The sequence below is a fragment of the Protopterus annectens genome, chromosome 4.part0 (assembly GCF_019279795.1).
Source record: "Protopterus annectens isolate FY-2018-M chromosome 4.part0, PAN1.0, whole genome shotgun sequence".
Classification (NCBI taxonomy): Eukaryota; Metazoa; Chordata; order Ceratodontiformes; family Protopteridae; genus Protopterus; species Protopterus annectens.
Genome location: NC_056733.1, coordinates 1,930,931,025 through 1,931,003,113, shown reverse-complemented (window position 1 = coordinate 1,931,003,113; position 72,089 = coordinate 1,930,931,025).

Sequence of the window (72,089 nt, the reverse complement as noted above, 5' to 3'; positions counted from 1 at the left end):
AGCACTGTGTTGATCAATATCCCAGCACATAGCACCTGCCAGGGTTACAGTGTATGCATGGATGTGTGATACCTGCATGCACCAGACACACCCTCAGCAAGCAGCGTGCAGCATACCTCGCTTGAGGCCAGTGTCCACACCATGGTGATAGACATGTTGAATGTCCATATACACATAGCAATGACATATGGAATGGACAGCCACCCTGCCAATATCATCAACCCTCAGGTGGATCACAACCCAGTGCCATGTATGTGGCATACCCTGCCATACCATGCAGACCTGCCCAGCAAGGCTGCATGAGCTATCCTGATCCTACATGGTGCAATGGACAAAAGGCACTCTCACTATCAACCATACACAGCAGTAATGTGGCGGTGATGCACCCTGTGGTGTTACAGGTGCTGTGTGATGCTCTGGACAATGTGTGTGTGTACATGCTATGCATGGCCTTTCCTGCTAATGTGTCATGGTTACACATTGCCCTATGTCTATCACATGTGCAACACAGGTGAGCTGTGGCAAGTTGTCCAACACCCGTACAGTGCTGTGTGGATGTACATGGCACAACACATGCATGTGCAGGTGTCCATGTGTATGTGTACAGTGCCACTGCTGGCGTTCACAATGGCTACAGGCGTGATGTGTACTGACATATACACAGCGTCCAGGTGAACAGTAGCACCGGCGTCACATGGGGACCTATGCCAAGTGATATGGACACAGGTGCAGCCAGGTACACATGTCCACAGCAGGCTAACATCTACATGGTGCGTGTACAGTGTGATGGGGTGGCACACAGATATGATGTGACACCCACTGCTCAATGGTGTGAAGCCAACACATCGGCTGTGTCACTGCCACGATGCCTTTCACAGATTACTGTGCAGATGTCGTACTTGTCATAGCAATGTATTTCCAACAGTATGCCAGCACAGCAGTGTAAATGTGACCTGCCACCATCATTATGTCTTACAGATAATGCCACGTTCGGCTTCCGCTTTCAGTCGACAGGAGGAGGAGGTGATCATCCCATACCTCCATACTAATCATGGCGTCTTATTCAGTCATGTGCCACAGCAGGCACAGGAGCGACAGGAGATGTGGGAGGAGATGTGCAGGAGGGTGAACAGCCTGGGCGGATACAACCGCACTTATCAGCAGATCCGCAGGCACTGCACAGACCTGATCCGGCATGCAAGACAGCGTGCGCTGCAATCGCCAGACAACAGCGTGGGACAGGTGGTGGGCCACCAACCCAGCCCCACTCACAGCCACGGAGGAGCTCCTGGCCAGTCTGGGGACACCCGCGGAACAACACGCAGAAACCCATCGTCCATCGTGGAGGTGGGTGTCCCCCGAACTATGAGCTTGGAGCTGCATGGTAAGTCAGTGTTGCATGTTTGTATGATAAGTGGCGTGGGGGTGGGTGTCATAGTACAACACATAATATAGCAATACATGCCAGGTATATGGCCACACAAGATGCATACTACAGTATGCTATGTTGTGTTAGCAGACATGTGCATAGCACATGCTAACTCACAGATGCATGATGTGACATGCACAGTGCTGACCGTGGCGATAGTAATGGATAATGTGTATACCTTTGTGTCATCCCTTTACAGGTATGCGTCTGGCGTGTTGCAAACACAAGGGTCTGTTGCAGGTAAGTCTGTTGCTAGTCAAAGGCATGATATGGTGTATTGATATTCCCCATGTGTCCAGGCATGACATGCACACCTGTGTGTGCCCCAGTCACGGTATACAGGTTGCACCACCGACACACACACCACCCATGTACAGTAGATACAACCGTTAGCGTGAGTGGCATGACACCACACGACCTATTGGTGTGTTACGTGCATTCAGCTATGCATACAATGGTGTAGGTGTTCCACAATGGCTGCATGTGTAGTATGCATCGGTATGCCTCTGCAGTATGCACACAGTACCACATAGTGAGCTGTGATCTTGCCAGAGCACAGGTGTTACCAATGTGACCTATGCCCCTGCATCGGGTGCACACGTTGTGACATGGCACATGCCATGTCCCATGCTGCGTGGATGTCTGGCTGCAACATTTTCACACCATGACATGACCTATGCACGACATAGCAGACATCCACACTGTCTGCATATCTGTAGGGAATGTGACACCTTACACTAGTATGGTTGTATGTCACATGGGCCACCACAGGGCCGTGTGCACGATGTCCACCACACACAATTGTCAATGACCCAGACAGACAAGGCCATGGTGCGATACCTACAGGCATGTTGCCACACAGTACATCCACAGTGGGTAGTCACCGTTGCACCCTGTACACACATAGTGGGCTCATCACTGTAGTGGACCCCTGGACATCCGATGTAGTACACCAGTGACATGGAATGCCTCTCCACAGCTACTACAGGTGCCTCCAATGTCCACGTGCTGCTGAGCAGCTGAACTGACTTACAGACATGGCAATGTAATGCGTCCAGGTCACGCATCGCACAGAAACATAACTGTGTCCTGCTACTGTGCAGTGGCACAGTGCCCGCACTCCACACTGTACAGCTATGTACACAGCTCACACCAACCGCACCTGCACAGACATCCCTGTTACCCATACATTGTATCTGTAGACTGTACACATAACACTGCACCGTGACAGCCGTTGTGATGTGGTGCATGCGGTGGGACACCATCGTCACATGTCCACATGATACCACACATGTTTGCGGTGTACATGACATAGTGTCGGCAGCCATGTGTACTGTCAACTTGCCCGTGGCCACACGGTGTATCCCGGTGATGCATGCAAACTACCATGAATGTGTGTACTGCATGCCTACTAAAAGACACCTGCCTGTTGTACTGTTCCCACCAGGGCAGTGTGCATACTGCCACTATGAATGTCTGGTCTACATTCACTGGTCTGTGGTGTGTGAATGCTGCATGCCACCTGCATTATCACATGCATGATGTGTGTGTGTGTGTGTGTGTGTGTGTGTGTGTGTGTGTGTGTGTGTGTGTGTGTGTGTGTGTGTGTGTCTGTATTGTAACCGATGGTATGTCTTTGTATTGACAGGTGCTGTAGGTGAGTTACCCTCCTGCGGTCCATCTGATGCTAGTGTCCCCACAGATACTAGTGGTGATGACCATGTGCATGAGGCACAGGCAGGGTCGTCACAGGCAGACACTGTGCCATTGGAGAACATCACACTTACGTCCCCTTCATCCCTGCACACGGTTTGGATGCCGACACATACCCCAACACCGTTGCCCATAGATGACGGTCAGTCAGCGTCTGTTGGCACCGAGCAGGAATGTGTGGTGGCTGCAGAAGGTGTGGGTACACACGATGTTGCCAGTGTAATGACTGGTGCAGTGCCACGCAGGCATGTGGCAGGTGCTGCTCGTGGGGAGCACCGCTAGACATACACCTGCCGTACAGGGTGCAGCAGCTGGTATAACCAGGCGCATGTTCCAGACTGTAATGGCGGCGCAGGCGCGTGCCGAACGGCAGAACTAGGAAGGGCAGAGGCTGCAGAGGTCTGCAATCCGTTCCTTGAATGACAACATCCAGGCATTGGCGAATGCCCAACAGCATCTTGCCGATGTTCTGGATAGGAGATTGGGTGAGATGGCTGGTATCCTCGACCGAGGCATGGCCATCCTTGGCGTGGGCTGTCCGTGCAGGAACACCAGGTAGGGGTGAGGCATAGGGCACGTGGGCGTGGGCCAGCAACACCACCTGGTGCAGGTCAGCGTGTGCGTGCCACCTCCCATGCCCACCCACACAGTGCTGGTAGCAGCAGCAGTGCAGCTGCTACTACACCAACCACACCAGGACAGAGCAGGCCACGTGGACGTGGCCCTGGGCGGCCCGGCGTGGGCACGTTTCCAGCGGACATGTGACATCGGAGAGTGGACAGTCTGTACCTCCACCCGGTCGTGCCCGTGCGACCCCAGGCAGGCACGGGTCACGTCGCCGCAGGCGGACACAGTGAGCCGTAACACCTGCACTGTACAGTCTGGGGCTGCCAAGCATACCCGTGTAGGCATCACAGATGACTGAACTGTGTACACACAAACCCACACACAGCAAACACGACTGTAGGGCTCCACCACACCCACATGCAATCTACACAGTCATGCCCAGTCAATGCACAGGCCCTTACACACACACATGATGTCATCCATTGGTACAGCCCATGCCTGTGGCACACATATCACCCTGTGCATATGATGAAGTCTCTGCCGCATAACTGTGAGCTACACCATCAGTGCGGTTATGCAAACATATTCTGATGCACAGGGTGGACAAGATAGTGAGAGGTGTATGTGATACCTGTGTCCGCATAGTGCGTGATGTGTATGTTGTGGTGTGTGTGTATGGCTGGTGACAGGTGTGTATGTGATGTGGGTTGTGCACTGACATCATGCAGCAGACATACCATGCAGGACAGGTGCAGCATTCATTGATCTGTGTACACAGTATGCGTGGTGGTTACATGTGTAGCACCATGTTGGTTCAGTTAACCCGTATGACAATGATGGTGTACTTGCATGTGCCTACTGGGAGCACTGTAATTAGTTCCCCACGTGTAGTCGTGGGGTACCCACAGGCATGTCTGGCAACATCAGCATAGCACAGGTACCCGCAACCGGCATGGACCCTACATAGGTACATAGGCGCACATGTACATAACAGGGTATGTGCCCTCGACATGTGTGGACCTAGCATGACTGTGTGTGGCTGCTAACACCCCTCAGGATGGGGATGCCACATCCATCAGTCCCCAGTCCCTCGTCCAGCACTGACACACAGATGATGCCTGGCGCATAACTATATTCACACATCCACCGTCATTATTACTCCTGGGCGAAGGCAGTCAGGGCCTTTCCTTCACATGGGCTGGCACTCCTCTACGTGTTGTAGGGGGTCTCCGGCCGTTGACCCTGTTCCCCCAGCACGTCCCACTCATCTTTGTGGTGATGTGTCTGACAGTCGCTTCTGTGCCCGTGTTTGCCTGGAGCCTAGGAAGTGGAATATGCCCATGTCACCCAGGTCAGACATGGCCGTGTATGCCAGGCACAGATCACCACAGAGCAGATGTGCTGGGAAGGTTTACAGCTGGAGTCCCCTTGGTGCGTGCAGCTTGTGACACATGTCCTAGCACCGTCATCCCGCCTTGTGTAGCGTTTGCGGTCCTTCCAAGTGCTGCAGGCGTCAGGTTAGCTACAGGCCAGATGTGCCATTATACGCAGTCATTGCTCTGGTGTGTGATGTGTACAGGGGTACAATGAACACCCCTGATGTGGATGCGATTCCTTCCAGACCAGGAGGCCACAGTGGAATGTCTTCACACCCACATTGCCATTGTGTGTGTTGACAGAGGTTACCGACAGGTGTGGTAGCCATTTCCATGAACATGTCCACCATCTTGAATGGCTTACCACCTACATGTGACATTGGGCGAACATGTCCTTCACACTGGGTAGGTCTGCACCTTCTCTGGCATGTAGTAGCAGGCCATGGCTCTGGCACCAGTTATCCATGTCTATGACGCCCTAGGTGGATGTCCGTGTCACATGGGGTGTTGGGTATGGTGGCGGTGTGTAGTCATCTGCATACCTTGTCTGCCACAATCCCCTATGATTGCATGCACATTGGAAGGTCGAATGCCGTATGGCAGGGGCCCAGGACTGAGCCCTGTGGGCCTCCACTGGAGACCAGATATGAGTGTGACAAGGCACCAGGAACACCAACCCTGTGTGGTGTGACCTCCAACCTTTCTGAGAAGCATCGGGTGACATATGTCCCCACATGTATGCTGGCGAGCCTTTCCATGTGTCCCATGTGGAGTGTGCTCTGAGCGCTCCCACCAGGTCATGGTACTGTGTGCAACCCCGCGTATCCCCATCAATGCCCTTGGTGACCACTCCAGACAGGCCGGGCAGGTCCGGGAGGCACGCTCCGCCCTTGACTCTGTTGTTGTGGGTATGTTCTGGTATTGGCTGTACACCACTGTCTGTATCCATGGGCACCTGTATGGACCTCCCCACAGCTTTGCAGACAAGGCTTGTCAAGCTGATAGGGTGTGGCTGTCTACAGTCAATAAGAGCACTACCCTGGCATAGTGGGACCACAGATGCCATATGCCATCCATCGGGGACATAGCCCATAGTAAGGCTAACATGACACAGTGGCTGCATGTGTGGGCTGAGGGCCTCAATGAGGATGGGTAGCACACAGCCAGGGACACCATCGGTGCCCATTGGTGCTGTGTCAACCGCCATAGAGATATGGGATCACTCCAGGCCATATGAGATGTTTGGGAGGCTACACTCTGGTGGGATGGATATGTCCCCTCTTGGGGGGGGGGGTGGATGTATGCATGGAACATGTCCGCTGGTTTGCAGACAATGTCTGTGGGTGCAGTGACCGTTGTACCATTCTGGACCATTTCCGGCCAGGTCTGTGTGCCCCCAACCATGTCCTTACCACAGTTAGGGAAGGCCCTATGGTTGTCTCATGTGCCCTCTGCAGTACCACTCCCACAAGCGGCTGTGGATGATTGTATGTGTGGCCGTATGGTGGCCGGTATGAATGGGAGAGGGTTTTCCTGGTACTGACATTGCTCGGCCATGTCTTAGCTTCAACTGTTGATGTACAGCTTGTCAGTGGCTGGGGTCCACCACACCATGTGCCTACCTGTGGTGGACAAGGTCCTGATGTTATCATGTTTGCCTGTTGCAGACATGCATGTGGGTGCTCAGTGAAGGCATTCGTTAGGCGGTTGGCAGTCTGGCCTGTGTTCAACACTGGCATGGAGGACTTGTAGGGTACCAACTCGGACGTATGATGTGTGGGGTTTGTTGTGGAGAGGTCATCACTTAGGTCCCCATGCGGTGTTGGGTGCAGGATGTGGATGACCAGTGGATCCACTATATGGTCTGGCATCACCATTGAGGGCTGTACATCCTGTGTGGGGCATATCCTCACCATGTGTGATGGGCAGAACTGTCAGACATCCCCCCCTAGTGTGTATGGTGCATGGCTGTTTAACAGTGGCCAGGTGTGAGAACACCTGGGACGGGTGGCGTAGTGTGTTGTGCCATGGGTAATGTTCCCAGTCTATGTATGGGTGGTTCATGTCACCCAATACGGTGCTGTTGTGGGAGCATGCACACTCACCAGTGTCCTCAGGACGTCTGTGCAGGTATCCTGTGTTTGGGAGGGTTGTCTGTAGCATGCAACAAACTGTAGGCCAGTCCTACACATGGTTCATTGCACCTAGATATTCTCCGCTGCAGCGGCCATGTCTGTGGCATGGCCCGCTTGCTGTTGTGTGGCTGGACACACACGTCGGTCCACATTCCGCCACCCATGCCGTCGCACCATGTGTATGCATGTCTGCTCTGTGCCGAGTCTAAGTGTCTGAGCATGCCCAGTAGGCAGCTGTGTAGATAGACACACAGCACAGTGCACACCGCGCCCGACTGCAGTTATACCCGGGTGCATGCCTGTATCCCCATAGCGGCCACGTCTGTGGCATGGCCAGGTTGCTGTTGTGTGGCTGGACACACACGGCGGTCCACATTCCGCCACCCATGCCGTCGCACCATGTGTATGCATGTCTGCTCTGTGCCGAGTCTAAGTGTCTGAGCATGCCCAGTAGGCAGTGATGTACTGATCAGTAGTTACTTGGTATTCCCGACTGCAGCACTAACGTGTTACTGTACGGCGACCTTGGGATGGTAACAGGCTGCGTGACTGCGCACTCTGACATAATTCCCGATCGGGCGCATTGCCTCTGCAAATGATACCACCCATGTAGGGGTATGCCTCCTGACAGCGCTCTGCTCAGTAAACTTCGGTGGCGCGTTCTGTAAATGCTTCATATTGTAGTGTGTTCATGTAGATAGGCATAGGTTCGTCTTCCGTGTGTGTGTGTGTGTGTGTGTGTGTGTGTGTGTGTGTGTTTCCAGCTGTCTCTGCGAATGAACATGCTTTTAGGCGCCGCAACACATACCTTGGCTATTGCCAACTATTGTCTTCGGGTGATGTCACCAGCCTACAAGTATGCCTCTGACAGCTCTGCTCAGTAAACTTCGGTAGCGTTCTGTAAATGCTTCATACTGTAGTGAGTTCATGTAGATAGGCGTAGGTTCGTCTCCCGTCCCTTCCGTGTGTGTGTGTGTGTGTGTGTGTGTGTTTCCAGCTGCCTCTGCGAATGAACATGCTTTTAGGCGGCCGCAACACATACCTTGGCTATTGCCAACTATTGTCTTGCGGGTGATGTCACCAGCCTACAAGTATGCCTCTGACAGCGCTCTGCTCAGTAAACTTCGGTGGCGTTCTGTAAATGCTTCATACTGTAGTGAGTTCATGTAGATAGGCGTAGGTTCGTCTCCCGTCCCTTCCGTGTGTGTGTGTGTGTGTGTGTGTTTCCAGCTGCCTCTGCGAATGAACATGCTTTTAGGCGGCCGCAACACATACCTTGGCTATTGCCAACTATTGTCTTCGGGTGATGTCACCAGCCTACAAGTATGCCTCTGACAGCGCTCTGCTCAGTAAACTTCGGTAGCGTTCTGTAAATGCTTCATACTGTAGTGAGTTCATGTAGATAGGCGTAGGTTCGTCTCCCGTCCCTTCCGTGTGTGTGTGTGTGTGTGTGTGTTTCCAGCTGCCTCTGCGAATGAACATGCTTTTAGGCGCTTCGCAACACATACCTTGGCTATTGCCAACTATTGTCTTGCGGGTGATGTCACCAGCCTACAAGTATGCCTCCGACAGCGCTCTGCTCAGTAAACTTCGGTGGCAGCGTTCTGTAAATGCTTCATACTGTAGTGAGTTCATGTAGATAGGCGTAGGTTCGTCTCCGTCCCTTCCGTGTGTGTGTGTGTGTGTGTGTTTCCAGCTGCCTCTGCGAATGAACATGCTTTTAGGCGCCGCAACACATACCTTGGCTATTGCCAACTATTGTCTTCTTGGTGATGTCACCAGCCTACAAGTATGCCTCTGACAGCACTCTGCTCAGTAAACTTCGGTGGCAGCGTTCTGTAAATGCTTCATACTGTAGTGAGTTCATGTAGATAGGCGTAGGTTCGTCTCCGTCCCTTCCGTGTGTGTGTGTGTGTGTGTGTTTCCAGCTGCCTCTGCGAATGAACATGCTTTTAGGCGGCAACACATACCTTGGCTATTGCCAACTATTGTCTTCGGGTGATGTCACCAGCCTACAAGTATGCCTCTGACAGCGCTCTGCTCAGTAAACTTCGGTAGCGGCGTTCTGTAAATGCTTCATACTGTAGTGAGTTCATGTAGATAGGCGTAGGTTCGTCTCCGTCCCTTCAGTGTGTGTGTGTGTGTGTTTCCAGCTGCCTCTGCGAATGAACATGCTTTTAGGCGGCCGCAACACATACCTTGGCTATTGCCAGCTATTGTCTTCGGGTGATGTCACCAGCCTACAAGTATGCCTCTGACAGCACTCTGCTCAGTAAACTCGGTGGCAGCGTTCTGTAAATGCTTCATGCTGTAGTGAGTTCATGTAGATAGGCGTAGGTTCGTCTCCTGTCCCTTCCGTGTGTGTGCGTGTGTTTTCGTTGCTTTCACAACTTCTTTGGAAAAAGCAAATTCTTAAACTGTTCACAATCAACAATGTGAGATTTAAGAACTTGTTAAGACTCACATTGTTGATTGTGAACATTTTAGATTTGCTTTTTCTGCAGAAGTTGTGGAAACAACGTTGCATGTTTTAATAAACTGTTTAAATGTTAAGAAGACTTGTGTTGTGTCGAACTACGGGGACTATTCTTGCCGCAGGTTGCTGGTTTGTTTGTTTCTCATAGTACAATATCATGTAATACGTGTGTTCATAGGATGCTTTCTGAGATGTTGACATGTGTGTGTTTCGTTAGCAGTGCGTCTGTGCTTTCTATGCTGTGGCTACATGTTCATTGTTCGCATAGAAAGTGACAAATGGAAGTGTAAGGGTGGATATTTAAAGCCTGGATGCTTCCATGTTATGTGTAAGTCTCCACGGGGCCTACGGGTGATAAGCGCATACATGTCTATGAAGAACCTTTGGATACCATATGCGACCTGTCGTGGACGAAATGTTTCAGTTGACTGTTCCATCTACCTATGTGTGACATGGTTTGTGGCCATAGGGTGCCAGCAAGTCTTTCCTGTTCATTGGGTGTTTGCCATGGTCAATTGACATCAATCCTATTAATTCACTGAAGGATGTCATTCATTGGTGGGAGCAGCCATAGTTTGACCATCGTATGTCTTTCCCAGCCGGCGTTGATATTGTGCCATTGGTATGTTTACACAGGTCACCCATCTGTTCCACTGTATGGGCGTGTGATCCCCATTTATGTGCTGGCAGATTGAGTGCTGTCTGCGCGGTATCTGCCCAGCGGTCTGGCTTTGTATGGGGAGTGTCTACTGTAGTCCCTATCTGTATTTCCTGGGTTATGCCTTGCAACACCTGTGGGATTCCCCCAGGTTTGCAGCTATGGGTGCCATCTTGGCGTGCGTTTGTCCATCCATGGGAACTGCCTACTGGACACTAGTATAGGGCTGTACACATTTCACAGCTGCATTCTGCATTTCCGGTGGATGATCGGCATTATTAGTGCGGAGTAGCACCTATGCCATGGCCACGTCCGCTTTGCAGGCGGGACAGCGAATCATCTGCCAATCCACACGAGACCCATTTTGCATCCCCACGATCCCATGTCTGCAGCCCTCGACAGTACCCATGGCACACCCTTCATGTGTGCGGAAATGGGATGTGAGCATGCGTGTATGGGCGCAGCAACCTGGGGAGTCCTATTCATATGTCCTGCATTTCATGGGCGGTTGTCATCACCCTTGAAGGCGCTATTGGTGCATATATCTACCTGTGCGTAGTCACGGCTGTCACCTCTTCTGGGTCACACGATCGCGGCCTGTTGCCAACACTTAAGGAGAATTTTTGGGTCCTGCAATGGACACCGATGTGCATATGTAAAGTGTAGAACATGTTGGACTGTGTCCATTCGGCCAGTGGGTTTGACTGCCGCCGTATGTTCCCCAGTCCCGGATGTCTGTTTGCCTACCCATATTATGTAGTGCTCACGGAACCCGTGTCCTTCCACAATTAACCCATATGGTGTTACTGTAGTACTGCAGGTTGGCAACTGCTTTAAGTAATCCTCAGAGGTACCATTGTGAACTATCCGCCACTGTATTGTCATTATAACACAGCTGGTACATGTAGAACCTATTTATTCATGAAAGGATGTTATTTATGTGTGGGAACGCCATAGTTTAACCATAGTATGACCTTCCTAGTTGACGTTGTTGGTGTGCCATTAATATGTGTTCCACAGGTCGCCCGTATGTTCAGCGGAGTGGAAGCGGGTGATCCCCACATACTTGCTAGCACCTTGGCTGCTGTATGCGCGGGATTCGCGGCAGGATGGATGTCTATGGGGTGTGTCTACTGTTGTTTCCATCTGTATTTCCTGTGTTATGCCTTACTACGGCTGTGTGATTCCACCAGGTTTGCTATTATGGGTGCCATCTTGTCCGTACGTTTGTCCATCCTTGGGAAATGCCTACTGGACACTGGTGTAGGGCTGTACCCATTTCACAGCTGCATGTAGCATTCTCCGGTGGATGATTGTCAGTATTGGTGGGTGGTAAGGCATGTTCTGTACCCACATCCCTCCCACGGGGCGGGACAATGGATCATCTGCCAATCATCTCCAACACCCATTTCTGCATACCCACGATCCCATGGCTGCAACCCTCGACAGTACCCATAGCAAATCCTCCATGTGTGCTGGAATGGGATGTGGACGCACATCTGTGGACTCGACAATCTGTGGATTTCTGTGCATATGTCCGCATTTCATGGACAGTTGTCATCAACCTTGAACACGCTGGCGGTGCATATATGTAGCTGTTGCGTAGTCACGGCTGTAGTTCATCTTGGTCTTCCGCTCGCACCCGGTTGGCGTTGCAATAGGACAAATTTTTGGGTCCTACAATGGACACAAATGTGCATATGTAAAATGTAGAACATGTTGGACTGTGTCCATCTGGCCAGTGGTTGTGACCGCTGCTGTATGTTCCCCAATCGCGGATGTGTGTTTGACTACACATATTATGTTGTGCTATGAAACCCATGTTCTACTACGATTAACCCAAATGGTATTGATGTAATGCTGCAGGTTGGCAACTGCTTTAAGTAATCCTCAGAAGGCCCAGTAGGACATATCGCCACTGTATTGTCAATATAAAACAGCCAGAACATGCATACCCTATTTATTCATTGAAGGATGTTAGTTATATGCGGGAGCGCTAGTGTTGAAACATCGTCTGACCTCCCTAGTTGAGGGTGTTAGTGTGCCATTAGTATGTGCTCCACAGGTCGTCCATATGTTCCGCAGTATGGGCGAGTGATCCTCATGTTGTTGCTGGCAGATCGAGTGCTGTATGCGCGGTATTCGCACGGCGGTCTGACTTTGTATGGGGAGTGTCTACTGTAGTCCCTATCTGTATTTCCTGTGTTATGCCTTACCGCAGCTGTGTAATTCCACCAGGTTTCCAGTTATAGGTGCCATCTTGGTCGTACACTTGTCCATCCATGGGAATTGCCTACTGGACACTGATATAGGGCTGAACACATTTCACACCTGCTTTTAGCATTACCCAGTGGATGCTTTGCATCCTTAGTGGGGACTAAGGCACGTGCTATACCCACAGCCCTCCCACAGGCGGGACAGCGGATTATCTGCCAAACAACACCGAGCCCCATTTTTGCATACCCAGGATCCCATGGCTGCAACCCCCCACGGTACCCATTACACATCCTTCATGTGTGCGGGACTGGGATGTGGGCGCACTTCTATGGACACGACAATCTGGGGATTTCTGTTCATATGTCCTGCATTTCATGGACAGTTATCATCAACCTTAAACACGCTGGTGGTGCATATGTCTAGCTGTGCCGTAGTCACGGCTGTCACTCTGTCTGAGTCGATCACAGCTGGTCGGCGGTGTAATGGAACAATTTTGGAGTCCTACAATGGACACCGATGTGCATATGTAAAGTGTAGAACGTGTTGGACTATCACCATCTGGCCAGTGGTTTTGACTGCCGCTGTATGTTCCCCAATCGCGGATGTCTGCTTGACTACCCATATTATGTATTACTTGGCCTATCTATATCCACGTGCCAGTAAGCGGAAATACAGCAAACCTTGCGTCCTGCCCATCTTCATAAAGACATTATTGAACATATATCGGCCAGAACAGACACTGATAACAACGATGCACCCCACAGTCAAAAGATAGTGAGCTCTTTCACCTACTAACATGGGGCATCGTCGGTCTGAAATACATTACATAGTCGTCCCTTATACACTTCCTTCAGAGTCAGTTTAAAGTCAATTAATCAATAAACCTGCTCATAGTTAAGTGGACAGTGCTCCAAGTCTTGATGATACCGTGACATATACAAATCAGTGTTGCATACATTACTTAATGGAAACAATAATACGACAACAATGTGTTAATATAAATACAATATTGGTCAATACAATCAGTATATTGAAACATAGTTGATAATTGTTGTGAGTAAACCTTAGAATGTAGTGTGTTGATCAGGATATTTTATATCAATGTGTATAATTGTAGCATTACGATTCCAAAGCATGGAATCAATAAGTACAATTTAAGCATATATTTTACAATTATGAATGTAAATGAGTGGAGGACACATCCTTAACCTTCCCTGCTTCCAGTGGATCACACACGCACACGCACACTCGCATTTCCTAATTGTGGGTCTCGCGCAGGCGCACATGCATATCCGTATTCTGTTTATATATGTTTACTGGGTCTGTGTGGTTACGTGTTGTGTGTTAGTTGTGAGGATTCTGGTAACATGTCTCTGATCCGGTTGACGGACGTGTGCAGAAACGCACTTACAACTTTATACATGTAACAGTCTTTGCAGCATGGGCGCATTACGTACCGTTCACATCTATATGTTCTATAGTCGTAATTCAAGCGTGACTGCATTCACGTTTGCGGTTACTGTGACCACTACCGTTAGCTGTTCGGTGTCATTAATATGCATACCCATGGTACTTAGCTACATTTACATATCCCCGCACTCACGCCGCGTCACAGGCATCCATTCTCCTGCTGGGAAAGGTGCGGTACTGCATGTTAAACATTCCTTATTCCCTCTCGCTCATGGCCCAGGATGCATATGTCGTGACCGCAGGGATGTTCAGATCACAGGTGCTTATATCCCCTACGCATACAGGCCTTGGATTGTCAGGGTGTTCCTGTGGTGCTTTGTGTTTGGTCTTGTCCGCCCAGTGTACGGAACTGCCCTGACCGTGTACGAATGTTAGATGAGTCACATGGGCACGGTTTGTCCGTGTCTATGATACCATGTCACCCCCCCCCCCAATTATTCATAACCGTGTGCGCTTATTGGCGGTGTACCCGTTGTAGATCTTGTTATACTAATTGCACACGGGCTGGTCGAGCGGAACTATTTCCATTACTAACCCTCGGTATGTATGACCTGTGTCGCAATATTACATGGGTTTACCATTGCGTGACGGCTTTCACTGAGCCACAGACATGTCCGTTGCTTGGTTTGGGCGGTTCGCTCTGCTACACACATTTAACATGGCGGAACAGGTTGAACAGCTCAGCCACGGGACATCGGGCTCTCCGTCGCTGTTTAGTATTGAATCGCTATGTTGAGTTTGTTTCACAAAGCGAGACAGTGTCGACATTAGTAGCGGACATCTCGCGCGAATGCGTCCGCACCGCCGCGGGTGCCGTATGTCTGCGTTTGGCGGCGGACAGGCATTATGCTGTGCCATTATGTCTGGGAATATATGGTTTCTTGCCATAGATGATATGGCATACTAGCAATGACCAGCGTCTGGGTGTGGGTACTGCTGTATTACCCACGGGAAGAGTGGCCTTAGGTTAAGTGGTGCCCTAGGCAGAAGGACTCCATGTTGCCACCGCCACATCACCGCTACCCCCCTCCTGGTCTACCTACACCAAATAAAGTCTGGAAAGGTGCCCTGAGTAGAGCAACGCCCTAGGCGGCTGCCTACTTGGCCTATGCCTAAGGCCGGCTATGTGTGTGGTCCCTCGGGCATCGGACTCGGGAGCGCGCCACGTCTGCCGTGGGTATGTCCAGCATTACCCACATCCGGCCGTGGTTTATTGCTATGATGTTCCATGTGTACAGTGGTGCCGGTTACCATACATATGCCTTTCTCAAAAGCCGATTTCACACTTCTGAACACTACTGTGGTCTCCTTTAAGGCCCCTGAGCCAGTGGTGAACATTACTCAAACCGCTGAATCACGTACATATGCCTTCCACCAGCACCTACAGGACTGCATGGATCAGGCAATTCCATACAAAACTGTGACTCTTTGTACCAAAGACAAGCATCCAGTCTGGTGGACCCCAGCCATGAACAAGCTCTACAACGACAGGAGGTAGCTACTACAAGTTAAAGCGGAATACCTGTAAGGTAACACACCCTTGCTCATTATATGTGAAGAACTACAAGCTGTCATGAAATCATCCAGGGGAAATTCAACAGAGAAACTAACAAGGACTCAACAGACAATCATAAGGCCTTCTTTAGCTATGTTGGACACCTGGGAGGACACTCCCAGATATGCTCAGACTGGGTTCAGAATGATGTGAAGATGACTGAACCTACACACATTGCCAACATACTGGCTGACAGGTTCAGTGCTAACGTTCCCCCCCCCCCACATGGAGAGATATCTATACCAGAGAATTGTAGATCCTGGAACATCTGTAACGCACAGGTGGGAAATGCTGTCTCCAAGGCAGTAAACACAGCATCCATGGGACCAGATGGTGTCCCAGCTGTGTACTCCATGAACTCTATGGGGAATTAAACCCACACTTAGGACAGCTGTTTAATCTTAGCCTCACCTCAGGATCGTGCCCAAGTAGTAGCACAGGGCGACTGTAGTCACACTTCACAAGGATGGTGCCTCCACTGACCCTGGTTATTACCATCCCATTAGCTTGACAAGCCTTATCTGCAAAGCCATGGAGAAGGATCATAATGGAACTCATAGATAAAGACATAGGGGACTTGCATACTTTGGATCCAACCCAGTTTGGCTTGGTCAAAGTCAGATCATGCCTTTTACACGTGTTTGACTTTGTAGGATCAGTCACCAAGGCCATTGATGAGGGTCAAGCAGTCCATACAGCCTACCTCAACCTGGCAAAGGCCTTTAACACAATACCCCCCTCGGGTATCATTGATAAACCCATCATCTTGAACGTAAATCCATACATCGCCATATGGGTTTGCAAACTGGCTAAGTCACGGAACCCACACGGTCATAGTTGCTGGCGCCATGTCATACTCACAGCCAGTCACAGGTGGTGTCCCATGGGGCTCAGTCCTGGGTCCACTATTTTTCAGCATCTACATTTCCAAAGTACAAGCAAACACAGGGGTGTATGGCTGACAATGTTTGCAGATTACTGCAAACTGGGTGCCATAGTCGGACACACATCTGACACAGATATCCTTCAGGAGGGCCTCACAGATGTGGATAAGTGGTGCCAGAGACATGGCCTACAGCTAAATGCCAGGAAATGCATAGTCATACCCTTCGGGAAGAACAAGGTTACCCCTAGCTACCATATAGGTGGCAATCCACTGAGCACAGAGGGAGTTACCAGGGATCTGGGGACCCGGGTTGTTGTTAACCGTTAGATTCGACACACACGTTGCTAACGTAGTTAGGTAGACCTTCAACATTGCCCACATCATCATGAAGGGATTCACATCTAGATCAGGGAGGTCATTGTCCCCTTGTACTCATCACTCATTAGACCTATGATTGGGTACAATGCCACGTTCAGAATGTATCTGACCCGACACCTGCAGCAGCTGGACAGGCCCCAACAGTTCATCGACAAACAGATGCAGGGTCTCAGGAATATGTGTTATGCTGACCGACTGAAAGAATTCCAGCTGTATACAGTCGCATACCACTTGCCCAGAGGTGACCTGTGCCTGGCATACAAGGCCATGTCGAACCCAGATCTGATGACTATGCTTCACCTAAAGAATTTAGATCCCTCAGAACCACAAGGGCAGGTGGCGTACACCTTCACAGTGTCATTAATAGAACGTGCTGGTGGGACAGATTCATCACCCAGACACTCACTATGCTGTGGAACAACATCCCAGTACATGTGAGGCCAACCACCTCGCTGGCCTTGTGTTAGTATTTTGACAAGGATGTCTGAATTGATTTCTTTAACTAACCTTCTAAATGAATATTTACTTTACCACATTGTGAATCTTTACATTTCGTTGGTCTATTTTACATTAGTCATAATCATACGGTTTATCTCTATATATTATGGTTCATTTATATTACTAGGTGTCTGTAGTTCTTTTAATATATTGGCACAATCCGTAGAACATATATATGTAGCTTAAACAGTCAATCATTTGGAAAACATTATGTTGGTTCTTCTTTCATATATATACATATATTTCTATTTTGCTATGAAGAATCTACCTGGCGAAGCAATGTCTGATGTACTCACTGTGTGGAATCTGTAACCCAAGTAAAGTTTGTTTGCTTGTTTGCCTTTAAGGCATTTAATTAATACTTAGCACATCTAATTTAATGACCAATTAAGGGTTTTAAATGTAGTAGGTTGGACTGCATTGTATGTATTCTGAATAAGTCTGCTTATGAAGCAGGCGAAAAGACTTCAATAAACTATGGTGACTGCATTTAATTCCTGGTGGGCTCTGGTGGTCGCTGGCGGTGTCTACAGTACCTCGTCTTTGCTTTGGACTTCTTCAGCTGGTTGTCTGTGTTTTTTGTATGGGGAATGTCAAGTGTAGTCCCTATGTGTATTACCTGTGTAATGCCTTACTGCGGCAGTGTAATTCCACGGGTTTGCAGTTATGGGTGCCATCTTGGTCATCGCTTGTCCATCCATGTGAATTGCCTACTGGACACTGGTATAGGGCTGTACACATTTCACACCAGCATTTAGCATTCTACGGTGGATGCATTGCATTAGTAGTGGTGAGTAAGGCAGGTACTATGCACACATCCCTCCCACGGGGCAGGACAGCGAATTATCTGCCAGACAACACAAAGCCCCATTTCTGCATACCCAAGATCCCATGGCTGCAACCCTCGACAGTACCCATTACACATCCTTCATGCGTGCGGGACTGGGATGTGGACGCAAATGTATGGACACGTCGATCTGGGTATTTCTGTTCATATGTCCTGCGTTTCATGAACACTTGTCATCAACCTTAAACACGCTGGTGGTGCATATGTCTAACTGTGCGTAGCCACGGCTATAGCATCGTCTGTTGTTAATAAGCGTCTGGAGTGAGTTATGTGAAAAGGTATTTTAGGGTCCTTCAATGGACACCAATGTGCATATGTAAAGTTAGATGTTGCTGGACTGTGTCCAACTGGCCAGTGCTTTTGACTGCTGCTGTATGTTCCCCAATCGCGGATGTCTGTTTGACTACCCATTCTTCGTGGTGCTCACGTAACCAGGTGATTTACAGCTGTGAACAGATGGTGTACATCCAAAGATGCAGGTTAGCAACTGCTTCAAATAAAACTCAGGCGTCCCAATAGGACATATCCGTCACTGTAATTTCAACATAACACCACGGAACATGTAGATCCCCTATGTCTTCATTGAAGCATGTTTTCTTCATAGGTGGGAATGCCATAGTTTACATATCCCAGTTGGCGTTGTTGGTGTGCCATTACTTTGTGTTGCACAGGTCGCCCATCTGTTCCACAGTATGGTAGCGAGTGCTCCCCATTGTGTTGCTGGCAGATTGAGTGCTGTATGCGCGGTGTTTGCATGGCGGTCCAACTTTGTATGGTGAATGTCAACCGTAGTCCCTATGTATATTTGCTGTGTTATGCCTTACAGCGGCTGTGTAGTTCCACGGGTTTACAGTTGTGGGTGCCATCTTGGTAAATGCAGCGTGTCCATCCATGAGAATTGCCTACTGGACACTAGTATAGGCCTGTACACATTTCACACCTGCATTTAGCATTCTCCGGTAGATGGTTTGCATTATTAGCGGAGAGTAAGGCAGGTGCTACGCACATCCCTCCCACGGGGCGGGACAAAGGATTGCCTGCGAAACAACACGAGGCCAGATTCTACATACCCAGACTCCCTTGACTGCAACAGTCGCCAGTACCCATTACACATCCTTCATGTGTGCGGGACTGTGATGTGGGCGCAGTTCTATGGACCCGGTACCCTGGGTATTTCTGTGCATATGTGCTGCATTTCATGGACAGCTATCATCAACATTGAACACGCTTGCGGTGCATATGTGTACCTGTGGCGTGGTGTCGACAATGAGTTCCGTGGGTAATGCAGGAAGCTAGCAGGCATTCAATGAATGGAATTTTGGGTCCTACAATGGACACCAATGTGCATATGTCAGGTTAGATGTTGCTGGACTGTGTCCACCTGGCCAGTGCTTTTCACTGCTGGTGTATGTTCCCCAATCGCGGATGTCTGTTTGACTACCCATTCTACATGGTGCTACGTAACCAGGTGATTTAGTACTGTGAACAAATGTCATACATCCAAAGATGCTGGTTAGCAACTGCTTCATATAAACCTCAGACATCCCAATGGGACATATCCGTCACTGTATTTTCAACATAACACCACGGAACATGTTGATCACCTATGTATTCATTTAACCATGTTGTCTTCATAGGTGGGAATGCCATAGTTTACATATCCTACTTGACGTTGTGGGTGTGCCATTAGTATGTGTTCCACAGGTCGCACATCTGTTCCGCTGTATGGTAGCGGGTGCTCCTCATTCTGTTGCTGGCAGATTGAGTGCTGTGTGCGCGGGTGTTGGCACGGAGGCCCGACTTTGTATGTGGAATGTCAACTGTAGTCCCTATGTGTATTTCCTGTGTTATGCCTTACCACAGCTGTGTAATTTCCCCGGGTTTGCAGTTGTGGGTGCCATCCTGGCCATACGGTTGTCCATCCATGACAATTGCCTACTGGACACTAGTATGGGGCTGTACACATTTCACACCTGCATTTAGCATTCTCCGGTGGATGGTTTGCATTATTAGCGGAGAGTAAGGCAGGTGCTACGCACACATCCCTCCCACGGGGCGGGACAAAGGATTGCCTGCGAAACAACACCGAGCCCAGAGTCTACATACCCAGAATCCCTTGACTGCAACAATCGACAGTACCCATTACACATCCTTCATGTGTGCGGGACTGTGATGTGGGCGCAGTTCTATGGACCCGGTACCCTGGGTATTTCTGTGCATCTGTGCTGCATTTCATGGACAGCTATCATCAACATTAAACACGCTTGCGGTGCATATGTGTACCTGTGACGACAATGAGTTCACGTAGGCGTTGAAATAAGGCATCATTCTTGTCTTTAGACAATTTTGGGTCCTACAATGGACACCACTGTGCATATGTAAAGTGTAGAGCTTGTCGGACTGTGTCCTTGTGAGCAGTGGGTTTCACTGATGCTGTGTGTTCAACAATCGCGGATGTCTGCTTGACTACCCATACTGTGTAGTGGTACAGGAACCATGTTTTCCGACACCAGAACCCAATGGTGTACATCCAATGTTGCAGGTTAACAACCACTTTAATACCCAGAGGTCACGATTGGGAGGTATTGCCACTTTATTATCGGAACAACACCTCCAGACTGTGTAAATCACGGGAACTTTAGGCCAGTCTTACCGGCCATTTGCAATTGTAATTAGCAGACACGTGTCAATACATGTATGATAAGACATATTGTCATGCAGAAGTTAATCTATGTTATTTGGACATTGGCTTCTGCTATTGGCATCCGTTGCTGTGAGTGTTGCCAGTTACCATACACATTGCTTGCTCAGAGGCAGACTACACAATTCTGCACACTACTGTGGTCTCCTTTAAGGACCCTGAGCCAGTGGTCGACAGTACTGCAGCCACTGCATCAATCACATTGCCATCTACCAGTACCTACAGGACTGCATGAACCAGGCATTCACTTACCCAACTGTGGTTCATTGTACCAATGCCAAGCATCCAGTGTGGTGTACCCCAGCCATACACAGGATGTACAACACGAGGAGGTGGCTACTACAAGGTGGAGCAGACACCTTGTGAGGTATGACACCCTTGGTCATCATATGTGTAGAGTTACACACTGTCATGCCATGGTCAGGGCACATTCCACAGATATACCTACATGGACCTGGCTGACAATCATACCACCTTCAGTTGCTATGCTCAACACCTGGGAGGTCACTCCCACATATGCTCTGACTGGGTTCACAAAGAGGTGGAGTTTACTCAACATACACACATTGCCAACATACAGGCTGACAAGTCCAGTGAGGACATCTCCACACCCTCCCCACACATGAGGAGATGTCTGTACCAGCGGTTTGTGGTCACCAAATGTTCTGTGACACACAGGTGGGACATGCTCTCTCCAGGGTAGTGGACATAGCATCCATGAGACCAGCTGGTGACCCCACTGTGTACTCCACTATCTCATTGAGGAATTAGACCCACAGTTAGGACAGCTATTTCTTTGTAGCCTCACCTCAGGTAAGGTACCCAGGTTGTGTCGCATGGCAGCGGTAGTCCCACGTCACAGGGCCAATGCCTCCACTGAGCCTGGTTATTACTGTCCCATTACCATGAGGAGACCTATCTGCAAAGACATGGGGAGGGATCATACTGCGGCTCGTACATGAATGCATAGGGGACATACATACTTTGCATCCAACATGGTTTGTCTTGTTCAGGGGCGGTTCATGCCTTTAAAGCATGGTTGACATTTCCGGGACAGTCACCGAGGCCATTGATGGGGGTGTTGCAGTCCATACAGCCTACCTCGACCTGGCAAAGGCCTTCACCACATTACCCCCTCAGGTATCGTTGATAAACCCATTGGCTGGGATGTGAACACGTACATCACAGAATGTGTTGTAAACTGTCTATGTGACACAACCCACACGGTCATACTTGCTGGCAGCATGTCAGACCTACTGCCTGTCGCATGTGGTGTCCCATGGGGCCCTTCCGTGGGTCCACTCCTGTCATACATCTACATTTCCACGGTACAGGCACACACAGGGGTGTTATGGGCAACATTGTTTGTAGATGACTGCAAAACAGGTGCCATAGTGGGACGGACATCTGACACAGATATCCTTGAAGGGGCCTCCCAGATATGCATATCTGCTGTCAGGGACATGGCCCACAGCTAAATGCTAAGTAATGCAACATCATACCTGTCGAGAAGTACTAGGTCACCCCTGTCCAGCATATAGGTGGCTGTCCACTCAGCACAGGGGTGATTACCAGGGATCAGGGGACAGAGTTTGTCGGTCACCATTCATTCAACACACACGTTGCTATCGTGGTTCTGTGGGACTTCTACATTGCCCACCTGTTTGTGCAGGGATTCACATCTACATCAGGCTAGGTCATTGTCTCCTTGTACCCATTACGTGTTACACCTATGATTTACTACATTGCCCCATTCAGACTGTATCTGACCATACACCTACAGCAGCTGGGAAGCCCTCATAGGTTAATTGTCGTACAGATGCAGGATGACATCATTTTGTGTAATGCTGCCCCACTTGTAGGACCCCTGCCCCATTAAGTCACATACCTGCTGTTTAGTGTTGACCTGTGCCTGACATACGAGGCCATGTCAACCCATATGTCATGTGTATGCTTCACCTACTGTATCTGCATCCCTCAGAACCACTAGGGCAGGTGACATGAACCTTGTCACGGTCATTAATGGGATGTGTTTGAGTGACACATATATCACCCAGACACTCACAATGCTGTGGATCTACATCACAGTACATGTGAGACAGAGATCCTTCATAGCCTTGTTCGGGTATGTTGTCCATTGGATGGAGAATTGCAGGTATAGGCCAGGGATTACATCATTATCACTGCTTGACGGAGGTACAGCAATATCATGAGTATTTTATCTGAAGCACAGAAGGTTGCCAAAGTCATCCTAACTATGGTGTAGTGTTATGGCTGAACCTGGGACGATGGCCTACCCTGTACCTATGGACCTATGAACCTATATTCATAGTTTGTCACATTTACACTTGTCTATCCCTATCCTCTTTATCCAGTGTATATTTCTGTGGCACATGATTGTCCTCTGTATTACATGCAGGTATGCTGTGTACAGTGCACATATGTCACAGTTGATGACAGTGTATCTGTGTCCCTAACACTGTGATACTGAGGACTACCACACATCCTTCACAACATTACATGCATATGTTCTTTCTATTCTTCTTTGGCCTATGGGGGCCTGTTAAGGCAAACATTACACAAGTCCCTGTTTGTGCATGCTTCATGTTGGTGTCTGACCAGGCTCCATTGCAGTCGTGTGTTGGACGGTAGTGTTTCTGTGTGTTTGCCATGTGTTTTTATTGCGGTACATCTGTGGGAGGTGTGGTTGGCACATGTTCCTCTTTGCAGGGACACCCATCCTGGGGTTTGTGTCATGCATCTGCACTTGGCATGTGCCATATGTCCTGTACTATTCCCACAGTCGTGTATGCCTTCATGCACTACTACTGCGTGATACTGGCTGTTTGTATGTGGTACACATGGACATTGTGATGGTTGGCTTGACCTATTCCCATGCTAGAACATACACATCTGTCAATTCGTTGTTTAAATCAAACTGTAACACTCATTCGTCTTTTCAAACTGACAGTCAATAACACAGGAAGCTGAGATTAATAACGTTTTACTACTGTGCAGCAGGAGGCAAAGAACTATGCAGTACAAGTTTAGACTTTTGTTTTACTCTATACATGTTACAGCTGTATGAGCATTGTGTATACTATCATCTTATGCACACATTAATGATGTGGTCAGTCACAGGGCATTTACATCACTATAGTCCACAAGATTGTATTCCTACAACAGTGCTAAGGTAATGCTTATGAAATGTTTTCCCATGAGGATAGCACAGCCTTGCGAGCCACATAGTCAATTAGAATGTACTTTGGTAAATTCTGCTCTGTCACGGTTCCAACACTGTTCAGATCCGGTCGTCACTCCATTTCCTACTAGGTTCCTTTGTCTCTCTGGTGAGCAGCTGTACTCTGTGTTAGATAGAGCTCACAAGCCTATCCTCCTCAGTGGAAGGATGACAGATATACCTGTACATACATTTATTATTCTCTAACCGAGCAGATGACTAATGCTGAATGACATACACCTGCTGCACTGGTTACTGCCAGGGTCAGAATTCCATCACACTACAGCTTAGCTTCACCAATTACATGCATGATCAGTTCTACTGCCATATTATGCGGTACAATTCAATGCATTATATAGTATTTCGAGTCTAAACTGGCACTTCATATGTGTTTCTATATATATTTCTCGGACAACATCCATCCGGCCATATGCATGTTGTTCCGTCCTTTACCTTGACCGTGTGTATTTGGCCGTCCGGCAGCGCTACTCTCCACATGTGATGTCCCACCTTCCCCTTCTTTGCCTTTAGCACCCTGTTAGGGCGTCCTGTTTGGTAGGCACGTGTTCCGCTATATGTGTTCGACTTCTCTGCATAGCTAATCATCGATGCGGTGGTTCAACAACCCGACTTGTCCACATGTGTACAGTTATGTGCACCGTGTCGATCTGCAAACCTATATGGTGTGGGCGGGTACATACCACATGCGGGATGTTCACATTCTGCAGACACATTCACATGCAGCCATTTCCATATCTGTACCTGAGGTGGGTTGGTGACATGTGGGATGCGTGTTGCCAGCGTGGCACTGCCTAACACAAACATCTTACCACATTTCAGGTATGCACATTGTGTGTAGGTGTATAGCTGCACACGGATGCTAGCAGGTTTGGGTGCACAGGTGTACATGGGTGGGACTTACATGCTACAATGAGGCTATTGTGTATTACATCTGAATGCATGGGTTCTGCTTCTGGATATTACACTTCAACATCGCCATCCAGTGTATGCGACAGAGGCGTTGCTGGGTGTGGGATATGCTGCTATGCACATGTTTGCCTGTGTTTAAGGTATCTTGGTTCCTTCCTGTTGTTATGTCAACACAGCTACCCGGCTATGTACTGTCACTACTGCTTGTGACCATTATGGTTGGCACCTTTTCCAATGACCATAGTGGGACATGTTTTGTGGGAACATCGGATTTTGCAGGACAACACATACCCACAGTAAGTGGAGTTGACAGGACTTTACTTGTTTGCCATAATATACGCTTATTCTGTTAGCATTTGGGTTCCTTAGTCAGTTTCTTATGCCATGTATGTGTTTCATATACAAATTATATGTTTTATGCTACTATTACATGTATATTGCGGGAATATTTTTGGCAGGGAATCTCAGGTCATTTTCCATTTTTCGATTTTTGCAGGGACACAACTGTCCAATGAGGGACTGTCCACGGCACATTGGGACAGCTGGTAACCCTGGTGACCATGCCCATGTCGCTACTGGGGTTGCCACCTTTTCCAGTTGCCAAGGTGGGATATTTCGGAGACTCACATCTGAGTTTACAGGCCGACACATACACACGGTCACTATATAGCATAGAACTTCACTTGTTTGCCTAAATAAAAGCTTATTGTTGTGGCAGTTTGGTTGCTTATTCTGTTTCTTGTGTCATTTAGGTATTTCAGTTACAGAAATAACCAATTCATGCTACCATTACATTAAATACGGGATATCATTATGTCCTACAATCTTAGCACATTTGCCATTTTTAATATTCTTTTCGGGACACAACTGCCCATAGAGGGACTGCCCCTCGCAAAGTGGGACAGGTGGTGACCTTAGTCGCTACTCCTATGTCGGTGCGGCACGCTGACATGCTGCTGTACACCTTCTCTGAGTATAACCACTGACGGTGCATTGCGGAACAAGCGGTCTCATGCGTATCCGTTGCACCTTGGGCGGGTACACTTAAGCCTTCGTGGGTTGTATTTGCTTCTCCGTTTAGTTGGGACGGGTACTATGTTGCATACTCTACGTGCGTTTCATTCTGCACGGGCCCTGGCTGCTGCCATTACTATTATGGGCGGACCGTGGCAGTCAGCACATTAGGTTGCTCACCGCATGCCGGCTTAGCCACGCCTCCGGATGCATCCTACTTGGGCTCGCTCACGTCCACTACGCACGTGTCTGTGGTTGCGGTGCACTCTCATTAATATGCATATGGCGCTACTACGCCGGCTATTCACTGCACCGCCGGCGCAGCCCTTACGCCGGCCTTGCGCCAAGCTTCATGAATCCCGGGGAGAGGGTTTACTTTACTTTTATAAATAACTGTAATGATCAGAGTTATACATTACTTTTATTTCAGAAATGCATGTATATTCTCTTATTTTGTCAGCTGCTCTAAGTTAACTGTGCTCATATTAAAATGGTGTCCCTCCTTTGACAGGTTTCCAGCTGTATTGTCTGGCAATTTTATATTTTTGCATCACATTTTTGGTCCATTTTTCATAAAATTGCAGTTTTCTGGCAAATTAGTGGCAAATTGTTAAAGACTGAAGTTAGAAAATAATGCAGACATTTCAGTTTCAGATTTCATACCTTTCAGAAAATTCATACTGATGCAAGACCTACTACTATTCTATTATCTTTCTAAGTTTATAAGAGCAATATTTAAAAAAATGTCCTTATTTTTGGGCCTTTGCCTCAGTTTTATTTATGAGTTTGTTGCTGTAAGAGGTTGAGAGGTGTTTTGTGTGTGTGTGTGTGTGTGTGTGTGTGTGTGTGTGTGTGTGTGTGTCTGTGGTAGGTAGCATACCTCTCAACTGTCCACATTTTGCAGAATGTCCAGATTTTTGCCCCATATTTTTTCTGTTCCTCATAAATTTTGTGATTTTCTAGAAAATCATTGAAGGCTGAAGTTGCTAAATAATGACAGACATTTGAGCTTCAGACTTCATGTCCTTTAGAAAAATTCATACTAGCACAAATCCTGTTATTCTAGCAACTTTCTAAGTTCACGAGAACATTATTTAATATCTGTCCCTGTTTGTTTTAGGCTTTGTCCATATTTCTTGCACTAAGAGGTAGGTAGGGGTGTGTGTGTGAATGAAACATCCTAGTTAGTGGTAGCAGGTTGTTAGTAATTTACTCAAGCTCAAAACCTGTACCTTAGTTACAGAAAACAAAAGCATAAAGTCTCTACCCCAACTACCATGCTGCATTTTTCAAAGAACTGACATTTCAGGTTAATTTTCAATTCAAGGAACCGAGTTTGAGTGAATTTATATTATATTACTGAAGAGGCATTACAGCGAATGTCTCTTCATCGACACTAAAAGAGCGAACCGTGAATTACAAGAATGGCCGTAGCTTGGCTGGGGGGGGGGGTAGCAGTTTGAGAGCTGTCAGTACAAATTTGAAAATCCTAGCTACACCCCTGGGACAGTGTTCCAGATACACAGCAAATCCCACAAAGGACAGACATAAGTGACCACTATTAGTATGATACTTAGGTCCCTCATGACATCATCCAAGGCTAACATCAGCAGGAGAATACGTAAGGATTTGAAAGATAATCACAAAGCCTTCTTTGGCTATGTCAGGGATCTATGTGGTGACACACATATTTGCACTGTGCCAGTGAAATATAGCACAAAATATGCTGACCCTACTGATATCGCCAACATCCTTGCAGATACCTTCAGTGCATACTTCACCCCCTAAAGAGCCCACAACACTACCCAAAAGGTACAGTATCCCAACCATCAGAGACACACAGCTGGAAATGGCCCTCTCTAACAGCAGAACACAGCATCAATGGAGGCAGATATTGACCCAGACTGCATCTTGCAAACTGTACAAGACAACCTGCCCCCCACCTAATTAAGCATTCCTACCTCAGCCTTTCCACAGGCTACATGCCCATACAATGGTGCGTGGCAATGGTTATTCCACTCCATCATTGTGAAATCACAACTGACCATGGTAACTACCACCCCATAAGCCTGACTAGCCTGGTCTGCAATAATATGGTTCGCATCCTCATGGCACTCATTAACAATGACATTTGTAACCTTCGAACACGTGACCCAACCCAAGTCAGCGTGGTTGAGTGCAGTTCATGCTTACTGAACCTGTTTGATGTCTTACATACAGTCACCAAGACGTTAGATGACAGGGGAGGTGGTTCACACATACTACCTGGACCTCACCAAGGCATTTGACACCATGCCCCACTCAGGTATTATTGATAAACACACTAGACTGTATATTCATCCATACATCACAGGTTGGGTTGCCAACATGCTTACACACAGAACCCACATGTTATGACTAGTGGTCTCCAGGTCCAACTCTTGAACAGTCACGACTGGTGTCCCACACTACTCAGTCCTGGGAGCCCTACTGTTTGGCATATACGTCTCAGATGTACAGGCAAATACAGGTGGACTACGGCAGACCATGTTTGGCAATGACTGCAAACTGGGAGCCATGACTGATAGTCCAGCTGACACAGACATCCCTCAAGGGGCCTCACAGAGAATGCCACAGGGTGCCAACAACTCGGCCTCCAGCCAAGTGCCACTAACTGCATGGTCATTCCATTGTGGAGTGCAATAATTGAGGGAGTATTCTTCCAGCCAGCCAGTAAAATGGAAGAAGTAAATGAGTTTGGTCATTCTGTGAAAACTCTTCCTCTGAAAGAAGGTAATCCTTTATTATCAAAGACTATTACAGCAGCAGCATCTGTGGTAACCACTGACCAGTCTATAGATGCTTTTGAAAGAACATTGGATTTATTAGAAAAGAAAGTGCAGGCATTTAAGCAGCTCCAATGGCTGTGCCAGTAACAAATCTCACAATGTGGTTATAGCAGGATGATAGTTTATTAAGATATGTTTTGTTTAAGTTGGAGAACAGAGGTGAGACATAGAGAAGAGTTGATAGTAGATGGGAATGGGCAATTGCAGTTCTAGCAAGTGGGGTAAGGAAAGGTTTGATTTTGTAAAGAGAGCCAAGTTTTTTATTAATGATTTTGATAGTTTGATTGATATGCACATCAAACTTCAGGTTGTTATCAACTATGACAACCAGTAGTTTAATTTAGGCTTCTGTGGAGATGATAGTGCCATTGTTAGCGGTTATGTTGAAAGATGGCAAGGGGCCTGCATGTGGGGGAAAAGAAGAGCAGCTTAGTTTTGTTGGGGTTTAGAATTAGATGTTTATTGGAGAGCCATTTTCCACTATATTGAAAGTATTTTGGGTTAATGTGAATAAAGTAGCTGGTGAGGTGTCAGAAAAAATCAAGGTGGAGTCATCTGCATATTGAATGCAGGTAGCATCTGGGATGACTGAATGAAGGTCGTTGATAAAGATGGAGAAAAGAAGGCATCCTAATATTGAGCCCTGGGGGACTTCTAATGTGATGGGTAGGCGAGATGATAGCTTGTCCTGCCATATGACTGCTTGTTGCCTGCCCTGCAGGTAGGATTGAAACCATTGGAGTGCATGGTTGTTTAAGGAGAAGGCCTTCAAGGTATTATAAGCATTTTGTGGTCAACCATGTCAAAGGCTTTCGATAGATCTAGAAAGAGTTTTTAGGATAGTTTGTTATTATTGTGGTTGTGGTTAATGATGTTAAAGAAAGAGAGGAGGGCAGAAGTAGTACTGTGGTGTGGCTTAAAGTCATGCTGAAAGTTGGACAGCAGCTTGTTCTGTGTGAGGTAGTACATGAGCTGTATGTGTACTTACTTCTCCATAATTTTAGCTAGAGGTAACATAATAGCTATGGGTCTAAAGTTTGACAGTTCAGTGGAACTGCCTCCTTTATGGAGAGGTATGACATGGGAGATTTTCCATATAGTGGGCACAGTAGCTTTAGATATAGCTCTGTTGATCAAGATTGAGATGGGGTACGCTATGTTGTCAGCAGCCTTTTGCAGATAGTCTGCTGGGAGGAGGTCTGCAGCCAGGGTGTTGGGTCTTAGTTTCTTAAGTAGGGCATGAACAAGTTCAGTAAGAATATGTCGGAAGGTAAACTATGCTTGGGTACTGGGTGTGGCTGCATTAGAATTAGAGCCATTGGGAGACAGTTGGCTGCCTAGAGACTGGATAGTCTCTGTGAAGAAGCTGTTGAAGTTATTAGCAATGTCTACTGGGGATCTTTGTTGGGAAGCTGAGTGGGGTGGAGTGGCGGTTTGACCTGGGTGGAGTAGTTTATTTATTCCTGCCCAGAACTTTTAAGGTTTGTTTTGGTGTTTTTGCAGTAGATGCTAGTAGTGGTTCTTTTTGTCTAAGGTTATGGATTTTTTGGTGCCATTCCTTATCTGCCCGAATCTTAGTTGATCAAGTGAGGCTTTGTTTCTGAGTGAAATTTTGGTTTTGGTATCTTTTGAAAGCCATGATACAACATTAGCTTTGGTCCTAATAGAGTGGCTGGGAGCATGGGAGTTAAGAATAGCAAGGAATTTGGTGTTAAAGTATGCTACTTCTTCATCTAGGGGGAGACTTTTTAGTACTGGCCAGTTGCATGCCTTAAGTTCATTTTGAAACTTGGTGAGAATAAAACTCTTGTTGTTTCTTAATCTTCTATAGGTGGGTTGGTAGAAGCAGTCTACTTTGAGCTTGATTACATAAGTGAGATATTGGTCACTTAGGTCATCAGGCAAAGTGCCCAATTTATAAGACTGAAGATGGGTATTGACGAGTATCCAGTCTAGGGTACTTTCCTTGTTATTGTGTTTTCCTGTCCTGTTGAGGGAGGTTATGATTTGAGTAAATCCATAGAGGTTTATGTGGTTTGTGGGGGTTTCACAAGAGCAAGTATTCCAGTCAATGTTGAAATCCCCAAGAACAATTGTTTCTTGGGGGTAGTTATTGGATAACCAATATAAGAAGTCTTCTAAGGTTTATGTGTTCCTCCCTGGGGGAATGTAGACACAGACAATGTTTACATTTTTGTTTTTATTAATTTGTAGTTTTGAAATAAGAATTTCAACATTTTTGAACTGGGGTGGTTGTTGGGTGTCTATGCGGTCAGATAGGGTAGACTTGTAAAGTATGGCTACCCCACAACCTTTTCTGGTGGTACAATCTAGTCAACACATAATGTACCCTGGTGGCAGAATCTCATGGTCCTTGCTGGCAGGCTTTAGCCACATTTCTGTTAGGCATAATATATCTGGGGAATGAACAGCTAAGAGGGCATGCAGGTGTTGAGTTTTGTTATTTATGCTCCTAATGTTTAGATGGCAGGCCAGCAGTGAGTTAGGAGGTCTATTTGTTGGAGCTATGGTGGTAGGGGATATAGTAGGAGGATTAGGGTCAGAAGATATCAAGCTAGCAAGTACGACTAGTGCCCGGCAAACAAGCTTGTATGACAAATATAAAGAAACACGCCAGCACCACGAGTGGATCAAATAAATAGTTTTTAATAGACTGAAACTAGACCGGTTTCAGCACTTGGCTTTCTTCAGTAGTTAGTTACATTGAAAAAATAAAGTGCTCCATATATACCTTTCAGAAAGGGAATGACATCACTTCCTGTCATTAAAGAAAATAGTTGCATTAGTTATTCTACCATTTCTGATATCCCCCAAATGTTCTGAAATCCTGATGCGAAATTGTCTGGATGTCTGTACAACATAAAAAGCCTGACATGTACAGGTGGCTAAGTAAATAATCCAGTCTGAACTACAATTTCCAAAAAATTTTATGTCGTATATATGACCAGTATTTTTGCTGGTAAAACTTTTGGTTTTGAAGATGTAGCCACAGAAGCTACAATGACCACAAGGGTATGTACCTATTAATTTGTCCCCTGTTAATGTCCTCTTAATTCAAGAATCATCCCCGATGCCAGTTTTTTTATAGTATGAAAAATGGGAACCAAGTGTTTTGCCCTTTCTATAGGAAAAGTAGCAACGGTCACCCAGGTATCCCTCCAAAAGGGGATGAGACTTAAGTATGTTCCAATGTGTATTAATAATATTGATCAGATTTTGACTATTTCTGCCATATGTAGTAACAAATCTACATGTATCTGAGCTGTTTTGTGTTGTATATTTTTTATACTCTAACAGAGAATCCCTGGGTTTATTGTTACTCCATTGTACGGCAGAGCTGATAGTGTTCCAACGATATCCTCTGGACAAAAACCTGTTGGTTAATCATCATGATCTTTGTTCAAATCCTGTTCTGAAGAGCATATTCTTTTTATCCGCAAAAATTGGGATTTCGGAATGTTTTTAATAATGTGTCTAGGATGGAGACTGTTGGCATGTAGTAAAGTATTGCATTGTGGAAATTTACGATATACAGAGGTTTTCAATGTATGTTCAGGTTGTCGTTGTAAGTGAACATCCAAGAAATGAATCTCATTCAAATCGTATTCAACAGTGAATTCAGTCCCCCACATATTTCCATTAAGGTGTTCTACGAATTCCTGAAGATAATCAGAACCCCCTTTCCACACTAGCCAACAGTCATCCAAATATCTCCTCCAGATGTCTATATCAGGTAGATACACATTATGCAGTTCATCATAAATGATGTGTTCTTCAATATATCCCATATAAAGATCTGCATAAATTGGTGCAAATGAGGCCCCAATGGCCGTGCCTTGTATTTGCCAGTAACAATCTTGCCGGAAATAAAACACATTTTTTGTAAGAATGTGCTCCGCCATGTATACAAGTAACATGTTGAATCCTGGAGGATAAATATTGGCTTTGTTTAGCCAGAATTCCAGAGCCATTAGTCCTGCCCAATGTGGGATGCTGGTATATAAGGACTTCACATCTAAAGTGCATAGTAGCCAATCAGGTTCAAGCTGAGATTCTGAAACAATCTGTAAGAATTCCGTGGTGTCCTGAATTCTGGCTCTGACAAATGATAACAATGGTTTTAATTTTTCAGTAAGAAACACGGAGAGAGGTTCAGTAAGAGATCCAATGCCAGACACAATGGGTCTGCCAGGTGGTTTGTTAATAGATTTATGTATTTTTGGAAGTAAATAAAGACATTGTTTAGCTGGATCTTTAACCATAAGATGTGCTTTGGTTTTATCAGAAATTATACCCGCCTCCACAGCTTCCTGTAAGAATTCATTAATTTCATGTTGAAAATTGGGTGTTGGATCCGTACTCATTTTCATATAATGATAATGGTTAGACAGTTGTCTATTTTCTTCATCCCGATAGTAATCGGCATCCATGACCACGACCACACCCCCTTTGTCAGCAGAAAGAATGACTATATCAGTATTGTTTTTAAGCCGTGTAAGAGCAAGTTGTTCCTTGTTAGAAAGATTATGCCTAATGTTGTCATGAGAATGAGAATAGAAGTGTAAATCCTTGATGATAGCCTGCTGGAACACCGCAACATGTTTATCCATAGGGGGATTAAATGTTGATTTGTGAAATCTAAAGTCTGATGATCTTTGAGAAAGATCAGAATTATCCTGCTGTTTGAAAAATAAATTAAGGTTGATTTTTCTACAAAAATATATAGTGTCAGATACAAGTGAGCTTTCATCAATAAAAAAGCCAGGAATAAAACCCAGACCTTTATTAAGTAATGAATATTCATCAGATGATAAAATATACTTTGAGATGTTCAACACATTAGTACATGATTCATCTATTTCACTACCGACATGAATAACTCCTCTAGACTTTTTACCCCTGTGTTTTCTGCCTCCCCTATGTATCTTGCCCCTAAAGGGCCAACAGTAGTTCTTCCCCTTTTAACATGTGGTGATTCACCAGTGCTGAGTGATTCATTGTCTGTTGTGGAGGACTCCTCACCAAAAGTGTTACTAGTGGATCCTGATCTTTTAAGAATGGATCTCGGCCTCTTCTTGCATACAAAAGTTGGATTTTTGGTGCCCTGGGCGAACCTCACACCCCTCTGTGATTCAAATTGTCTACCCCTACTATAATCTTCCTTATCCCTAGCAAATTTGTGAAGTTTTTTGGTTTTGAGATTGTCTACAATGTAGATAGTGCCCTGGATAGTTTGCTCAGACCATTTTGAAATTGTGTGTGGTCTGCGAATTGTTTCAAATTATTACATGTCTTTTCAACATCAATAGTATTGGCATGTACAGTCCTTTCATAAAAGGAGGTTAATATGTTGACCAGGGCCATAGCGGCTTCCTGCTGTGCTGATTGCCAATCTTTAATCAGAAGGTCATCAGGTGCACCAACTAGTGGCTGAATCTTGGATCTCAATCCCCTGGGTGAAATATTTTGAGCCTGATATGCTTTGAATAGCTTGTGGTGCCAAATGTCGGTTCTTAAAGTTTTAATTTGTTTACCTAGCTGATTAAATTCATGAACACAACCGTCAACTGGATCTGATAACGGTATATTGGTGGTATTCGTGGAACTAATACCAATGCCGAATACCTGAATATCATCCTTATCCGCACATAAGCTGGATAATAATTTCCCAAGATCCATGACAATGAGTTGTCAAGCAAAAATTTGCTAGGTATTAAAGGGATCCAAATCCAAATTAGAAATACAAAATAGGGTTGTCTGAGCAGATCACCAAGTAATCAATAACAATCTCAAATATATATCAAATATGTAACAAGGGTGGCAGAGATTTGACACAAGGCCACCAAAAATTCAATGTTGATGAGATCCAATAATTAAAAAACAGGAATGCACACTTAAATAAATACAACCAAAAGATTGTATATAAATCACTCAAAAAGCAAGGCTCAGTGGTATGATAATATTCATGAGTGGGATATAATATCTACCCAAATTAGTTGACAAATATCCCCAGAGCATCAAGGTATAAATTAACCAGATATCAAAAAATTGCCACTTATACTATTAGTAACATACACTTTGTTGGCAATATGATAATAAATATTGCAACATGAGTAGGTGTGTTTCCCAAAGATTAATGGTACAATGCCGTCACTCTTAGTGGAATCACAAAGCTAAGTCCATAAAAATATATACTAGTTAGAAAAATGTATATAAATGTGTACAATGTACTGAAAGGGACTCTGTAATGTGATGCAGCTAAACAACAAACTACTCCATATGTCCAAATTTAAACATAATCTCACGTAAGCCAGGTCATAAAGTAGAAATAAAGTAAGCAATACATATGAGCACATATATATATATATATATATATATATATATATATATATATATATATATAGTGTTCTGATATATCAAAGACCAGCCATCAGTTCTATACTTCAAGATGAATGACCCATACATGCATTGCAAGGTATTCCTAATAACTCATATACAATGTATTTCAAAACATCACCTATACAAAAAAGGTCAAAACATTAGTTTTATACTTCAAAATGGATGACCCACACATGCATTGCAATGTAATCCTGATAACTCATATATAATGTTTACAAAACATCGTATATGCATTAAAGGTAAAAAACACTGTATAAAATGAGATTCTCTGCTCAACATAAATAATGGAGTTTGTACACAACCAATGTATTAATATAGAGAGTAAATGTGGCTTGCATAAGGAATAGCCAACATTTCCAAAATTCGAAACAAAAATCAGTTTTTTGTATTGAAAACTGGCCAATAGACAAAGCTATGCAAAAAGAATTCCAACATGGACCTGTTAACCAACGAAAAAAGTATAAAAAGTACAGACTACAAAGATCCACCATAAATTGTCCACTGCAGCCAACAGTTGCGATCCTCCAAGTTTCGATTTATATGAATCAAGCCCGATATGAAAGACTGTCCCAAAATACGTTAAGCATAAAAAAGTACCTAATGAAAGTAATAAACAATTCTTCAAAAATTAAGCAAATGTCAAATAAAGGCCATCCTGATATGTTGAAACACGATCATTCCCAGTCCACAAATAGATGAGATATCCGTATGAAAATACAGTTTGTACTCGAAAAATACGTACGTTATTCTGATATGTTGAAACACGATCATTCCCTGTCCACAAATAGATGAAATATCCGTATAAAAATACAGTTAGTACTCAGAAAATACGTACATTATTCCGGTGCGATATAATGCACAACAAACCAAAATAGTCTCACCAAGCACGAACTAGAAGATTATATAAGACCCAAATTCCCTCTCCTGTAGTGGTAACAGAAGACCAGCTGTAACAAAAAATGATATCCAACAAAGATAATCCAAGCGATCGTTGAAGAACTGGTGATCGTGAATGGACAGCGACAACCAAAGGAAACAAATCCCCATAAAAAACAGTGGACAACCCAAACAATATTGAAGGTATCAAAATGAGAAGCGATAAAACGCCAACTGTCGGTGAGGAGCCCTCCTCAACAGACATGGGAAACATCCAACATGGCGCTGATAGTCGTGGATCCACCCGAACGCCAACAGCCAGCAAAAACAGAATTGGTTGGAAGATATCAAGCTAGCAAGTACGACTAGTGCCCGGCAAACAAGCTTGCATGACAAATATAAAGAAACAAGCCAGCACCACGAGTGGATCAAATAAATAGTTTTTAATAGACTGAAACTAGACCAGTTTCAGCACTTGGCTTTCTTCAGTAGTTAGTTACATTGAAAAAATAAAGTGCTCCATATATACCTTTCAGAAAGGGAATGACATCACTTCCTGTCATTAAAGAAAATAGTTAAAGTGAAAAAATCATGAAAATAACTAAAAATATATAATGCAATAACACAGTAATTATTATTTAAAGAAAGATGTTGTCCACCAGTATGTAATACTAGGATGATAATATCCATGAGACATTGTAAATAATAAACAAAATACATCCTATGTATTAAGAAAAAATGTTAACATAATGATAAAAGTTCCCTAAAGGATGGAAATAGTAAATGACCAAAATTAACAATAAATAACATTTTATCATTAAGTCCTGGTGAGAAAAGCCCACCAAGTTTAACTATCCATCTTTTCTCTTTTTTATTGAGGATGTCATGCCATCCCGTTTTAAAAGCCCGATTCCCAGTAATATGATCAATGATGGAGAATGAGAATTTGGCCGTGGGGTGCTTGATTGTATGTCTGTATAATGCATTAGTTATTCTACCATTTCTGATATCCCCCAAATGTTCTGAAATCCTAATGCGAAATTGTCTGGATGTCTGTCCAACATAAAAAGCCTGACATGTACAGGTGGCTAAGTAAATAATCCAGTCTGAACTACAATTTCCAAAAAAATGTTATGTCGTATATATGACAAGTATTTTTGCTGGTAAAACTTTTGGTTTTGAAGATGTAGCCACAGAAGCTACAATGACCACAAGGGTATGTACCTATTAATTTGTCCCCTGTTAATGTCCTCTGAATTCAAGGTTCATCCCCGATGCCAGTTTTTTTATAGTATGAAAAATGGGAACCAAGTGTTTTGCCCTTTCTATAGGAAAAGTAGCAACGGTCACCTAGGTATCCCTCCAAAAGGGGATGAGACTTAAGTATGTTCCAATGTGTATTAATAATATTGATCAGATTTTGACTATTTCTGCCATATGTAGTAACAAATCTACATGTATCTGAGCTGTTCTGTGTTGTATATTTTTTATACTCTAACAGAGAATCCCTGGGTTTATTGTTACTCCATTGTACGTCAGAGCTGATAGTGTTCCAACGATATCCTCTGGACAAAAACCTGTTGGCTAAATCATCATGTTTGTTCAAATCCTGTTCTGAAGAGCATATTCTTTTTATCCGCAAAAATTGGGATTTCGGAATGTTTTTAACAATGTGTCTTGGATGGAGAATGTTGGCATGTAGTAAAGTATTGTATTGTGGAAATTTAAGTTATACAGAGGTTTTCAATGTATGATCAGGTTGTCGTTGTAAGTGAACATCCAAGAAATGAATCTAATTCAAATCGTATTCAACAGTGAATTCAGTCCCCCACATATTTCCATTAAGGTGTTCTATGAATTCCTGAAGATAATCAGAACCCCCTTTCCACACTAGCCAACAGTCATCCAAATATCTCCTCCAGATGTCTATATCAGGTAGATACACATTATGCAGTTCATCATAAATGATGTGTTCTTCAATATATCCCATATAAAGATCTGCATAAATTGGTGCAAATGAGGCCCCAATGGCCGTGCCTTGTATTTGCCAGTAACAATCTTGCCGGAAATAAAACACATTTTTTGTAAGAATGTGCTCCGCCATGCATACAAGTAACATGTTGAATCCTGGAGGATAAATATTGGCTTTGTTTAGCCAGAATTCCAGAGCCATTAGTCCTGCCCAATGTGGGATGCTGGTATATAAGGACTTCACATCTAAAGTGCATAGTAGCCAATCAGGTTCAAGCTGAGATTCTGAAACAATCTGTAAGAATTCCGTGGTGTCCTGAATTCTGGCTCTGACAAATGATAACAATGGTTTTAATTTTTCAGTAAGAAACACGGAGAGAGGTTCAGTAAGAGATCCAATGCCAGATACAATGGGTCTGCCAGGTGGTTTGTTAATAGATTTATGTATTTTTGGAAGTAAATAAAGATACTGTTTAGCTGGATCTTTAACCATAAGATGTGCTTTGGTTTTATCAGAAATTATACCCGCCTCCACAGCTTCCTGTAAGAATTCATTAATTTCATGTTGAAAATTGGGTGTTGGATCCGTACTCATTTTCATATAATGATGATGGTTAGACAGTTGTCTATTTCCTTCATCCCGATAGTAATCGGCATCCATGACCATGACCACACCCCCTTTGTCAGCAGAAAGAATGACTATATCAGTATTGTTTTTAAGCCGTGTAAGAGCAAGTTGTTCCTTGTTAGAAAGATTATGCCTAATGTTGTCATGAGAATGAGAATAGAAGTGTAAATCCTTGATGACAGCCTGCTGGAACACCACAACATGTTTATCCATAGGGAGATTAAATGTTGATTTGTGAAATCTAAAGTCTGATGATCTTTGAGATAGATCAGAATTATCCTGCTGTTTGAAAAATAAATTAAGGTTGATTTTTCTACAAAAATATATAGTGTCAGATACAAGTGAGCTTTCATCAATAAAAAAGCCAGAAATAAAACCCAGACCTTTATTAAGTAATGAATATTCATCAGATGATAAAATATACTTTGAGATGTTCAACACATTAGTACATGATTCATCTATTTCACTACCGACATGAATAACTCCTCTAGACTTTTTACCCGTGTTTTTTGCCTCCCCTATGTTTCTTGCCCCTAAAGGGCCAACAGTAGTTCTTCCCATTTTAACATGTGGTGATTCACCAGTGCTGGTTGATTCATTGTCTGTTGAGGAGGACTCCTCACCAAAAGTGTTACTAGTGGATCCTGATCTTTTAAGAATGGATCTCGGCCTCTTCTTGCGCACAAAAGTTGGATTTTTGGTGCCCTGGGCGAACCTCACACCCCTCTGTGATTCAAATTGTCTACCCCTACTATAATCTTCCTTATCCCTAGCAAATTTGTGAAGTTTTTTGGTTTTGAGATTGTTCTCCAATGTAGATAGTTCCCTGGATAGTTTGCTCAGACAATTTTGAAATTGTGTGTGGTCTTCGAATTGTTTCAAATTATTACATGTCTTTTCAACATCAATAGTATTGGCATGTACAGTCCTTTCATAAAAGGAGGCTAATATGTTGACCAGGGCCATAGTGGCTTCCTGCTGTGCTGCTTGCCAATCTTTAATCAGAAGGTCATCAGGTGCACCAACTAGTGGCTGAATCTTGGATCTCAATCCCCTGGGTGAAATATTTTGAGCCTGATATGCTTTGAATAGCTTGTGGTGCCAAATGTTGGTTCTTAAAGTTTTAATTTGTTTACCTAGCTGATTAAATTCATGAACACAACCGTCAACTGGATCTGATAATGGTATATTGGTGGTATGCGTGGAACTAATACCAATGCCGAATACCTGAATATCATCTTTATCCGCACATAAGCTGGATAATAATTTCCCAAGATCCATGACAATGTGTTGTCAAGCAAAAATTTGCTAGGTATTAAAGGGATCCAAATCCAAATTAGAAATACAAAATAGGGTTGTCTGAGCAGATCACCAAGTAATCAATAACAATCCCAAATATATATCAAATATGTAACAAGGGTGGCAGAGATTTGACCCAAGGCCACCAAAAATTCAATGTTGATGCGATCCAATAATTAAAAAACAGGAATGCACACTTAAATAAATACAACCAAAAGATTGTATATAAATCACTCAAAAAGCAAGGCTCAGTGGTATGATAATATTCATGAGTGGGATATAATGCCTACCCAAATTAGTTGACAAATATCCACAGAGCATCAAGGTATAAATTAACCAGATATCAAAAAATTGCCACTTATACTATTAGTAACATACACTTTGTTGGCAATATGATAATAAATATTGCAACATGAGTAGGTGTGTTTCCCAAAGATTAATGGTACAATGCCATCACTCTTAGTGGAATCACAAAGCTAAGTCCATAAAAATATATACTAGTTAGAAAAATGTATATAAATGTGTACAATGTACTGAAAGGGACTCTGTAATGTGATGTAGCTAAACAACAAACTACTCCATATGTCCAAATTTAAACATGCTCTCACGTAAGCCAGGTCATAAAGTGGAAATAAAGTAAGCAATACATATGAGCACACACATATATATATATATATATATATATATATATATATATATATATATATATATATAGTGTTCTGATATATCAAAGACCAGCCATCAGTTCTTTACTTCAAGATGAATGACCCATACATGCATTGCAAGGTATTCCTAATAACTCATATACAATGTATTTCAAAACATCACCTATACAAAAAAGGTCAAAACATTAGTTTTATACTTCAAAATGGATGACCCACACATGCATTGCAATGTAATCCTGATAACTCATATATAATGTTTACAAAACATCGTATATGCATTAAAGGTCAAAAACACTGTATAAAATGAGATTCTCTGCTCAACATAAATAATGGAGCTTGTACACAACCAATGTATTAATATAGAGAGTAAATGTGGCTTGCATAAGGAATAGCCAACATTTCCAAAATTCGAAACAAAAATCAGTTTTTTGTATTGAAAACTGGCCAATAGACAAAGCTATGCAAAAAGAATTCCAACATGGACCTGTTAACCAACGAAAAAAGTATAAAAAGTACAGACTACAAAGATCCATCATAAATTGTCCACTGCATCCAACAGTTCCGATCCTCCAAGTGTCGATTTATACGAATCAAGCCCGATATGAAAGACTGTCCCAAAATACGTTAAGCATAAAAAAGTACCTAATGAAAGTAATAAACAATTCTTCAAAAATTAAGCAAATGTCAAATAAAGGCCATCCTGATATGTTGAAACACGATCATTCCCAGTCCACAAATAGATGAGATATCCGTATGAAAATACAGTTTGTACTCGAAAAATACGTACGTTATTCTGATATGTTGAAACACGATCATTCCCTGTCCACAAATAGATGAAATATCCGTATAAAAATACAGTTAGTACTCAGAAAATACGTACATTATTCCGGTGCGATATAATGCACAACAAACCAAAATAGTCTCACCAAGCACGAACTAGAAGATTATATAAGACCCAAATTCCTCTCCTGTAGTGGTAACAGAAGACCAGCTGTAACAAAAAATGATATCCAACAAAGATAATCCAAGCGATCGTTGAAGAACTGGTGATCGTGAATGGACAGCGACAACCAAAGGAAACAAATCCCCATAAAAAACAGTGGACAACCCAAACAATATTGAAGGTATCAAAATGAGAAGCGATAAAACGCCAACTGTCGGTGAGGAGCCCTCCTCAACAGACATGGGAAACATCCAACATGGCGCTGATAGTCGTGGATCCACCCGAACGCCAACAGCCAGCAAAAACAGAATTGGTTGGAAGATATCAAGCTAGCAAGTACGACTAGTGCCCGGCAAACAAGCTTGCATGACAAATATAAAGAAACAAGCCAGCACCACGAGTGGATCAAATAAATAGTTTTTAATAGACTGAAACTAGACCGGTTTCAGCACTTGGCTTTCTTCAGTAGTTAGTTACATTGAAAAAATAAAGTGCTCCATATATACCTTTCAGAAAGGGAATGACATCACTTCCTGTCATTAAAGAAAATAGTTAAAGTGAAAAAATCATGAAAATAACTAAAAATATATAATGCAATAACACAGTAATTATTATTTAAAGAAATATGTTGTCCACCAGTATGTAATACTAGGATGATAATATACATGAGACATTGTAAATAATAAACAAAATACATCCTATGTATTAAGAAAAAATGTTAACATACTGATAAAAGTTCCCTAAAGGATGGAAATAGTAAATGACCAAAATTAACAATAAATAACATTTTATCATTAAGTCCTGGCGAGAAAAGCCCACCAAGTTTAACTATCCATCTTTTCTCTTTTTTATTGAGAATGTCATGCCATCCCGTTTTAAAAGCCCGATTCCCAGTAATATGATCAATGATGGAGAATGAGAATTTGGCCTTGGGGTGCTTGATTGTATGTCTGTATAATGCATTAGTTATTCTACCATTTCTGATATCCCCCAAATGTTCTGAAATCCTGATGCGAAATTGTCTGGATGTCTGTCCAACATAAAAAGCCTGACATGTACAGGTGGCTAAGTAAATAATCCAGTCTGAACTACAATTTCCAAAAAAATTTATGTCGTATATATGACCAGTATTTTTGCTGGTAAAACTTTTGGTTTTGAAGATGTAGCCACAGAAACTACAATGACCACAAGGGTATGTACCTATTAATTTGTCCCCTGTTAATGTCCTCTGAATTCAAGAATCATCCCCAATGCCAGTTTTTTTATAGTATGAAAAATGGGAACCAAGTGTTTTGCCCTTTCTATAGGAAAAGTAGCAACGGTCACCTAGGTATCCCTCCAAAAGGGGATGAGACTTAAGTATGTTCCAATGTGTATTAATAATATTGATCAGATTTTGACTTCTTCTGCCATATGTAGTAACAAATCTACATGTATCTGAGCTGTTTTGTGTTGTATATTTTTTATACTCTAATAGAGAATCCCTGGGTTTATTGTTACTCCATTGTACGGCAGAGCTGATAGTGTTCCAATGATATCCTCTGGACAAAAACCTGTTGGCTAAGTCATCATGATGTTTGTTCAAATCCTGTTCTGAAGAGCATATTCTTTTTATCCGCAAAAATTGGGATTTCGGAATGTTTTTAATAATGTGTCTAGGATGGAGACTGTTGGCATGTAGTAAAGTATTGTATTGTGGAAATTTACGATATACAGAGGTTTTCAATGTATAATCAGGTTGTCGTTGTAAGTGAACATCCAAGAAATGAATCTCATTAAAATCGTATTCAACAGTGAATTCAGTCCCCCACATATTTCCATTAAGGTGTTCTACGAATTCCTGAAGATAATCAGAACCCCCTTTCCACACTAGCCAACAGTCATCCAAATATCTCCTCCAGATGTCTATATCAGGTAGATACACATTATGCAGTTCATCATAAATGATGTGTTCTTCAATATATCCCATATAAAGATCTGCATAAATTGGTGCAAATGAGGCCCCCATGGCCGTGCCTTGTATTTGCCAGTAACAATCTTGCTGGAAATAAAACACATTTTTTGTAAGAATGTGCTCCGCCATGCATACAAGTAACATGTTGAATCCTGGAGGATAAATATTGGCTTTGTTTAGCCAGAATTCCAGAGCCATTAGTCCTGCCCAATGTGGGATGCTGGTATATAAGGACTTCACATCTAAAGTGCATAGTAGCCAATCAGGTTCAAGCTGAGATTCTGAAACAATCTGTAAGAATTCCGTGGTGTCCTGAATTCTGGCTCTGACAAATGATAACAATGGTTTTAATTTTTCAGTAAGAAACACGGAGAGAGGTTCAGTAAGAGATCCAATGCCAGATACAATGGGTCTGCAAGGTGGTTTGTTAATAGATTTATGTATTTTTGGAAGTAAATAAAGACATTGTTTAGCTGGATCTTTAACCATAAGATGTGCTTTGGTTTTATCAGAAATTATACCCGCCTCCACAGCTTCCTGTAAGAATTCATTAATTTCATGTTGAAAATTGGGTGTTGGATCCGTACTCATTTTCATATAATGATGATGGTTAGACAGTTGTCTATTTCCTTCATCCCGATAGTAATCGGCATCCATGTCCACGACCACATCCCCTTTGTCAGCAGAAAGAATGACTATATCAGTATTGTTTTTAAGCCGTGTAAGAGCAAGTTGTTCCTTGTTAGAAAGATTATGCCTAATGTTGTCATGAGAATGAGAATAGAAGTGTAAATCCTTGATGACAGCCTGCTGGAACACCGCAACATGTTTATCCATAGGGGGATTAAATGTTGATTTGTGAAATCTAAAGTCTGATGATCTTTGAGAGAGATCAGAATTATCCTGCTGTTTGAAAAATAAATTAAGGTTGATTTTTCTACAAAAATCTATAGTGTCAGATACAAGTGAGCTTTCATCAATAAAAAAGCCAGGAATAAAACCCAGACCTTTATTAAGTAATGAATATTCATCAGATGATAAAATATACTTTGAGATGTTCAACACATTAGTACATGATTCATCTATTTCACTACCGACATTAATATCTCCTCTAGACTTTTTACCCCTGTGTTTTCTGCCTCCCCTATGTTTCTTGCCCCTAAAGGGCCAACAGTAGTTCTTCCCCTTTTAAAATGTGGTGATTCACCAGCGCTGGTTGATTCATTGTCTGTTGTGGAGGACTCCTCACCAAAAGTGTTACTAGTGGATCCTGATCTTTTAAGAATAGATCTCAGCCTCTTCTTGCGCACAAAAGTTGGATTTTTGGTGCCCTGGGCGAACCTCACACCCCTCTGTGATTCAAATTGTCTACCCCTACTACTTTAGGGTCAACAGGTGGGGATGGACCAGGGTTTGGGTGGATGTCGCCATCCTTTGTGAGGTTGTAGTGTATCCTGAGTATGAGCTTTAAGATTTTGAATACAGTTTTGTAATAGTGTCTAGTTTTAGAGCTAATGTAACTAGTTGTAGTAAGATGGTAGTATTTAGGGGTTAAGGAAGTAAGTGTGAGAGAAGTGAGTAAGGGTGCATTATTATCTGTTCTAGATGGGATGGATGTTTGGAATTTAGGGTAGTGGAAACATGGGTGACCCTGACATTCATAGCCAGTTAGGAGATATGGGATGAGTAACAGGGGTAGAATTAGAGTTAATAAGACTATTTTGCATGATATCATACCTACTGAATGAGACTTGAAACTTAGGCAAATGGAATAGAAGAGTTAAAGGATTGGTGGTAACAGGTTGAGGGTGGTGCTGTTGAGTCACAAGTTGTTAGTGATTGGTTTAAAAAGGTGGAGTGCGGTCTAGTACCAATATATGCAGCAGCACCAGGGGTGGGAGGGATTTGGGAGAAGGGTGGGTTGAGAAGCGAGCCCGAGCAAAGCGAGGGCAAGCGGAACAGGGATAAACCAATGCCTACACTAAGCTGTAGCAGTTTAACCTGTTTGAGGAAAGAGGAGGGTGGGGGAAAAGAGAAGAAAGTAGGAGTGGTTATAGGGCTACCATGATTGATTGACACCACACCAGAGGTAAGTTGAATGTAAGGGCCTAAAATCTGCACTCAGCACTTTAATGTTACTTGCACTCAGCACTTTAATTTTACTTATGTTTAGCAGGAAAGACAGATCAACAGTATACAATTTTGAGGATTTTTGCAAGGGTTACATGTTCAAATGTCAGACGAGTAAGTAAAACTTTCAACAGGAATCTATATCTGAGTGTTAGAAAGCCAGAAAGGTACAAGGTATACCTATAAAAATTAGTGTCAGAGAGACAATGTAAGAGCCAGTGTACTTTGTTACAGGGGAAGGAGGCAGACACTCAGGTAGAAAAGAGCCCTATGGCTGACCAAAATGGCAACTTGCTTAATTACACAGCACTGTAAGAGAATGCTTAACAAATGCTTTTTGTGTGTGTAAGCTACTCTGATTAATTGCTGGGAGAAACAGATTTTGTTGTGGTGGCCAATTGCAGTCCTGTAGACACTGTTGTGCAGGAGCTGCAGTATGCTAGTGTAGGTAATGTAGAGTTCAACTAGGAAAAGAGAAAAGTAGAGATTCTGGGGTAAGCATTAAGGCAGTTATTTTATAATATTTTATAATAGTACATTCAGAAAGTTACTGTAACATACTTTTAAACAGAGCACTTGTTGTTTCTGGCAGTTTAAAAGTAATGTCTGATTGATAAAACATTTTCTGTGGAGAAATTTTGTATATTTTAATGTTGTGGTGCTGCGTTAGTGTTTCAAAATGCTTATTTTCTACGTTTTTTTTTTTCAGTCAAAAAAGAAGAATTTTTTTGTGGGCTGGTAGTTTTACTGGCATTGTTGCTTGTTTTCACCAGGATAGAGGCACCATTTTTGCCCTGACCATGGAACAGGTTGGTGTTAAAAATGAGAATTTAAAGTCTCCCTTGAATAGAGATTTAATTTATTTAGAGATTTAATGTAACCTGTCTGTGGGAGAGGTGATCAAGAAGTGTGAAGAAATGGGCAAGATAATCCAGGGAATCTCAAAGATATTTCAGCCTTCCTTTCGAAAATTGTGCTAGGGATATTCTTTCTTCTCATTCACTTTCAGCAAAAAGCAGAATAAACAATCTTAACAGAATACAGATAAACAGATGTTTAAGAAGTAGTGGCAAGGTGAATCCAAAAAGGTGTCTCAAACCTCCTAGAACCAAGGACACTACAAGTCTAAATTGCTATTCAAGAGACCTTGGGACCCCCTCCCACCCTGCCCCTTTTTCTCATTCAGAAAGTCCGAATTTCCATTTTTCTCTTTAACAAAAGATTATTTCAGACAAGTGGGTTCTGAAAATAATTCATCAGGGTTACAGATGACAGTCAGAGGAAATTCCTACTTTCTAGGGTGTCATTCCATATCTGGCAGATCAGACTGTTTTGTTTCCACTTGTTCTTCATTACATGTCCCAAAGAGTGATAGAACCAGATCCTCCTACTCATGTAGGGAAGGGTTTTATTTGAGGATGTTCATAGTCCCAAAGGAAGAAAGAAAATGCCAGTTCTAGATCTTTCCTTCCTAAAACTGTTTGTGATAGTGCCCAAATTCAAATCAATGTCACTTTGAAACCTGTTGCCTATTTTCCATTTTCAAGTTTCTTGGTAAGACTAGATTTAAAAGATCCTTATCACCACATTCCTATTCATCCTGACTTCAGATGTTTCTTAAGATTTTGTGTGTCTGGATCAAATTATCAGTTCTCTGCCTTACCCTTTGGACTATTCACTGCACCAAGAGTGTTCACAAAGTGTGTAGTTCCAGTTATAGCTCATTGCAGGCTAAGGGGCATCTACATGTTTCCATATTTAGATGACCTGCTTATATTTGCAGAGTCTTTTAATCACAATGTTAGGATTTTCTCTCTTGGCTGAAAGATCTGTTGCACAAGCTGGATTTCCAAGAAAAATGTTCAAAATCCTTCCTTGACTCCCTCACTCAGGAATGTGTTCCTGGTATGACACATCAATTCAAAGAGCTTTTCTTCCACAGGGAAAAAATCCTTATTTAAATCTATTTCTAAAGTCATGATAGCTCTGATAAGCCATGTAAGAAAGATACAGTGGCATCTGAAATCACTTTGGTCACAGCATCAACACGCTTATCTCTTCAGATCCCAATAGCGTTTTTTATCAGCATAGAAATTACTTGGTGGAGACAACAGATATCCTTGAATCAAGGTGTCCCCTTCTCCCTCCCTGATCCAATGCGGTCAGTCATCACAGATGTTTAAAACTTTGCTTGGGGAGCAGTTTCAGGAGAGATAAAAGTGCAGGGTATGTAGGACATCAAGTGTGTGGGACACCAAGGACAGATGCAAGCACACAGATATCAAGGAGATGCCTGGCGTGATCAAGGCACTCAATTTCTCTAAACCATGTTTGGTCCCGGGATCTCTTCAAGTAGTTACAGACAATACTATAGTGATGTGGTACATTAACATGCAAGGGGGAACCAGGTCATACCCACTTCACAGACTAGCCATGTTATCTTGAGAGATAGCTTCACAGCACAATGTCACTTTACAGGCATCCTTCATTCCATCAGAACAAATTGTGTGGAAGACAAACTGAGGGGGACTAGGGCAGACCCTCATGAATGGAAGCTACATCTGGGAGTCTTCCAAGGTTTGATCCATTTGTATGGAGTTATTCAAGTAGATCTCTTTGCATCTTTTCTGAACAATCAACTGTCAACTCCATGCAGGATGGCCTGGAAAATATATGCCTTTTCTTTTCTTTGGACAAGAATGTTCCTGCATGCCTTCTCACCCTTTCCACTAATATCCAAGAGTACTTCTGAAGATTCAGAAGGAATCCCCTAAGATTATTGTGGTGACTCCCTTCTAGCCTGGGAAACAGTGGTTCTTCCTCCTTTTGGAAATGGCTATGAGCAGTCAACACAAGCTTTCTCACAGAATGAATCTACTCACACAAGAACATAAGTGTTTGATACACCCTGACATCAATCATCTTCAACTGAATGGAATATGATAGGGTCTTAGATCTTTTTAGGCGCCTGTGTTTTTAGGATGCCCAGCAGGAACTAATGGAGGCAAGAAAGTCTGCTACTAGAAAATCACATATCAGCAAATGGAAAAGTTTTTTCTAGCTGATGCCATTACTATAACCAGTCCCCATTCAGAACTAGTTGTTCTCTGGTTTTACAATATTTGTGTGAGTTACTATCCTATGGCCTTTCTTATTCCATTATTAAGGTTCATTTATTGGCCATTTCAACATATCTGCTCATGGATCCCCCTATTTCAAGGCAGTTACATCTCAAAATGTTCTTGAAAGTAGTTTTGATTAACAGGACTCCAATTTAAACGATGGCCCTTGCTTGCAATCTTAATTTTGTGTTAGAGAAACTAACACTTCTACTATCTGAACAAGCTAATCCAGCTGACTTGAGGTTCTTAACATGGAAAACAGTTTTATTGATTGCTCTGACTTCTGCAAGAAGGGTATCTGAGTTGCAAGCTGTTATGGTGAGTCAGCCCTACCTCATTTTCCAAAAGGATGGGGTTTCTTTGAGAACTACTCTTTTCTGTGCCTAAACTGGTATCTGAGTTAACTTTATGGAAAAATCTAAAAATGAGGGGAAAAGGATCCTCTATAGCTTGGATGTCCACATACAACTCAGGTACTATCTTGATAGAACTAAATCCTTCAGAACATCAGATCAGTTGTTCACTTATTGCGAGGATAAGAAGAAGGGACAACAGTTATTTAAACAGATTATTTCTAAATGGCTGTGTCAGGCTATTACCTTTTGTTATACTCACCATAATGAATCTATTCGAGGCAGGGTCAAGACCCACTCTACAAGGACCTTGGCTTCTTCTATGGCTTTGTGGAAATGGTTGGTGTCATTCGAGAAGCTGTTATTTGGTCCTCTGTACATACTTCTACAAAGCACTATAAGCTGGATTCCTTTTCTAGGTCTAGACCATGGTTTGTCAGGACCATTCTCCAGTGGCTCTTGGGCCCTTCTCCTTCCATCTCCCAAATATAGTTAGCTATAGTAATCTACCCATATAGCTAGGGCTACTACAGCAGGGATCAATATGAAGAACATAGTTTAGTTGTGTAAGCTGAAATTACCATAACAGTAGATATTAGAATGATCACTGCTGCAATAGCCATTCCCTCCCTCCATCCTCTTGTATTTTAGTATGTGTTTTATGCCAGAGTGTGAACATTTATTTTTTTGTTATTCCTGGCCTTGTCCTTTCAGGGCTAAGCCTCTCTTTCTCTTTGCTGACAGGAAAGGTCTGAAGAGCTTTGGACACAAACTTCTGTTTGAGTCTCTCAGCTCAAGCTGTTTGGCAATTTGGGCACTTGGAAAGTGCCCTGAAGCTTTGAAAGCTAGCTGGCTGTTACATACTTGGAGGGATATAATCCATTTAGCTAAGGCTACTGCAGCACTGATTATACAAACATATACTATTATGGTACATTTAATTTATACAACTGTATTTTGCCTACACTAAGGCTGGATATAGTGAACCCGCTGGCTGTTAAGTTTAGATCTAACTTTAGCCTCTCTCCCCTCCTTCTGATCCCTCAAGATATACCTGAAACTGGCTGGATTCCAGGTATCACAAAATATCAAGTCCTAAAAGTACTATCAAGAGCTAAAAATTCTCAATCAATTGGACTGGACTATATCCCTGAATTCATCTTGAATAGCATGAAGCACAATTTAGCTAAACTCTTAACAACACTGTTCAGTCTTGGCTTTCATACAGGTTTTGTACCAAGTGAATGAAGAACAGTTACAGTCATCCCTGCATAAGTGGGGGGTTTCTACACACTGAGACAATTACAAACCCATAAGTTTGACCAGCCTTATATGCAAATCCATGGAAAGACTTATATTGGGACTAATCATTCAGGACATAAATAACCTCCAAACACTTGGCCAGTCTCAGTATGCATTTGGCAAAGGCAGGAAAGTTTTACTTAACCTGGTGGATTTTTTATAAAAAGTCAACAAAGCAATTGACGAAAAGTGCACACTGCAAACCTCAACCCAGCAAAAGCTTTTGACAAAATTCCCCACTTAGAAAAAATTGACAAGCTAAATACACTTGGAATAAAATCCTATGTCACCTGCTGGATTATCAACTAACTCACAGATAGGATGCAAGAAATCAAAACAGGAAAGTTACCTCCACAAGAGACTAGTCACCAATGGAGTCCTGCAGTGTTCTGTGTTGGGACCTCTCCTATTTGGCATCTAATTTTCTGAAGTAAAGGCCAATGCCAAAGGACTTGGGATGACTATTTGTCAGAGGACTGCAAGTAGGAGAAATCATTGGATCCCCAAATAACTTAGCCATCCTACAGGAAGGCTTGTCCCAAATAAATAACTGGTGTCAAAATCATGGACTAAACTAAATACAAAAAAAATGGATTACTGTATTCTTTGGGAAGTCATCTACCCCAGGAAATTGCCACATTAACAATAAATCTCTAAGAGGTGACAAAGTTGTTTGGGATTTGGCAACATATGTGGAGAGTGACCTAAATTTTGACCAACATTTCCATAGTTGTAAGAAAGTCATGTTGCACAGCTTATAAACAAAGCGGTTGTGCTTAGATCAACTGATGTCATTGTCCCTCTTTATTAAGCACTCATTAGGCCAGTCATAAAATTTAATGTCTCCTTTGGCATGTAACTGTCCAGATGCATGCAACAACTGGAACACCCACAGAGATACCTTACTAAAAGGATACAAGGCCTAAACAACATGTCCTGCATGGACTAACTCAAATCCCTGTCACTATAATTGTTATCCTACAAACTGCTAAGAGGTGGCCTGTGTCTGGTATACAAGGCCTCCTCCGACACAATGCCAATGGACTTATTGCACATCAGCAAGTCAAATGGCATCAAAAACACTTGGACTAGGGATCCAAACTTCTTCTGTAGCCTCAGCAAAATGGTTTTAGAGGGAAAAGTATACTTGCAGATGATGCTGCTGCTCTGGAATATATTCCCCATCAACATAAAACAAAAGTTCATTCCTGTCCACATCCAAGTGCAACTTGGATCTATTGATGAGAAGCAGAAAATTTACCCTATGACTGTCCCTTGTATTGCTAATAGGCACAGTTCCTAAATGCTTTATTCCATGCATAGATCCCCCTCAAATTATCTATGGTATGATCTCAACTATTCTCATTATGGATAATATATAATTATTGACAATGGGATGAGTAAGGCCAGTCTATAGCTAAATGGGATACGTTGTTTCAAGCAGAAAAAAGTGAAAATGGCTGGGTTTAAAATTGTCCACCTATGACCCTGTGATTCACTGGCATAATATATGCTAGAGGTTTGTGCGTCCCACATAAAACTTTTGAAAGATAGAAACCTCCCTTTCCATGTCCTTCTTCCATCTGTTTAAAAATGCTCTTTAATAAGGTTTGGAATAGCCAGGACAGAAGAATGGCATTTTTCAGTGCTGTGATTTGGGTACAAATCTAGCACTGTGGGAAAGAAACATAAATCTGTGGCTGTGGTTTACATTGATACCACATGTAGCATTCACAAAACTTAAATGTGTACAAATGCAGACACTTTTGAAATTTGTCACCCATGAGGCTCAAATTAGGGAGGCTTTTATGCTCTTACAAATGCTGGTCTGTTCACAGTCATAAGTGGGGTATGTTCACTTGATGCGGAATGCCCCAGTCTGAAGGGAAGTTTGATCGGGATTAAAAAAGCAAGCAGAATGTGTACTTCACTTTGCAACCCCCCTCCCCTCGGTGACACAAGATTTTGTTTTCCGGATCTGGATGCCCCAAACACCTTACAGGCAAGTACAAGACCTATTTTACAATTTTGATATTCAAGACATTAAGAGTGTAAATAAACCAAACGAAAACCCAAAGAAACGGACTAGCTTGATGAAAGTATGATGGCACAAACCCACCAAAAATGAGTATCCACTTGAATAATGCTCAGCAAGGGTTTAATAAGACAAATCCACAATGCGTAAAAAAGACAGTTTGAGTTAAGCGCTTTTGTTTTGCTCATGCCAAACTTTTTCAAAAACAGTTTTACATCACTTCCTGTAGTTTAAATAGATTAAGTCAGTGATGTAATCAATTAAATACATTCAAAAAATTAAAGAAATAGCATGTTTTAAAAGCTTTTAGCGATGTAGAACCAGTACATAAAATAATGCTGTAATACTGTAATAAACAATACAAGTACTGTCTCCATAAGCACAACGCTGAAATCTGTACTAAACAAATACTTATGTGATTAAAGCGTACACAAAATAATACATCTAAAATACATACACGAAATGCATCAAATTATGCATCAAACAAAGCAGCGTATAATCAGTAAATAAGGAATAAATGAAGAATAAATGAAGAAGCAACGTGTGATCAGTAAATAAAAAAAGTGTGTAATCAGTAAATAGTAAATAAAGAAAGTTTGCTCTCCACAACAAATCCTTATACAAAACAACTCCAAATTGTATGGAATATAAGCATTAGTCTAGTGAATGTTTGTAAGAGAAAGTAAATGAAAGCGCTTAACTCAAACTGTCTTTTTTATGCATTGTGGATTTGTCTTATTAAACCCTTGCTGAGCATTATTCAAGTGGATACTCGTTTTTGGTGGGTTTGTGCCATCATACTTTCGTCAAGCTAGTCCGTTTCTTTTAATTTTGATATTCACACTGATAACTATAATTTTTAGTCAGTGAAAGATAACACCACATAATTTGGAAAATTAGCTAAACGATTATCAACATAGGCATTGAGCTGTATAAGTTGCTTAAAAGGTTACAACTCTGAAAATTTCTGGGATAGGTTTTCTTATTGCTGTAATCATTTTTTTATTTAGTAAAGGAATAGTTCATTTTGCTGTTATAGTTTATATTTGACTGTGTTGTATACTGTTTCTTAAGACTCACTAAAGGTTTTTGTTGCAAAAACAAATGAAGATGGTTCAGCAAAACAAATCTTTTTGGTCTGTAAGAAAGACATGAAGAAAAAGAAACAGGTACACTTTTCCAAGCCTAGCTGGTTGCCTCCACAAAAATAGATGACATCAAGAAACTAGTCTTAGAAATCATCCACTATTTTTTGACACAACACATACATCATTAGTGGATTACTTCTTGTAATATTTGGAGAAAAATGCAGTTTTAATAAAGCCACTGACATATCTAAGAAAATTTGGGCAATAAGGTGACTTCTCAAAACAAATACTAGAGAAGGAAAGGGTAAGGTTGTCAATAATTCAAGTACTGCAAGCTAAGAAAATCAAAGTTAGTACACTCTCTCAGACTGAAGGTCATTTAAATGGATAGGTTAACAGACTCATTACCCAAAAGCTGCCATCCATTACCTGCATAAGACTGTGTTAAGGCAGATGCTGAAATTATGTGCTTCATAGTTGGTGGGACAAATGGAATTGACTGGCTTCTGCAATCACTTTGACATTTACCTTGTTGGCAAAGAGGCAATACTACAAAACAAGAGGTGTGGTCTTCTGCCTGCTGAGTGCTGCTGCAGAAATAGTATCTTTGAAGTGCAGGCCGTTCATCTCTTGTTGAAGTGAATGTGACTGTTTTATGTTTTATGTGCACTTTAAATGTATATAATAACTTACAGAAAGTAATTGGACAAATTTCTCTGGAATGCTTTGAGGTTGTTTTTCAAACATAACGTTCATGCTAATAAATCAGACATGCTTTAAGACAGACCAGGCTCACAATATTCTGTTAACTTTATTAGCATAGTCAAGCCTTGAAGTAAACAAAGTTATGACTCAGTTCCTTCAATAGTTAAGATGCATTACAATGAATCGTCTCTCTTGTGAAGCAAAGTACCCAAGTGTACTAGTTATGGCCATCATTTTCTTGCATTTGATGAATTTTCTGGAGGGTGAATTTAAATTTGCATGCCATACCTAAGAGTCAATTAGCATTATGTATACACTACTTGTTAGGCTTATTTCTATAATGTTCACATGTGATAATGGTGGGTGCAGCCATCATCATGTATAGTCACACTTATTCAATTTCATGTTAGGCAAAAGACATCGATGAAAGCACAGATGTGGAGACAGTGCACTGCATGCTTAATAAGTGTCATTATTATGAAGGGTGGGGTTACTGTACGTATATGGCAGAAAATTCAAACAGAAGAGTCAGACATTACAAGAAAGTGATACAATTAATTTTTGTCTTTGCTCTGTCATTTCAGACAAACCACATAAGCTCGGCTCTGTGTGCAGTGACCTTTTAGCAGGTTTCTCACTTTTTAAAATGATGTACAGGTACCCTAAGTTTTATAGTGTAGTTTGAATTTCTTCTGTGCATTTGCAAGATAAAAGCCACTTTAAGGTGACAGGAATAGGTTTATGATTCACATTGCCTGGTAATGGAACAAAATCTTAAGTGGCAAAGAATGTTAAGCCCTCTGATGTTCCTGTCATTCATTACGAGACACATTCCATAAAGCTCACAGAAGTGATTTACCAACAGTGCAGGACGCAGAAGGAAGACTTTAGGTCACCTGCTTTGAACGCAGATTCAAAAGATACACTGAAGACAGCCAGAGTATTTTGATATTCAGTGCTGGGTAATTAGTGATCCTGCACATGCTGGTCTGATATCAGAACAAATTGTGTGTACACAATGCAACTTAAATGTGATAAACTGCCATGTCGACTCCATTTCTGAAATTCTCGGTTTATGAACCCCAAGGAATTCAAGTGCATACTTCAGATTTTGGTGAAATCCACAGCAAAAAATAATAAAAAAAATATATATGTATAAAAATGCAACCTGTTGTTAATACACTGCAACAAGTTGCAGCGATACAAGCCATAAATGAAGCTGTGGCTGTGCACCCTAGAAGGCAGTCAGCTAGTGTTAGAGCAAGGCTGCATCTAAACCAGTTGTCAGACCAGCAAGTAATCAACATATACCATAAAGACAGACAACTGCTGCAGGCTGTCTGCAACATATGTGCCCCACACATGTCTGCGAAGGCCCTTCAAGGAGACCCCACCCCCCTTGAAGCCAATGTGTATCTCAGCCTGGATGTACTTGCATCTAGAATATTCCAGAAACACATGGGGGATGCTGTGGGAGTATCACAGACAGCTGTCAGTCATATCCTTGCAAATGTTTGGAACTAATGGCAGCAAAATGGATGACTACATACACTTTTTTTCTACCTCCATGGAGCAGAGAACTGGAATGCACCAGTTTTACAGCATCGCACACTTCCCCCATGTACTTGGTATAATAGACTGCACACACATACCTATCAAGACACCAGTACATCCTGAAGCAGATGTAAACAGAAAGGGCTGGCCAACCATCAACTGCCAAGTTGTCTGTGCAGCAGATGGCAACATAGCAAACATCATGGCAGCACACCTTGGAAGATACTGCCATATGGAAGGAAAGTGCACTGAGGGCAGCTACTAGATAAGTACAGGAGAACAGCGAGAATGGAAGTTAAGGATAACCCTCATGACAATAGTCATCCTGATCACATATGTTTCCACTCCCCACAACAGGTGACTATGGTTATCCACTTGAGCCATGGCTAACGACACCATACCATGAGCCATCCAACTTTGCACAGGAGGCTTATAACAGAGCAGATGTAACAACCAGAAACACCACAGAGTGTATGTTTGGTGTATTGAAAGCTAGGTTCAGATGTCTGTACACAAACCAGGGCATGCACTGCAATGCACACCTGAAAAGGAAGAACAGATTATAAAGGTATGTGCCATACTGCACAGCATGCTAACCAGAGCACATGGCTTTCTTTCAGCTGCAGGTGTGGGTCAGCTACCCCAAGAACCCAAAATGTTTGAAGATGACATCTCAGAGGTATCAAAGCAGGAGCAGTAGGACATAGGGGACAGAAGTTGCAGGTGTAGGGTGTGGCCACAAGTGTAGGCACAGACAACACAGCAGCATCTGACCCACATATTTGAGTCATGACAAGCCACACATACATGGGTACACAGATTCAACACTGATGTTAAGGTGTTGCCTTACCAGAGCAACATAGATTGCATCTAAAGGCAATTGCCCACTAGATGTATACATTGAGTATCAGATATAATACCCTAATCATAACATATTACATGACCATACGCAAATATGACACAACAAGTATCATCAGCTCAGTGCACAAGTGACACAGGTTTGCATACACACTCAGATTGTTATATCATTGTATGGAAAACAGTAAGGGACACACATCAGTGCTACACATTCCTATCTCTACAATAAAGTAGCATGAACAACAGAAACCACACAGCACATAATGCAGACCTTTTAATGTCAGAAGACACATATCACAGTAAAGTGGTAATTCAATAATATGAGGATGCTATGTGTACTACACTGTTTGACACCCTCTAATGTAATGTAGGGTAACCTAGCTGGCATCTCACACCATGGTCCTCTCTGCCCCAACCATGTACAGCATGAACAACAGAAACCACACAGCACATAATGCAGACCTTTTAATATCAGAAGACACATATCACAGTAAAGTGGTAATTCAATAATATGAGGATGCTATGTGTACTACACTGTTTGACACCCTCTAATGTAATGTAGGGTAACCTAGCTGGCATCTCACACCATAGTCCTCTCTGCCCCAACCATGTACAGACACACGTTGCCCTGGTTACTCCACAGAGGATTGATTGAGGTGAAGGAGCATGACTGCAAGTTGAAGACTTTGTGACTGGTAGGACCACAACAGATGGGTCAAAAGTTGAAATCTGTGGAGGTTGGACCACAAAAAGTGATTCTTGATGGCCAATGGTGCTTCTGCAGACAGATGGCCTACCTCTCCCATGTTGAAATCTGCTGAGAACAGTCAGGAATTGCAGAATCCTGCTGGTAGTATGACACTGTTGCAGTACTATAATGGCCATGGTTTCTATCAACTGGACCACAGCTAGGAGACTGTCATACTGAGCAGCCAATGCAGCTGTTGTCCTTCATGTGTGACATATGACTGGTGTACCACATGATCTGTGGTACAGGCAAGAGCACAAACGTCTGTCGATGCTGTTGCTGTAACTATTCATTTGCCTGCAGCAGGAGGCAGACACTATCTGACACCTGGCTATGCACAACATCTGCTCACCTATATCTAGCATGATGCCCTGTTTCTGGTTCTTGTGTAGAACTGCAATCAGCAGCAGTTTTATCTGGGGTCTGTTGGTCAACAGCCTCACCCTGTTCAACATCCACTGTACCAGCATCCTCTGAATGGCTTGACAATTTCACCTCCTCATCTGAAGCTACAGCTGCAACAACCTCACTGTCAACCTAATGGATGGACTCTGTAAACACTTCAAGGTCCTGTGTGCAAGGGGCCATAATACTATGCCGAGACACATCTTGAACAATATCATGCTCTTTGGATGGGCATGTTTTGTATATTAATGGTTTAATTACAGAAATATCTATAATCGTATGTGACATTTCTGGGTATACTTTTGGAACTATATGTTATGAAGGACATGCAGCTTACATTGGGATAGTTGGAATTTTTTCTTTTTTATTATTTTGGTATCATAAAGGACTCCATTACATTCCTTGGTTGTCCTTACTAGACAGATTATGTTTTTATATATATATATATATATATATATATATATATATATATATATATATATATATATTTATAACTAACAGGATGTTGGAATTGTGATCAACTTTCCATAGCTTTGTTACTGTACAATGTGATCAGAAAAGCATTTCTCATTACTTGAAGATTTGTTTAGTGCACCACTGATACTGAGATACTCCATTTTCTGCTGAGCTATTCTGAGTTTCTTGTTGTACATTTGCATAATACAATGTTATCAGCAACTTTTGTGCTGATATCAGTGAAATGCACAGGGTTCCAGAAGCGTTATGGAATCTGGCCCTACATTTGCTGCATCTCTCCCACTTTCAACTGACATGAAGAAACATCAGCTAGAACTATATCCCTGCATGACTGCACTCACGAAGAACGGCATTGTATCACTATATTTAGTTGAAACAATAACAAGACATAAACATCCTGTACACTAACATGGGATACTTTTTTATTAAACATTTTCCATTCCCTAAGAAGGGAAGCAAAATCCTGATGGAATATCAACCTTCATCTGTTCAATCTCTGGCATGTTAGCGAGAGAATGAAGTGGGTGACCTGTCTTGTAGTTTGCTTGTGTTTTATTTATTTATTTTATTTTATTTCATTTATGTATTTATTTATGTATTTATTTATTTATTTATTATATTTTGGTACTAGGATAAGGGGACTTGTCAACAGACCTTCTACAGTCATGACCTGGGGCCATTAGCAGCTGAGCTAGTTCTGAACCAGCCTACAAAAAAAGTTGCGCAAAAACTTGTACAGGAATATTAAATCAAATCTTTTTACATGTGTTTTCAACTTGCAATTCAGTTTTCCATATGTGAGACGTTAAGGAAAGTACAACTGAAATTGTTTATTATTCACATGCTTTTCATAAGTACCTTATATTGTATGAGCCTCCAGTTCCTTTTTAATCCTATGTTGTGTGGCAGTAATGTATGGCTTCCCAACCTAAGGGCTGCCTTTGAAAATGGAGTAGTGGAGGATTTACTTCCTACCACCTTAAATGTAGGAAATCCATATTTTTATATATATATATATATATATATATATATATATATATATATATATATATATAGACTTAGTTTGTTGTCTGCTTTTAATGTTTCTTTCTTTAATGCATACTAGAGTCTAAAACTTTGTTTTATCATTTATGCTCTTTATGACTCACTAAAATTTATTATATTAATACATGATTAATTTCCTGCTGTGAAGAATGAGGAGGCAATTCCCAAAGGGGCGGATATCTGAATGACAGGGGGTCACTGTTAGGTCTAGCATATTTCCAAGTAATACTAGAGGGAAAAGTAGAATGGTAGCCTAGCAATGCTATGCATTTAATATAAATGACATAAAATGACCTATTAAAATATCATTATTCTTTAATGGCTGAACGTTTCTTTTTCTGATATTTTAGCTCTTCAGGAGACACACTTAACTCACTGGGATAATTTTAAACTACATAGATATGGTTACCACCTTGTTATCTTCTCTGCATGTTCCATGGGGTAGGCAGGATATAGCTTATCTCAAAATAGTCTGCAACATATATGACTGCAAACTAGGCGCCATAGTCGATACACCAGCAGACACACACATCCTACAAAAAGGCCTCACAGAAATGGACAACTGGTGCCGGATTCATGGCCTTAAACTAAATGCCAAAAAATGTATAGTCATCCCCTTTGGGAAAAACAAAGTACCCACAAATTATCACATAGACAGCAACCCACTGAGTATGGAAAAAGTAATCAGAGACCTAGGGACCCAAGTCGACAGCGACCTCTCATTTGACACCCACATTGCCAAAGTGGTTAGAAAAACATTCTACCTTGCACACCTCATCATGAAGGGATTCACATCCAGATCCAAGGATGTCATTGTACCCCTATATTCCTCCCTCAACAGACCCATGATTGAGTACAATGCCCCATTTGGTATGTACCTCACCCGGCATTTGCAACAGCTGGAGAGACCACAAAAGTACCTCATCAAGAGGATCAAGGGTCTCCAACATATGTCTTATTCTGCCAGACTAAAGAAACTTCAGCTCTATTCAGTAGCATACCGCCTGCTCAGAGGTGATCTCTGCCTGACGTACAAGGCCATGTCAAATCAGGATCTGATGGACATGCTCCACCTCAAAAAATCCAAATCCATCAGGACCACGAGAGTTAAAGACTTAAACCTCGGCACAAGTATGAATAGGACATGCTGGAGGGATAGATTCATAACCCAGAGGCTTCCCATGCTTTGGAACAAGATCCCAGTTCGTATTAGGCAGAGCCCCTCAGTGACTCTCTTCAAGAAAACTCTTGATGAGTGGATGGGAGATTGTAAGTTTACTCCAGGGGTCACATCTGTGTCACTGCTAGACAAGGGCACAGTAAACTAATTCTATTATATAAGGGGACCTTCATTGTGTCACTACTAGACAGAGGCACAGTATTCTAAATTTATTCTGTACATTTTTTGTACCATTTCATGGGGTGGCAAAAGCCACATCACTATGGCTAGGCTTACAAATGCCCCAGGGCAGATAGCCTAGTACTATACTATGAAACTATGAAACTATATGTATGACATATCTGTACTAATAATGTTGGAGCTGTTGCTGGTGTTTCTTTAAATTTCATTCAGAAGGTACTCATTCTATATTCAGTACATTTACTTCTGAAAATGGGAAGAAAAAATTAAAGAAAGAGTGAGAGAGATGTGTCTACAACTAATGACTCACCAATGTGCCTGGTAATAATAACTCATCTACATGTAAAGAGTCACAGAAATTTTCAATTAGAATTCTGAGAAAGGGACTTATGGATATTGAACTGGTTCACATGGAAGCATCTGAACTTAAATTTATATGCATATTTACAAATTATTCCATATATCAGGGGTACACCAGAACTAATAAGTTTATTCCTGGCAGAAAAATGTTAAGACTGGATATCTGACCTTTATATCTTTCCACACCAATATTCAGATGCATTGGACTGCAGGTCACTGTTGAAAATGTGGAAAGAAGCCCTTTTAGTACATGAAGAATTTCTCTTATTTCACCAAGAAATAACACTCTGATGACTTATTGCCTGATGTTTCCAACCCATTCTTTGACACACATAGAGAGGAAACACAAGCTGCCTGTATTGCTGGCATGCATAAATATGTTTTCCACAAATAAGGCTTATGAAGTTGTCCAGTAGGTTACGAAATAAGCTGAATCAGAAGCTTAATTTCCTTAAAAATATAGTAAAAACTCCACCAGCTAATAATAATCCCTGAAAATGAGGGGCAGATTTGGTTTGTCAGTCAGTATACATTTTTTTCAAGAGATCATTAGTATAAAAAACTGTGATTGCATTACACAGACTTTTCACAGATTACTACAAGTCTCCCCAAAGGTCTACAAGAGTATGAAAAAAAAAATGTAAGGACAAATCTCAGCAGATGGAAGCATTATTGCCCATATGTCCAGCCACTGGGAAAGGGTTGACATCTTTTAATGAGAACCTAGAAAGAATTCAGACATACAGTCAATATATTTACATAAATCCTACATACCAGACTATGGATAGAGTTAATCTTTCTGACTCTAATCCCACCCCAGGAGTGATTCAACCTACCCCAGAAAAGCTAAATAACAGCTGTCAGCCCTAGTTAAAAAATGTTGAGTTAAGCCTTCTTATTGCTAAATTTGTGCCATTTAAAGCACTGTGATTTGAAGGCCTTCCAGGCAAATTTTATAAAACATTTTCCTCTGCCAGAAGTGGGAATATTATAGCAGGCTAAAAATTGTACATCTACTGCAGTATCTACTTCCTTCCCGGGAATGGACTGTTTTTATACCTATGCTAAGCAAGCAATAATGCCTGACAGGGTGTGTGTTATTGTGGAAATAATGCCCACCCAGGGGCAGAGGGCCTCTACACCCCTGGAAGGGCATTATTTCCACAATAACACAAATCCTGAAGGGCATTATTGTGCTTAGATAATGGGCTACCTGTAAAAATGTTGTTTTACTTACGTATTCATTTTTTTATTGCTATATATTTTTTATATGTATTTGTGATCTAAAATAGTTCCTCCACCTAATGTTTCAAACTTGCTGTAGTATATGTTAATAGTGTTGGAGGAAGCATTTTACATCCAAATTATACCACTTTAAAAATATCCAGGTATTTTCTTTAATTTTTGGTCCTTAATCTTAAGACGTTTGTTTTTTTGACAGTCATTGGAGACTGAAGTTACTAAATAATGATATACATTTGCGTTTCAGACTTTTATTTTCTTCAGAAAATTCATGTTAATAGAAATTCTTTATTTAAGCAAGTTTGTAATTTTATAAGAACAATAATTAAAATCCTTTTCTGAGTCTTCATTTACTCTTTATTTTAGGCTTTATCCAGACTTCTTCAGCTGAAAGGTCCATAGGTATGCAACCTTTTTTACTGTCGCTACTTTCAGTGGTCCAGCTCAGTCACTGCCCCTCTCTCTCACACCTTTGCTTCAGAAAATGCATGCTAACAAAAATGTCAGTATTCAAGTAAAATATGTTTCTATTCTGAACGTTTGTCTCCCCTTATTTTAGGCTTATCCAGTTATCTTGAGCTAATAGTCAAGAGCATACTTCTCAACTGTCCAGATTTTTGCAGAATATCCATATTTTTGGTTCATATGGTTGGTCCATTCCTCATAAAATTTGCAGTGTTCTGTGAAATCACTGGGGATCAAATTCATTAAGTAATGACAGACATTTGTGTTTTAGACTTCATATCCTTCAGAAAATACATGCTAATGGAAGCACTGTTATTCGAGCAACTTTCTAAGTTTATAATAGCAATATTTAAAATCTGCCCCTGTATTTGGTACTTTGTTTTTCAGTTATTTGTGAGTCTGTCCAGATTTCTTGTGCAGAGAGGTTAAGAGGGATGCAAACCTCTTATGTGATGCTGCTGTTGCCAGGTCATCGCCCAAACACTCTCACTCTTCACTTTCACTCTCTATCTCTCTTTCTGTCTCACACACACACACACACACACACACACACACACACACACACACACACACGCACACACACGCACACACACACACACGCACACACACACACATACACACACACTTTTTATTTTACTATTTTTTTCTTTTACACTTGCTAAACAGCAAAAGTGCTGCTTGGCGAGCGTAAAATAATGGCGTCCATTAGTTTTTTTTTTCAGTGCAGGCTCCAGATGTGGTGGACTTGTTTTTCAGTGGGCATTACCTGTAGATTAACATCCTGCTGGAGAACATTTGTTCTCCAGTCAGGATGCGATCTAGAGTCACCCATTCTCTAAACTGAATAATGATTCTCCTAAGCAAATTAATGACAACACTATTCTTTGTAAATAATGACTGTAAATTCATCATGGCATTTTCGGTCTTGAGGTTAAAACCAACTTCTACTGGTTATGCATAATAATCAGGTAGAGTTTGTTAACCCATAACACTGCTGTGTTGTAGAATGCCACACATCTAACAGCCTACATACATGCTTACATTCTAGAGGATTTTTTGAAGAAATCAAGTAAGAAGCATAAACCAAACAAATGTAAATATTTTCAGACAGTAGACGCTATTAGGAAGGCACACAGACAGTCAATGCAATCATGGTCTTTTCATCAGTATTGTAACATTTTGTAATACACACATACAAAGGAATACAAGGTTTCTAAAGTTTCACAAACATCTTTTTATATCTTTGAATCTGTATTACCTAACACATAAGGTCAGAGAACATTTTATTCAACCAGACTCAGACTATTATTTGACAGCAAGAAATTCCTTTCCAAGTGCTAGCTTATTGAGATATTTACAGAAATATGACAAAATATGCATACTTTTATAATTAGGGGTATGCCATTAACACTGGTTATCTGTGAAGGCGTACAACTTACATAGCACATATCAATGCCAGTTTACTTCAAATCCTTTAAGTTTTCACTTAATGCCATACAATTGTTTATATGCCACTTTGTTTTGAAAACATTATTATACATTTTGAAATTTTGCATATCATCAAAATTATTAGTGAGCAGGTAGCAATATCTCCAGTATAGTGTGCAATATATATAAATATTGACAATGCATTTCCTACATTACACCATGCCACACCCTGACCCTCAATAGCATGTAGTTCTCTTAGTTATGAAAATATGAATGCAAATATGAAAATATACATAACTGACAAGCAGCAATTAATACTTCTACTACAGGACAGCCTAGATTAGCTCTTTCTGTGTGATTTTCTTATTTACACAATACCCTTTCGTGGGTTACCTGTTATTAGCTGATAAGTCACTGAGTTAAAGAAGTCAGACCAAAAAATGGAGGGCATAAGTAGCTGTGAATATTAATTAGAAGTATGCAAAAAAATTGCTATAGGCATGAATGAATTAAAGATAGATTATACCTGAAAAATGTTCATTATATAAAACAATGGACAGAGACAATTTAAACACTGCTTCCTCACTAGACACAGAAAAAGCCTTTGACAGGGTACAGTGGCCACAATCATCTCAGGTGAAGAACGCAATGTACCAAATATTCTCATTAAGGAAATATTCAACATTTATGAAATTTTTGGCATAGAAGTAAGTTATACATATCAGAATGTTAAGACAGCCTAAGAGTCAGGCATGGACAATCAGTGTTGCCACTGTTATTTCTAAGGGATTTACAGATGATAACTAATGCCATTTGACAATCCCTCCAGAATAGAACAGAACAAAGTAAAGATGCTCCACATGTGATAGAAGTTATATTATTCACATAGTAGCTGGTGATTTCTCTCAGGTCATATGCAGTTCATAAGCAGCTCTGAGGCTCACAGTCTAGGGGACCATTAAAGAGTCTAGACCAAATTCCCAGGTGCCTGTAAGCACTGACTGGTTACATGACTTGCTTAAGGCCACAGAGGACCAAACCCAAGCTCTGGCAGGTTCTTTTAGCATGGAGTCAAAGCTCTGGTTATATTATAAAATCCATTTGAACAAATCACTGCTTGATCCTGACATGTTCAACCTCCTTCCTTATTTGAGCAGTGTTTTGACTTTGTATTGGATGCATCATATTTATGAGTAAGCTAACTCCTTCTCCTCAGTTTACCAGGGACTTGACAGTGGAGTTCTGTCAAGGCATTATACAAAAGGAACTCTGAACCTGGATGGAATGACGTCTCCTAGGATGTTACATATCTTCCAAAACCTTCAAAAATATATTCCCACAATACAACTCCATATTCAAAATAAAAAAAGTACTTTTAGTTTTGACCTCACAAGTCTCACAGATTTTGCTACACACTAAAATCTCTAAAAATGCAGATGATGGGACTTTTGTAAACCTTAGTTTGGTTCTGTGTTACTGAGTGGTCATTTTAAGCATGGTGATTTTATGGTGTAAAGTCAACATGTAGGCCCCATGGGAAGTACTTCAGACACAAACTCTCAGTCAAGAGGTATGCTGCTCTGGAGTTGAAGAGACACATGTAGGCTATCAGTGGCATCTATTCAGGAAAGATTGTGCTGGTGATTCTGAGAAACTTGAAAACCATAAGCACCTAACTATGTTTAAATTTAATGTTTACGAATGCAATACATTTATCTAAAGAGAAGTCTGGATTGGATTTCATTCTATATTCTTTGAAAAGTCTCTAAGCATTTCTGACTCACATAGCCTTCCTGTTTAAAAGGTAATTGGACCCAGGTTTAAAATTTGGGGGCAGCTTACAGGAGAGAAGAGAGAGTTGTCCTTTCAAAACTATTATAAAGATTATGAGCTGAGAAATAAAGATGTATTCCAATATAGAGAGGGTGTTCAATTGAGAGTAGATATTGAACAGAAGGTGTCCTGTGACTGAGACCTGAAGAATGACACTATCCTTGATTTGGATGGTAATTTTAATTAATGTTTCTCTCTCTGATATTCTTCATGATAACATTAACATTTTTGATAGAGTTGCTCATGTGGATAGATTCAGATTTGTTATAGATCTTTATTAGTTTTTTTAATTTATTATAGAGATTATCAATGCTGGCTTTCTATGAAGGTGGTGTAATCTTTATTTTCTGAAAAATATCTGCTTCTGACTGGGACCACTTGGTTATGCTATTTATTTGATGGGGAGTATGATCCATTGGCATAAGTGATACCTAATGGGATGGAAATCCTGCAATTCAGTTCTGAGAGATCACTATATAGTTTTAATAGGCTTGTCTTTTTAAAGTAATTGAATTCTGAGATTCTCATTGGGTAAATTTAGATGTCCTAAAGAAAAAATAGAATTGATGTGAGATTAGATTAGCCCAGAGGTGACAGAGTAGTGCAAGTTGGTGTGATGGTATTGCGGAAGAAGTCAAGAAGATATTGAACCCTGGTTGGTTGCCTAACTATTTGTACAACAGAGGTAGCATTCACTAAGTCTAGTAATCTTTGCTCATATGCAAAATTTGTGGTATAGGTTTGCTAGTTAATCAGTCAATAGAAAAACACACCCTTCAGAAAGAAATTTTTATCTATGGATAGTTTGGTAAACACCCAAAGAAATATTTTATTGACCTCTTTTGATTTGGAAAGTGCCATATTGCAGACTAAAAATGCTAATTTTCATTTCTTTTCTAGGATAGTTAAAATCTCAGTACAGTAAAATCCCCATTATCTAACACTCAAGCAACCAGCACTCTCAAGCAACCAGCATTTGATTGGCTCATATGCCGGCATAAGAGCCAACCAAAAATCACAAAGGAAAGCCTCTTCTGTTCAATGCAGAACAGCCCACTGTTCTGCATTGAACAGAAGAGGCTCCACTTTGCCATTTCAGATTAGCTCATATGCTGGCATAAAAGTCAATTAAATATGGCAAAGCAGAGCCACATCTGCTTAATGCAGAACAGTTCCGCATTGAGTAGAAGTGGGTCCACTTTGCAATTTTAGATTGGCTCATATGACGGCATATGAGCCAATCAAAAATCCAAAAGGGAAGCCACTTTTGTTCAATGCGGGCTGTTCCACATTGAACAAAAGAGGCTCCATTTTGCAATTTTTGACTGGCTTATATGCTGGTATATGAGCCAATCAAAAATTGCAAGGCATATCTCAAGCAACCGGAATATACACTTAACCACCATGTACCAATCCCCATGGGTGCTGCTTCAGTGAAACTTTACTGTATGTTGCATTTGTGGATCACCAGAGTATATGCCTGAGATGACAGAAATTAGAAGAGGTCAATTAAAGTTAATTACCTGCAAACTGAGGGTGGAGCTAGGAACTAAACTTTCTATTTAAGGATTAAAATAAAACTTTACAAGGATGTACTAGAAAAATTCACCCAGACTCTGTATATATATATATATATATATATATGTATATATATATATATATATATATATATATATATATATATATATATATATATATATATATATGTGTATGTATATATTTATATATATATATATATACACACATATATATATATATATATATATATATATATATATATATATATATATATATATATATATATATAAATGTGTATTGCGATCACACTTTGGATCCACACTCTGAACCTCTCACTGCAAAACATCTGACCAAACACACTGTTAATGGGGGTGAAGGGGCCCAAATTAGGGATCTCTTATAATTATTCCCATTTCCCTTTCCACCACAGCTTAACAGATATGCCTTGCAACACAATAACCAGCACTTGCAAGTCTTGAACCCAGGACCCTGCACAACATAACCACAACAAGTTAACAGTAACCCATCTCAGCTGTAAGATGTCAGGATGATATCTGTAACATATCATGCAGAACAGTCAGTCTACCATAGGGAACGTACAATGTGGAAGCACTAAACTTTCCAATGATACATACACACACACACACACACATATATATATATATGTATATATATATATATATATATTCATATACACATATAAAGATATTACTACTTATAGATACGTATAAGAAGAGTATATATAGAGGGTGCACAGCTTATCAAACAGCCATTATTCCTACATTTGCCACCTTTTAAAATGGCCAGTGTTGGAATCTTTCCTACAAATGAGAATTATTGTATGAAACATATATACACACACAATGCAAAGGACATGACACTACACACAAGTTTGCAAAAATAGAAATGTTTATCTGTGTACTATTTCAGTTGTTTATGCCATTTCTTATAGCAGTTAGGTGTTTGGAATGCATAATAACTGATTAATGCAACTCTCAAGCAAAACATTTGATACAATAATGTGAAAAACATAACATACTTTGCTGTCTAGGCTAAGGCCTTCAAGTAGTACAACAGTAAAAAAAAATTGCCTTGAAGATAAGAACCAATCAACACTTAATTACAGATGTAGTTCAGCAGCCTCCAATTACATTCTGTACTCAACCCTTGGGGAGGGGGGGAAGTATTAGTTGTCACAATGCAAATGTATCTGTATCTTGTTGTGAGGGAAATATTAGTTTGTTTTTCTCTTTCTTGTAGTTTACATTGATTTATTTTCTTCTTTTGATTTGTATATTGTAATTCATTTTCTTCACACTGTTTTTTACATGTTCTGATTTGAATTGCATGTTTAAACTAGAAAAGAGACCACAGCTATGTCTCTTGTGAGTCACATGGAAATTAAGTTCTTCATCAACCTCCCACTCTGGTGCTGCTTTTTTTTTAACTCAACTATCTTTCTCATTGGCTGCACGTTATGTTAATTTTACCACATACCTTCTTACTTCTCTTCTGTCATTGTCTATTGTGAGTAAGCACACAATTATCATTTTGTGAAATCACTCCCCTTCAACTATTTAAATTTATTGGCAATCCTATTGTATTCCATAGAACCAGAATAAAAAGTGCCCACTCCTTCCAATCTAGCTTGCTGTTTTAAAAATAGTGACTGTCCATGTAGATAGCTAAAGCTTAAGAAATCCCTCTTTCATATCTAACTGCTTACTGCACACTGCAGCACTTAGGGTATTAACCCCCCCCCCTTTCCATCTTACCTTCAAAATCTGCAACATCTTCTCCAAGACCACCAATTACTGGAGAGCCACATTCTTCCTCTCAATAGTCATCTTAAGATTAGTGCTTCTGTTTTGCTCCTGGTGACAGAATGAGCAGAGTGAATTTATTCCTGACTGTTATTGATTGGGCAGTGAGTGTCTGATCTTCCTGATTAGTCTGGCTGCTATTCATGGCATCTACCAGGAAAAGGCTACAACAAGCCTACAGACCCATCATCTGGGACAGGAATGTGGATCACCAAACAGGTTGTGGCCTGCTTCTATTCTAGGGATTGGTGCTACTGTTTTGCTTCTGGTGTGAGAAGAAGGAAAGGAGCATTGTATCCCAGCAACATGAAGCTGCACTGAGACCAACACTAGTAGCAGTCAGGGTGACTCTCTTCTTTCCATCATTCTTGAAAAGCTAATTCTTTATTTTGAGTAAGTACCACTTGATTTGCTTTTAACTTCAGAATATCTGTCTAAACGCGTTATCCATAAATCATCAGGCTCTTCTTATTAGCTTCTCATTGAGTGTTTGTCAGTGTCCTGTAGAGCCACAAACACACTGAGTTGATATTTTTCCTGTAACAACACAACTGTAATTTTACCAGTACCTAGTTATACACAGGACAACTAGTTTGCAGTGACAAGCACTGGGCCCAGTGTTGCAAACCATATACCACTGACATTACTTTATATTCTCACTCCAACTGTCATATTAATAAAAAAGGGTCTGTTGCCATGGATATGAACTTTCCCACTATCTCCATTACCAGCTTGGTGGATATGGGCATTCTGAGGCAATGTATAAATTGCCTCAGGTTTACTGACAACCAGTCAATTCTCAAACTGATATGGTATGTGAGAGATGTATTTATACAATGTCACTGGAGGCAAAGTTCTCGTATAAAAGCATTCCTAATGTCAATACAGTTGTCTGTAGTACACACGCTGCAGCCATCACACACAATTTGAAGCAGACACATAGATTCACGTATGCTGAGGCTCTTAAATGTAACCTTCCTAAACCCCAAAGCCCTCATCGACAAAGTACAAATAACAAACAACCTCAGCAACCCCTGAATACACTGTTTCAAAACAACACCCACATCAACACATACAGCCACATTTCATGGAGTTCTACTTCTAAACTCATAAGCCAAGCCACCACAGAATCCAGCATTCTAGTCACTGAAGACTCCATTGTGAGACACACTGATGTCCCTCACACCAAGCTGAGTAAGGAGGAAGTCACAGTCAGTTGCTTATCAGGGGCCAGGATCCACCAAATTATGCATGCACTCATGTCATTGCACCTCAAGTGCCAATATGACTCAGTCATAGTCCATGTCGGGTGTAAATGACCTAAGACATACCTCCCTAGACTATATAAAGAGAGACATCATAGTGGTCTTGGGATATGTGTCCGAGGCTGGTATGAGGCTAGCATTGAGCAGCATTTTATCTTCTCCAAGGATGATGCTACAATACAAACAACAATTGACTGATTTTTAATAATTAGCTTAGTTTCTGATATCATTCAAAGAGGGTGCAGTATTGGAAGGAGATGGTCAACAGACCATACTACTTTGCCAGGAATGGTCTGTTCCTCTTCGCTCTAGCCAATATTAGCTAAAACATTGTCCTCCCTCATAGGGCCTTTTTTAGGCAATGCCATACTGAAAATACTTCCAACATAGCAAATCAAAACCAAGAAAATTTCAAGGTATTTCTGCTCAGTGGTAGGAGTCTAAACAAAAAACTTCACCCTAGAGAATGCTGACATCTGTGTGGTCATTAAGACATGCCTTAAAGCTGCAGAGAGAGTGCACCTACAGTTCAAGGTTACAATGCTTTACACACATTTAGATGAGCTACTACATAGACAAGGACTAAAGCTGTAACTGTCTAGATTTACATCAAAAATAAATATACCTCAAGGCTGGTCAAACAGGGGAATGAACTATAGTTTCTCCACATTCAAATCATCATAGGGAAAATCCAGTACCATTTCCATGCAAGCTATAGGTCCCGCTTTCTGACCCAGGAAACCCATATCATGTATTTAAACTTATCGGTAACACTCACCATATAACCCACTACGATATTCATGGGTGACTTTAATTACTGCGCTATTAACTGGAAATCATGTACAGCACCAAACATACAATCACAGAGATTCCTGGATTTTGTAAACACAAACTCCCTGAACCAGATTATCAGTATAACGACCAGCAGTTCAAGCATACTGTATCTGATCCTCATTTATATGGGATAGTGCTGCACACCCCCTAGTGCAATGTCTTCTCTGATAAGGTCAGACCACAAATGGTCTCCTTTGAAGTAAAAATAAAACCTGGAACCTTAGCTAATTCATTCATTGAGAACACACATAGACAGCGATATAGCCTTTAACCAGCAAGTGTTTACAGTAGTGAGGAAATCGTTTTATGTTGCACAACTTATAAACAAAGGTATGGCATCAAGGTCCAAAGAAGTAATTGTTCCACTGTATTTGGCATTCATCAGATCTATCATTGAGTACAGTGTCCCTTTTGGTATGTATCTAAGTAGGCATATCCAACAACTGGAATGTCCACAGAGATTCC